Here is a 71,920-nt window from a genome sequence, read left to right as displayed (position 1 = left end):
ACTTAAATTATTTTTGCTAAACTAACTTTGTATATGAGTGACCTATATTTTTTTTTTAACCTGTATTTAATATTTATAGGCTGCGTTAAGACAGTGATCTGACATTGCCCCATATGATGGAGTTTTACTGACATTTGAACAAGCGTGAATATGAACGCTGATCGGGAGTCATTGACTGCTACAGGAATGGCAGCCTTTTAGCACAGTGTTCTTGGTGACACAAAAAATAAACCATAAACCACATTAGAAAAAGTCTTAATCTAATGCAGCATAACTGAAAGGTTGATCACAGCAGTACTATATTAAGGGTTTGAAGTTAGTCAGTAATAATCACCTGTTTGGCTTTGATTGCAAATGCAGAAATGTTTTGTCCAAATAATCAAATTATACAGAATTATACTGTGATGTATGCATACAAAAAGTACATATAACACAGTATACACAAGTAAACTTCAGAAACTAGTACTGATTATGTCAAAGTGACTAATTTGATTTAACATGTTGTTTGTGTTCAGTGTATTGTGAAATTAGATTTCTGAATTGGGCTTACTTGGTCCACAAAATAGTTAGAAATTGATCAAAATTTCTAAACCACACACAAACACACACCCACACACACACCCTCTCAAGTCATTGAGCATAAGCAAATCTGTGGACCTGAATCAAAAGCTAACTTTTGCCTTAACTTCTTTTTTGGTGGTGGTGGGGGGGGGTTGTTTATTTTGGTTTTGCAAGATCCCCATGAGAGTGACAGTGATAAGGACACAAATTCTGAGGAGCTTCCTGGAGAAGAGATGTGTGAAACACACCAGGAAAAAGAACCACAGCCAAAGGTTTCCATCACAGAAGCAACCATGCAGACTACAGCCAGGATCCACAAAGATGTGGACCTCGGACAAAACCATGTCAGCAGCCTAACAACTGACCAAGCAAATCGCTGCCAGAAACAAGATGCAAAGACGGAACAACTGTCTGATGTCTCCACCGGTTTTGCATACAGCTGTGCTTATTCTCCAGAATTAAACAGATATCTGTGGGATCCCAGTGTCTCAAATGGCTTTTTCCACTCATCTCGGCTGAACACCTGGCACAGCTGTGCCAACATGGACAGAGTAGTACCATGTGGATTGAGTCCAGCGCTGACTCCTCTTCCTATTAATCAACAACATGCAATGGCACAGGTACACAGCAACACAAGACATAATTTGGAAGATATATCAAATGACTTCTGCATAACCTCAGAAAACCATTAGGGCACCCATAGCCTTTAAGTGCCTGTCAAAGTGAGGCATTAAGGCTTACATGATGAGACTTAGAACATAGCAAGTATTATTAGTAATAAAACTTAAAGAATGGTGTGTTTTAATACTTATTATTGTTGTAAAAAGTCCAGATTTAGCCAATTTTAACTGTTAACTTATACTTTATTCACTTATCTTTTTTTACTTTCATTCAACTACATGAAGCACAAATAATGTTTTTTATAGAGAAATTTAGTGCATTTTCCATTGGTCATGTTTTTAAGGTTCTTACTACCCAGAATGCACAACAAGTCTTATATCTGTTAAAAAAATGCAACAGCATTTCCAAAGAATGTATTTCCAAAGACTGGAGAGAGGCGCTGTGACCCTCATGTGACTGCAATTTTTTGAAGCCAGTCTTTCTGACCGGTCATATATGTACAGACTGGCACATTCCACATTAAATACTAAAAGAAACACAAAGGACACAGCACTGGTTATGTTTTAACAACATCTATAGCTGGTTTGTCTGCACAGGAACCTTAAAGGTTGGAAAGGATAACTCACTGTCAACTAGTGTGTTACCTCACTGTGGTCTCATTATTTATCCTAATTTAAGTAAATATAGCCCATTATTTAATGTAGTGAAGAGCAGAAAAGTAGAATGTCAGATTTTATTTTCAAAGTTGTAAAATTTTTATAAAAATGTTGCTCATAGTTGTGCATATTAGACACCCCACCCCCTCCTTTGCCCTGCAACCCTGAAAAGGATAGGTAGAAGAGAATGGATGGATGGACGTTGTTCATAATTTTAAAGAAAAAAATAGTATTTTTCCTCAAATCAGGAGGATTATTTTAAAGAAATTACAGTATAATTACTTGCAAGTTCAATGAAGAATGTGTCTGCTTTCACATTCTTTAAGTACCCTCATGTTTTATTTTTAACTCATGCTATAGATAACTGAGAAAATTGTCTTCATCTGTATTTTTTTTACTTTAAGTTCATATTGTTTGAACTGCCTTCTTACCTGAAGTTTCCAGAGGCTGTGGATATGCCTTAGTTTAGTATTTTCAAACGGTCTCTGAAGGGATTTGCAGAGTTTTCTATTTAAAATAAATGTGGCTATATAGATACTCTATATAGCTGTAACATGTACTCCAGGCTAAATCAGTAGACAAGTACAAGTAGGAATTCTTTGATTTTTTTTTTTTTTAATTAACACTAAAATGAAAGCCATTCCTATTATTACTTGATCAATCATACTTTTAGGTTTTTGAAAATAACACACAATACAATAAATAATCAAGTAATGTATTTACACTGCTAGAGCATTACGTATGTTGTAGGTTTTTTTCAGTCTTTCAGGACTGAAAACCACACTTGACCTGGGCTTTTGCCGTCCACAATCCTCGGATAATCTTTTCTATCTATCTTATTCTTGTTATCAGGACCTGATGAGCCTTTCACACTTTGGAGGATTTCTGTTTTATCCTAACTCCAGCTTCTTAGCAACATCGGCCCACTACCTCAACCCACAAGGCCAGTCCGGATTGGATTTCAGAGGCTGTCCAAGCATCCGCAGTCGGGATTACTTCTCCTCTCCGGCAATATTTTCATTTGTTCCTGCAGCAAGTGGCAGTTTCAAATATCTCACCCCAGATTGGCTTACACAGCCTAAGATGGAGGAAAAGACTTTAACAGAGCAGGAAGTGACTGGAGCCAGGATAAGTAAAGAACAGTGGGAGTCTACTGACCTGTGAGGGGGTTCTACTGTTTGTTAGTGTCCCTGCATGTGGACTGTTGAGATTGTTTCCAAAACCTTCTATATTCCTTATTTGGTGCTGTTTTAAACTCATAAGGAAAGGTTGTGTATCTCACAAGTCATCAGCCGCTTTGATGAACAGGTAACAAAGACTTTTCATTACAACAAAATACACCCTACAATATACTAGGGTGTGTTTTTATTGAAACTCTGCTGTCTGATGCATTATGTGCTTAACTAATGCCTCCTTAATGCAGGTTCGTGTTGCTTTGTGAATGAGTTTTTGCCAAATAACGAAAGTAAAATACATCAACATAATGTTTGAAACAATGTGAGTTGTCTACATTTGTTAGTTTTCCCCTCCAAAGAACATAAATCTAAATACATTTGTTTTGCATTTGTAATCAGAATCTGATAACCACTCAGTGGAGATCTGTATTCTCTGTCTCACCTCTTGCTGACCCCAAATGTAAGTGTACACCACTGTCTAAAAGACTTGAGCCTTTTACTGCATCTACAGTGTGTCATGCTGAAAAACAAAGTGGTTAGCTAATTAGACCCTCTCCAGTTGGTTGTGCATGGCGGATGATAATCTGAACCCTCTTTTCTGTGTTCCATCAATTTTAACATGGTCCAATGCACCACAGGCTGAAACTGAGACCCAAACCATGACAGAGCCCCCACTGTATTTTACAGATAGCTGTAAACACTCGCTATTGTACCTCTGTCATTATGTTTTCTACATACTGACAAATGATGAACCAAAAATTCCAAATTTGGATTCCTCACTCCGTGAGACCTTTGGCTGTTGATTTTTAGTCTAGTTCTTGTTTAATTTGGCACACCTCAGCCCTTTCTCCTTGTTTCTTTTCCTTAAGAATACATTTTTTGACAGCCACCTTTCCACTCAGATCATATCTGATGAAGCTTCAGAGAACAGTAGATGAATCTTAATGACATTACTTCTTTTAGACCTGCCACTACTTCTTTTGTCCTCCACTTGTCTAGAGTCCTCAAATCACAACAGAAACTTCCATGTACATATGAGAAACAGTTGGTTGTAGTGGATGATGGTGATCCTTGGTGGTGCTTGCTTCATGCCTGAAATCAAAATGGTAGTTGGTGTTGAGGTTTAAGGGGTTTTTTTATGTTTCTTATACATATATTTTAGAACAATTAAAAAACAAATAAATAAAAAATGGAATCCTAACTCTCAACCTCATCTATTGAAAACATTAAAATTTTCATAAAATTAACTTTTTTTTTTGACAACAACTCCACAGGACCCAATTCATTCTGATGAGTGCCTCTCAGTGCCTCTTCTTCAGTATTTAGAAGTTCTTTGGTTCTTTGTTGAAGATGTTTTGATTTTGCCCATTTTATATGGGCAGTATACTACATGGTGGTAAAATCTAAGTACTTTGCTAACCAACTTTGTTGGCTTTGAAACAGCACATTTACATGTTCTTAAATACTGATTAAAATATTGATGAAGCTTGACTGTCCTTGACATCTAGTATTCTTGTTGTGGAAATGTAAAATGTAAATTAGTTAATAAATAACATCTTAGATCATGATTGAAATGATATGCTGTCTGATGTATTACATGAATAATGATTTAATGACTCTATAAAGACATGCAGGACTTCTTGCTGCTCACAACTTGTAATCGACCAGTCATTAGCCCAGGAGCACGCCCTGGATAATCCTTGTTTCTTACTCTAATAATGACCATAATTTATAATGTGAAATGCATTTTTTATTCAATAGAATATGAAACTAGCCTCTAATGTTCTGAAAGAAGTGTTTACTGAGGTCACAGAGAAAGGAAGCCAAAGGTCATTTACCCACAGTGTTCACCCAGGTCTTTCTGCACAAAATAATCCTCCATGTTAAAACACTATATCACCAAGATTTACAAAAAAGACTTCATTTTTATTCAACATGATTCAAATGAGGGAATGAACTGATAAACCCAGCATGAAAGTGTTTACAGAGGTTGGGACAGAGCCACTTCCCACTAGACTTCAACAGAACCAGAAGTTTGTTTTTTTTCACAACCACATCTATTGCCATCTGGTGGCCTTCAGATAGAATACAGGTTTAAGGGACTTTGCATTGGATTCCCCAATCCCCAGTTGACGTAATTCCAGGTAGTAAAGTTGTAAAAGTACTTTAACTATATACAATACAATACTCGTATACAATATTACACACATAAAACAATTTAAGTTCACAAACCAAAACAAACCCAAAACAAAACAATGTAGAGCCATTCAAGCATCACTAGCAAAACAAACCAATACATTTTTTTTGTACTTAAAAACAAACCTGCAGCTTGTTTTCAGATCCGAGTTGAGGAGGCACACCAGATGAAAATTCTGACTTGGATCTGTCATGATGATCCTGCTCTATCCTTATATGCTTTTACTGCATCTGCAGTGTGTTTGGGATCCCTGTCATGCTGAAAGACAAAGTGGTTGCCAATAAGACCCTCTCCAATTGGTAGTACATGGATAATCTGAACCCTATTTTTGTGTTCCATCAATTTTGACACGGTCCCCTACACCACAGGCTGAAATAGAGACCCAAACACGACAGAGCCTCCACTGTGTTTTACAGATAGCTGTAAACACGCACTGTTGTATCTCTGTCATTATGTTTTCTACATACTGACCATTGACTGTAGAAAACATGGACGACGCGACCCCGCCTCCTCCCATTGTGCAAAAATGAAGCCAAAATATCCCGTTTGTGGGATTTTGCCATCTTGCAAATTTGGAGCCAGAGTCTGCGCAGTAGTGACTTGAGGTGGAGCGACTGTGTAACGCTCCCGCCCACACACCCGCTGGACGTGACCGCAAACACGCCCCCCTACACTTTTTACGTAGCCCGGCTGCTCCAGTTCTTTTGCTGGTTTACCGCTACTGACGACTCGTTTAATTAAGGTAAATACAACCACGTCACTGTTATAAAAAAAGACACACAGCTTATCATCTTATAGTTCTAAAATCACTCTGTTGTTCATTCGTTTGCTAGATTAGCCGCTAGCATACGCGCTGTGTTGGAGGCTTGTTGCTAGCTAGTTAGCGATGCTACACACCTGCTACTCCAGGGGTGCCCAATCCTAGTCCTCGAGAGCTACTGTCCTGCAGCTTTTAGATTCATCCTTGTTCCAACAAACCTGAATCAAATGAATGTCTTGTTATCAGGCCTTTGCCAAACTTGATGACATGCTGAAGAGGTCATCAAACCATTTGATTCAGCTGTGTTGGAGTAGGGATGCATCTAAAAGCTGCAGGACAGTAGCTCTCGAGGACTAGGATTGGGCACCCCTGTGCTACTCTAATAGTCTGTGTTATTGAAGGATTCAGCATTTCTTATGTTTTTTTTTATCCATTTTTAGACAGCGATGAGATCATCTGCACACTCTACAGAGGCCCAGAGTTACTGTTAATATCAAAAATGTAATGCTGTCCTTTGAGATTTTAACATAAGACTGTGAGTGTAATGGATCTAAAACTGTTTAAATCTTCAGAGCCCTCTACATCCTGGTAACATGGAGACTTTAAAAACGGCAGCAGAACGTTTCAGTAGTGCAGTCTAATTTGTTCTTTTCATTTAATAATAGAGTCCATATTATATCCACAGCTACATTCACCCTGGAGAGAAACTAGTGAGGGAAACCATCAGGACTAAGCTGGGTTTCCTGGGTCCAGAGGTTTGGAGAAACTTCTTCCCTTTCTTTCATCACAGCTGTCCTGTGCCAGAAGTTCTGTTGACCCACTCAAAAAGGCTTCATTTAAGAAACACCAGGAACACTGAAGCTCATCGCATTGATGAAACAGGACTCATGATCTTCACCAGCAGCTCCCTCACAGGGAAATCTTCAGCACTCCTCCGTAGGCCCACCCCAGGAGATGGATACACCCAGCATTTCATGAACACTGTGATGGAGACCTTTGGTTTGTGTAATGTTATAAATACTCGGATACTCCCCAGAGGCTCCGGACTTTTACATAAAGATATTATATTCAGTCCTGTAAGTTATATATTTAAAAATATATGATCCTCTCTGGTTACTCTGGTATGAATAACTCTGCATCACTTTATGGTAAATAACACACTATCTGCAAAAAACTGTGAAAGAATTCCAGATGACAAGTTTGCAGTTCAACATACAAGTGACGACCTTTGACCTTCATCAGGTCTTATTTAATTGTGTTAGAGAAAATCTCATATGCTCTTCATGCAGGTGAGTACATCAAGTGTTTAAAACGGAAGCTGTGCAGGTCTGAGATACAAACTGAGGTCCTGTTAATGCTGATATATAGTGACACAGTTACATGAGTGATTAAACCTTTTTGTTTTTTTGTCTTTAACTTTATCAATAAAACAGCTGCAGCTTTCACTGACAGCACATGTGGTACTTTAACCTTTGTACTGTTTTCATCAGTTCATTTTGCAGTTAACATATGAACATGTTGGATGATCTGTCTGCTGTCACTGGGTGGTGCTGAGGTCTGAATATGAGGGCAGCTCCTGTAATCACAAAGAACAGAACCATCAAACTCAGATATAAATTTTATCCCTCAAAATTGAAATAAAGCTGATTCTTCTGTCCTCACACACTCAGGATCTGAAGTTCTTCTCTTACATTTTTTTCAGTATTACAGTACACTACAGTACTTTAATCCATAGTTCCTGATTAATGAGGAGTTACTGAAGTACAAGCTTTTAAAAAAGATGTTACTGTCTTTACAGATGTGGCAAGAGACTGAAAACATGCTGTTGTTTGCACATATTTAATAATCAGCTCTGCACAGGAGCCGCAGCAGGGTGCAGCCTGTTGCTTTTACAGTATAATACTTGTAATAAAAGTGCAGTAACAGTAATTAGTGACTGAGTAGCCCGGGGCGTTTCTTTAGTAAATTCATTCACCTGCACAGATTAGCTAAACGAACCCCGACAGCCGAGTGCTCATTTTAGCTAGCTAGGTCTCAGGAGCTAGCTAAGGACGGTAGTTACGGATTAGCTTACAAACACGTTTAACTTACCGAAAACGTGCAGCGGGGCCTCGGGTCCTTCTGTCGGGTAGTCCAGTTTACTGAAGAACACCTCAGGCTGTCAGGTTAAAACACTCGGTCGTGTTTTCGTAGCGTAAACGCTGGCCCTCCTCTCAGAGCCTACGCTCTATCTGCTATTCCCGAACACAGATACGCAAGTTTCTCCGTGACTGCAGCTGTCAGTCAAAGCTGCTATGATGACGTTTCACCCCAATTTAACATCACCGCGGTAGGAATTAGAATCAAACTTATGGGAAAGGAGACCCCTTGGACATCAATCAGCACGATGAGAACTATTGATAACAAAAGAAAGAATCTTTGGAAAAAAATTATCTAAGGAGAATAAATTTATTTTAGTCTGACCCCAGTCCCATCCGCTAACATGGAGGAGGCGGGGTTTATGACCTATACTGCAGCCAGACACCAGGGGGCGATAGAGACGTTTTGGCTTCATCAGCCACTGTGGAGCTCCACAGTAACCGGAAACACGTGACCTCCACAGTAGCCGGAAACACGTGACCTCCACAGTAACCGGAAACACGTGACCTCCACAGTAACCGGAAACACGTGACCTCCACAGTAGGCAGAAATACGTTCCTGCGTGGATCATCGACTGCGGAAATCTTGCAAGTGGATCGTAAAGGTTGGGACAGAGTCTTTCATGTATAAATTTGCAGTTAATAATTATATAATTTTAGGAATCAGCTAGTTTGCTTACACTAATTACGTTGGCACTTCGTTAGCGTTACAACAACGGTCATACCTCCGAACTATCTAAACTTTAGTAAGGAGTGTGTGTACTTTTGACACCTCTGGTTAGCATTTAGTGGTCAGTTTCAAACGTATTTATTTTTTGCTTGTTATTGAACTACTTTTCACTATCTGTAACATCAATGCACATTGTTCAATTTACTGCATATTGCACTTTATTCATGTCTCTCATTCCACCTGCAAAAACATTGTAAAGTTTGTCACAAAGAGGTTTATATATGTATAAATACTAATATTCTCTATTCCATTCTGTTCTGCTTTTTTATTGCCCAGATATTAGTTAGCCTTTGTTAAATTGTCTGTTATATGTCAATAGATACGTATGCCACAAATAAAAGTGTTTTGTAAATTATGTTTTTGTAAAGAATTTTCTCCCAAATCTCTTACATGCTAACTGTAACGTGTTATTTCTGCTAAAACCTGAACTTAAATGTGTATATGGTGTTTATCTGTTTTTCTCTCTGTTTTAGATGCTCATATCAATTTGGAGTTCTGCCTCCAAGCCAGAATTGCAGTAATGCACCACGTGTTGGCTGTTTCACTGCCCTCTGTGCCCCACTTTCAGCCCTATTGTCAGGAGCATATAAATGGACACATTAAAAATGCTTTGCCTTTCAAAGGTATGTTGGTATTAAATATACCTCATAGTTAAAGTTATAAATATGCTCTTCTTTTCAGCACTTCTGCAGTCTCTTTGTTGACTTAAAAGTTGCTTTTCACATTGTACAGTTCAGTGAATTCATCAGCAAGAGAAAAAAAGTGTGTTTTCATTAAATATTTTTTTTTTCCTGTTCACCACATTTCCTGACAGCTCTTGTGATCCATACCATTTTGCTTTCATTATTGAGGATGGCTTGGATATTTTTGTTAATATGTACAATCCGATTGTTAGATAAACTGATTGCATTCTATACAACTGCATTTAAATTACATGTTGTTTTTTGTTTTTTTGTTTTTTTTTCTCTCTTACAGACAAAATGATATGCCGGTGCACTTTCACTGCCCTGTCTGTAACATGACAGTCATACAGCGTGGGGATATGGCAAGGCAATTATTGTCATGTCAGCATTCAGGACTGCTCTTCGCTGCACTCTCCGAGGAGCCCCGCCTCTCTCCCGCTGCATTCTCCGTGGAGCCACATCTCCCTCTCGATGTCTTGTCTCCAGTATCTAAACCATTTTCTGAATCTTCGGTAGAACATTCATGTGCTCTACCCTCTGTGCTAAATGAAACTGTGGCTTGTGGAAAGTCCTTGAAAATGAAACGCCCTCACTGTGGTCTTAGTCTTCTTGAAAAAAAACTTCAAGGCTCACATGATGAGGAGGCATTCAAACAGATCAATAAATGTTTGCCTGGCTTGTCATCTGCAGTGTTTTTGTGTAGAGGGACTTCTTCCTCTTTGTTTTTCAGTTTGCAGAGGACATGGAGCTCTTTTTAAAAGCTTGTGCTGATGAGCAGGGACTATGGGTCAATGCGATATTTGACATTTAATGGACAGATGAAGGCACTGGCCGTATTTGTGTTTTTTATGTGTTTGTTTTTCAGTGTACAGAATTCCAGTTAAACGTGTTATTAAATATCCACTTGTTTCCATGTCCATACTTATAGTAAAAAAATTAAGTGTAAATGCAACAGCATTGTTTATACTTGTAACTTCAGAGTAAAAAGCTTATTGTTGATATTAACATTAATATATTACCCTGTAATCAATAATATTTTTATACATTTTACGCATTAACCCTCTGATCTCTATCCTGGCCATTTGTGGCCACTTCACTTCTTCTTTTTTTGACTACCACACTGCAGTGGATCAAAAGAATGACACAGGTTTGATCTTAAGGATCTAATAGTTGTGTGTGTTTGTGCATGACATTGCAACGCAAATATGTATTTGCAAGATAAAATGAAATAAATTATGACGCATCAAATATTACACAGGCTGCAGTGAATTTCTGTTGATACTGGCTATTGAGATTTGAGTTTCCCAGTCACTAGCTTTGAAGCACATGCTAAAAACACTTTTACTCTTGTACATTTCATAACAAGACACCATAGCCAAAATATTAACAAAATATATATTAATAAAAAAATTCAAAGCTGCAGCTGCAGCACATACAGCAACAAACACTGTAGGTAAATGTGTCCGGGAGTTTATGCAGGTGCAGAAAGTGCTGCTGCTGTAAGTAAGCCTAACAGCTTCCAGATCACTTATTTTTCTGGAAAGATGGTAGGAAGGGCATCACTGCTCATTTCTACAATCTCCCAGATCTTGGAATACAATGCTTTTGTACCATGAAACCACTTCACAGTACTAGGAGTCCACTAAAACCTACAAAGAGAGTGATCCTGGAAGAAATGGGGCACACACTAGTGACCTCAACAATTGCAAGACAGCCTTTTCCCCGATGCTCAGATGGGGGGGGGAGGAAGTTTCATGAAAACGTTAGGACTTTATCACCGTTTTATCTGAAAAGTTAATGGTAATATATAACCTAACTGGCTATAAAGAGTAAAAAATTTAAATACAATTTTGATTTTGATGAAAAGGATTTTATCAACCTATTGTGGGGATAGGTTGATTGGATAATCCAAATTGTCACTAGGTGTGAATGTGAGTGTGAATGGTTGTCTGTCCTTGTGTGTTGGCCCTGCGACAGACTGGCGACCTGTCCAGGGTGTACCCCGCCTCTCGCCCATGACAGCTGGGATAGGCTCCAGCGCCCCCCGCAACCCTGAAAAGGATAAGCGGAAGTGAATGGATGGATGGATGGATGGATTTTTAAAGAGTCACGTCGGTAAAAGTAGATAAATGTTTTAAGAAATATACATTTTATAGCATTTTGTGAACATACACAAAAAGTGGCCATTTTTGGCAACGAACAAACTGAGAGAAAGTTTTATATTTTTTGCTCTCCTTGAACAAAAATAACAGTGCATAATAATCAGTGTTGATGTTAATCAATTAAATGTCCCAGACTCTACTATTAATAATACAGCGGTCCCTCGTTTATCGCTGGTGTTACGTTCTAAAAATAACCCGCGGTAGGTGAAATCCCTGAAGTAGCCAACTTTATTTTTTACAATTATAGATGTTAAGACTGTAAAACCCCTCACCACATGCTTTATACACTTTTCTCAGACAGGCATGAATATTTTCACAATGTTCTCTTTTGTTTAAACACTCTTAGAGTTCAAACCTTCGTAGAAACATAAGTCCAGTATTATGGAATGAAACCAAAAGGTGCCTTTGGCGGTGCAAAACGTATCGTCGGCATTGTTGTGTTTGTTTGGGAGAAAACCTACAAACATACAGTACAGCACTTCAGAGTTACACTGCTAGCGATTGAAGATTTATGTAAATTCGACGAGCTAAACGCATTCTGTACTGTACAGCAGCAGTCCCCAACCTTTTTTGCACCACGGACCACTTTAATGTCAGACAATATTTTCAGGGAACGACCTTTAAGGTGTCGCGGATAAATACAACAAAAGAATAAAAAAGAAACTGTGGTATTTTGTAAATATAATAATAAACGTGACTTGAGCTGTGCGCCAACAACAATGACAGTGACATCCTCCTCTCTGCTTCTTAATGCTCTCTGGTCGCTATGGTAACGCGTAAATAGTTCTTTCAAAATAAGACACACAACTACAACCATACATTTCACACCGGAGCCTCTACTCTAGCAGGAACGGTACCAAAGGACTCACGGACCGGTACCGGTCCGTGGGCCTATTAGGGGCCGCTACTGTACAGGAGACACTGGACTAGATTGATTGACAATGGCATCAGAACGCACAACACGATGTACTGTAAAAAAAAAAAAAAAATCAGCGAGTGTCGCGGAAGGTGCGCTGCGTTATAGCACTTTTGGCCACGAACAATTTAGGGGATGGTGAATTTTTTTTGAACAAACCCAGAGTGTTAAAAAAACCCCACTTGAAACCATTTTTATTTCTCAGCAGCATCAATAGTAACAAAAACGCAATTTAGTTTTCGCTGTCAAAGTCGATTTAACTGAAGTTACGTGTTTCCGGTTACTGTGGAGGTCACGTGTTTCCGGCTACTGTGGAGGTCACGTGTTTCCGGTTAGTGTGGAGGTCACGTGTATCCGGTTACTGTGGAGCTCCACAGTGGCTGCAGCCAGATGCTCTTGGTGGGGGGGGGGGTCATTTTTGGGGAGCTGTTGCGTCGTCCATGTTTTCTACAGTCAATGATACTGACTATATAATATAGCATTTAAAAATATATTCTTGTGACATAGAAACATTTGTGCATAAACTACCTAAAGGTATATCGTACAATCAAGACATTCTTAATATTATTATATTATGATATACATAAGGATATACACGAAGCCAAGGTGATAAAAAAAAAAAGTAGCTCAACGGCTACAAACGACTTCGATTTTTCATCTCGCGACGCTCATTGATGACGCCATTCACACGAGACGTCCGTCGAGATCCAAACAAACATCTTTAGCTGAATGTGGCTAGCCAAATGTTACCATGAACAGCTTTGAGGAATAGCTTAGTAGTATTTGGAGGCGACAATGATTTCGGTCAGCTATATTCTGATGTGCGGTCAGTTCCTGCTGCTGTTGACGGCCATTCTGTTACAATGTTTGGAAGGAATCCACTCGCAAAATTCGACGACAACGGAGACTCCTGCTTCTTCTCCCGGTCCGGTTTCTACCTTGCTCCCCTCCAGCGAACCGCCCGACAGTACAAACTATACGGAGCTCGAGTACAAACCTCCGTCACCTGTTGTCCTCTGCAGCTATCTGTAAGTAACTCAGAGATACTGTTAACTGGAAGTAACTGTTAGCATGTTAGCATTGGGCAATGCTAACTCTAAACTGACACAGGACTACGTTTATAAATCTGCCAATTCATGCCTACTTACGCACCAGTAACACTGAACTGGAAGCACCGCATTTCCCCCAAAACTTATTTTTTAGATAGATCACAATATATCTTCAAACCTCGGGCTGTCTTTACACATTTCAGTTTGGCTTGACTACACACTGTAGTTTCTTTGAACTATACCCCTCTCTCTGTTTTTTGCTTTCTTTCTAAATTCAATGTGTGGTGAAGACCGGAGGAGTTCATCTACTGTCAAGACCCTGTGGATCACGCAGGCAACTACACTGCCTATCAGGAGATGGAACGTGTTGGTTGCATCGGGGTAGGTATTGTTGGTGTTTAGGACATTATACAGTTAGTGTTGAGTAATCGAGAACATGGCTGACCTTCCGCCTTTTATCTCTACCTAGTGGGGTGGCCAGACCCAAAAAGAGGTGAACCACACACGGGTTTTCTGCACTGCACTCGATGACATAGAATGTGCCGGACCCAGAGAGTTCCTCAGAGAGAATGTACCTTGCATCAAGTAAGAGATGCTACACTGGATAAACAGCTGTTACCTCATGTAAAACCATCTTAAGTTCTCTGGGTTCATTTTAGAGTGGATCTGCATCATATTTAAATGTTAAAACATTGCCTCTGATTCCATATGCATCTAAAACATGTAAAACAAAAAGATTATTGTTCAGTGAATGTAAACATGAATCAGCTGCTTTGCTCATTATTTCTATTACACCATTTCCATTTACAGTATATATCACTGTATGTTGAAAAGTGTTGGAATCAGTATGTCTGTTCAGGTTTTCAGTTATCCAGCTCATGTTAGTCCTGAGAACTTGAAAAAAGAAGGCCGCTGGACTTCACGTTTATGAAGATTTTTCACCTCTCATCCAAGAGGTTTCTTCAGGTCTAAAACAACAAGCTGAGAGGGCCAGCTACTTAACTCCTAGTATGGTTGCACCCCTTTGGAGGTGGTCTCTGAAGGGTTGTTGACTACTATTGACCCACTGTTGATCATGTGAGTTGTCAAATGAGCCAAAGTATTAAAAAGGGTGTTAGTCATTTTTGTCTCCAGGTCCAATGGGTCAAACCTCTGTGAGACATTGCCACACCCCACCATCATGTGAGTTATTAAGGTCACCTGAAGCAAGTTGTGAGTGGGGTCAAAATCCCAGGAAAGGGATCTTAAGACTGCACTGTAGCTGGCTCATAGCGTCTTTATGAGGCTATGAGGCACCTTTACTTCTCTCAAACCATCTGTCTTCTCTGTCATTCTGGAAAGAGTGACCTTTATCCTTTAGATGCAGATGTACAGCTGAGCCTTGTCCTGTTGAGATGATTCTATGTTGTGTCATGTATTTGTAGCTTGTGTTTGGGTGTTTTGTCTGACGGTGTTGTTAGGTCAGAAGTACATTGCACTGGAACCGTGTTGGGCAGCAGCACGTGAGGGAGTCATTTTTAACCCAGGCCGATCCAGTATATGAATGTCATTCTTGTTGATCTGCATGTTTGGCCTAGATTTGTACGCTGGATGTTTTTCCTGACTTGCCCCTCCTGACAAGTCAGTGTCTTTGATGTAAACTATGGGTTTTAGTGGAAATCTAGTAGCGACCAAAGCAATCACAAGGTTTTCGTTGCATCATCTTGTTTGTGACCAGTTTCAGCACGTGATTGCCAGGGTGTTTGGAAGTAGTCTGTAGTCCATACATGGTTAGCATGTATTTACATATATAAATGGCTGCTCCTGAGTTTCTGTCTGTGGATTTTTTTTTCTAGTTTTACTCTACTGTAGAGTAATCACACATGGTCATAGTTTTTGATATTTACACCTATTACTAATATTGACACACTACTTTATACTAAATATGATGTGTCATCTTCATTACAGGGCTTAAATGTGTTTTGTAACTGCATTTGTTTTGGTCGAAAAATGTCTCCTTTGATAGTAAAAGTTCCAGACGCCTGATTTAAATACTTAGTTAGCACTTAGTTCCTCCTATGCCGAGCAGCGCATCAGGCAGCTAATGATCTCCATTGATGTCGGTCAGCGGCAACTGATTCGGCTTCGTCCGAGGTAATGTTGATGGATTTAAATACACAAGTGTTATAAAGAGGGCTGCTTTGCATCCCATTAAGACAGAATCTGTGTCAAAAGCGTGGATGTTCCTGCTGAGTAATTTCCTTGGCACCTACGTGGGAGAAAAAAAATACAACACTCTTCACATAACCAAGAAAACACTGTGTGCTCAATTTTCACTGTTTACCTAACAGATGAGGTTAAAATGATCTTTGCAGTGATTTACTTGTGAGCCATTTGAAACTGAAACCATTAATTTCATTTTTCAATAACCTGGTTTTATTTGAAATACCACTGAAATGTGTGCCACCTCTTACTGTGAAAGCGTTCCACATTGGTTTGCTGAGTGTAGCTGTTGCTGGCAGCTCTACAGCAGCAGTCTTCTTTCCTTACTGGCTAACATCCACACTCCTGTACAGTACATGGTTAGCCTATCCTCTGTGGGTAGTTGTGCCAGTTTACGCTGACACAAACTACATACTAGTCAGAGTATGCAGAACCAAACTGGCCAGCAACGCTGTTGTCCTTTCTAACCTTTGTTTGGAACTTTCTATAACGGAGAGCAACAAGGACTGTGCTATCTGTTGAGCTGCAGTCCGAGCTGGTAGCAAATGGTTGGGTAACATCTTAGACCTATAGGTGAACTAGTGTTTTAGATGTGTATCAGACTAGCAAGTACAGCAAAGCTGATTAGTCAAATGGTTGCGGTGCGGTACAGTACAGTACACACCTACAGTAAAAACAGTGAGTAACACAGAATTTGTCTGAGAATAGCTGCTTCTATGGGCTCAAAATGTGGTCATAAATATTTTGTACTTGTAAATCAGTTTTGTACTTGTAAATAAGGATTTGTATGTGTAAAAAGACTTTGTGTGTATGTGTAAAAAAGATTTGTGTGTGTGTAAAAAATATTTGTGTGTGGACTTAGCCCAAAAAACCCCCTGCAAGTTACAAGTACAAATTTTGACCCTATTTTTCTTCCTTTCATCTGATTGGTCAATGTCATGTCAATCACAAATGTAACAATCCAATCAGAGAACAGATGGGTTTGGCTGTCGGAGGGGCACTTTTTTGAACTGCAGGTCCTTGAAGGGTAATACAGTTTGAAGCTGGAGGATCTCTATATAAATATCCGATAGCAGCTAGGTCACCTAACTTTCAGCAGCTGTTGAAAGGATAAAGTTGTGGTATGTCAGTGGTTAGAAATACAATTATTACTTTAGGATTAGTTTAACACAAAGTCAGGGCTGACCTGGGAGCATTGCTGTGAGTCACAGTGCGCAGCATAAAAGTCCTTTCACATCGGACGCAGGATGTGCTGCTAATGCTAACTAAAAGCAAAGGATCCAGAATTTGTTGCGCTGGCTGCTGGGTTTTGTGGGTTTTTGCAGCAGCTCTATGACACAAAAATCACCAAACTTGGACGACCACAGACTGTTTTCCTTCGTGGTGATGAAGGAAAACGCTGGGTTGGCATGTAAAAGGGCATTTATTCCCTTTAAAGACCTGCAGTTCAAAAAAGTGCCAGGAGGAGTCCGAAGCGTGTATTCTCGGAAAAGTGGTTGCAGGAGGTGAGCTGGCTTCAAACAAATGGCAAATGGCATATTCTGCACCACATCTCTGTGCGTTCATCATTTGTTTGAAGCCAGCTCACCTCCTGCAACCACTTTTCCGAGAATACGCGCTTCTGTTGCGGTTTGGACTCCTTCTGACATTTCTTTGGAGGTGGAGGAACACCAAAGTAATTGCTTAAAGGAGCTTGCTTCTGCAACATCTTTAAGAGTTCTAAACAAATGTCTGTTCTCCTCCAGAAAATCTTATGTACGCAAACACGCGTTGCAACTTCTTATCTGGTGCGCGTCTTTTATTTTGACAGCGAATGCGCACCTGCGGACCACTTATGTGCACCCCTGATAATAAGGAACAAGAAGCACCCTAAGAGCGCAAACCTCCACCAAGGCCAGTCACTCTCTGGGCAGTATGTACTTTTAATTTTGCATTGCAGCAAAAATAACACATTTTGGAATCAACGAAAGAAAGGCAGAGGTGAAATGTAAAAGTGAGGTCAGAGGTCAAATGTGATATGATATTTTAAGACTGTACTTGCTGTATGTTGACAGTACACACCACACTTGTAGGAATTCTAGTGTCTAAGTTATAGGCTTCTTGTCAGTTTTCAGCCAGTAAATCATTGAGTCGACCTTGGTGGATGTAAGCCACATTTTAATTGACCGTTAACATAACCCCACTCTGCACCCCTAAAAAGCTTTATCAGAACTCATTCAAAACTCCAAGCTCCAAGCAGGTAATAATAACTGGCATTCTGTGTCTTAGATAGTGACATTTACTGGTAAGAAAAAAAGTAAGGCCTCCCCTCCCCATAACCGATCTGGCTATCTTCACAATCAAGTCTGTACTTGTGTTACAAAGGTTTGTGAGTTATCTGCACTCCGAGCAGGCAGGGGAAAAACAAAAAAACCTGAACAAATATCAAAATCGTGTTTGTTCCTGTGCGCTTCTCCTGCAATAAGTGCTCTAAAACTTTTGATGAGTTGAGATAAGGACAATTATTACTTACTTTACTAAACTTTTTACTCTTATTCATTACTTTTATTTTATTGCCTTAACAGACAACAGCGCTGTGGTAAAGTGCAAACTGCATCCAGCTTTGGTTCTTGTACCAGCTGATCTCCCACAGACAGTGATGAGCAGTCAGGCTTATATCATTGTAGCCTCCACTTCTACACGTATGTCTTTGTACAGTGGCGATCACAGTGAGGCTTCTCAGGTGGTTCTAGTCCCAATGCATTGGAGGTCATGTTTCAGAGTATCATGAAAGTAATGTAACGAGTAGTGTAATAAATTGCTTTCTTTAGTGAGTAATTAAGTAATGTACTGTATTACTTTTTAGAAAAGTAACATATTTTTGCAGTACTTTTTAATACATACATACATTTTTTGTAAGTAATGACCCCAAAATTGTTCATGACAGGTATTTAATAGCCCTTTTCCACTAGTACCTACTGGGTTCCGCTCGGCACGGATTGTAGAGTACCATTAGGTGGTAGTACCTGGTACCAGGTACTTTTTTAGTACCAGCTCTGCTGGGGCTCCAAGGGATCCAAAAATGTCAACATACTGTATACCACCGATTGGCTAGTTAGTGGCATCACTCGAGTCATGAAAGTGTCTCCTTCACAAAAATCAAAACCAAGTGCAGCCAAAGGAATTGGCTGCACAAAAAACAACACCGTGGTACCAGAATCTGACGAAAACCCATACACAACATAATGGGATGTTCAGCCGTGTTGCTATAACGACCCCGCACACATTACTCTATTGAAATGGAAAACAAGTCCAGCCAATCCGAGTAGGTACTAATGGAAAGGGGCTATGAGAGAAGCCAGAGCCAGGGATGATGGTGGTGCTAGACTGATGTTTTTGTATGACTAAGAGGCTCCATATGAAAATGTAAGACTTCAAGGTGTTTGCCGCACCTGAAAGGTTGTAGCGTTGCAAAAAATCAATTGACTTCATTTCTGTTATCTGGATGATAAGGTCTGGCCTTTAGTTTCTGACAGACAGAAGGAAATTGACACACAATGCATGACCTCAGTACCTAGCTGGGATTAACATTATCAGAAGATTAGGATTTCTTAGCAGCTGTGCGGTGGTTTTGAAGCCAGGACTGGAGCCTCCAATTGTTATTTAAATTAGACTTCAAGCCACTGATCAGGCATGATCTCTTCCTGTCAGACTCTAAGGAATGATCAACATGCTAGTCACACACCTTCATATGTTCAAATCAGAGATAAAACATCTAATTAATCAGCTGACTGAGAGGAAATGAATCGGCACCTAATTTGAAGTCAGATTTTTTTTCAGAAACTGCCACAGCTATTTTATTCACCTCCCAGAAGAGAATGTTTTTCTTTTTCACATTATGAACTCTTTGGGTTATTTATGATCATGATTAAACTTGCGGCATCTAAAAATAAATGACAGATTCAGTTGATAAATAACAGTTAGTTACAGCTCTAACCAAAATCGTATTTTGAAGGTGTAATGTAATATTTATTATCTACAGCCCTAACTTATCGCTCAGTGAACAACCTGACCCTTAGCCCCAATATCTTGATAGTGTGGCATGAAAAGCATTTTATATCGTTCTTTGCCACTTTAGAGACCTTCTAGCTGTGAAGCTTTGAAATCTGACATTTGTTTTAGATAAAATTCTGACCAATTTAAAATTGTTTCTAGAACAACAACAATTTCTAGAACAAATTGTTGTTGTTCTAGAAATTGAATTACGCAGTCTTACACTACAGGCTACATTCACAAAGATATTCCTACAGAACATCACACACACCACCACGGATACATTGGGGCAATTTGGAGTTCAGTATCCTGTCCAAGAATGTACTGACATTCAGACTGGAGAGGCCGTGAATCAAATCCCTGACCTTTCGATTAGAGGATGACTCACTCTGTGCCTTGAATAACAGTTGCTTACACAGAATTAAACAGTGTCTTGAGGCCTTTGTTGTGTTTCTCAGGCTATTAATGAACTTTTTAAAAATGTATGTATGCATATATGTATTTATTTATTGGTGTGTGTTTGTCATCATCCTGCTGCTGCTGAAACCAAGCAGTAACCTATGGACCTGAAAAATGAAGCCAGTACACAAGGACCAAAAAGGGCATTTCCTCTAATGGCCACTTGAGGCTGACTCCAAAATTGAGTCGATAGCCATAGACTTTAGAGCAGTGGTTCTTAACCTGGGTTCGATCGAACCCTAGGGGTTCGGCAGAGCCTTCGCCGTGACATGCACGGCTCATTTTGTGCACCAGTAAAAAAAACATATCTATGTCTTGAATTTGAAAAAAATCACATTTTATTTTTCATTAAAGCGGGGTTCAGTGAATGCGCATATGTAACTGGTGGGGTTCGGTACCTCCAACAAGGTTAAAAACCACTGCTTTAGAGCCTGACCAATACTACACATATGTACAGATACATATGTGTAGTTATTTATTTCCTGATGTGCACTCTGCCTGACTTTGTACAGACCAGCTGGTTGTTGTGGTAGTGTTGTCTGACAAATAACATGGTCTGCTCTTTGGTAGAAGTTTGTGCTGTGGTTTTGGTGAGTGAAATTGGTGTATTAATCTATTAGCAGCTGTACATCTCTGTATGTTATGCAGTTTGTGGATCCTGCACATATTCATTACCCTATTAGTCAGAACTCCACAATCTCACCCAGATATGTTCACTTCTTGATGTATACATTGTTTTCAAAATGAATATGATCAACTTTGCCTCTGTAGTATTTGTCTCCACAGGAAGGATTTTATAAAGTCAAAATCAAGTTGCTCTCATGGATCTTTTATAAAGGAAGCATAGCAAGCATAGGCTCACCACTAGATGGCAATGTTTAGCCATAGGATCACAACTTCTTTTTCCCCTTATGACTTTACACCACACACAGCATTCATGAGCACATCAGGATAATCGCTATAGTAACTGCATAGACATCAGACATTTGCAGTGAACGGGCACAATCAAAGCAGCACCTGTACAAAGACTGTGCTGCCGCCCAGGCTTCGGATAAACCAGGCTCAAATGCTCAGTTTCCCTCATGCCTCTGTCCACCAATTATACAATACAGAGCAGGTGTTTCTTTTATTCTGTCCGCTCCTTATAGATCACAACTGCAGGTGGTCTACACCTTTTCTTTTTAATCTTGTGGCTTGTTTCATCATTATCATTTAAAAAAAATTTATATATCTGTTTATGTGTTTGTTTATTACTTTCTTGAGCCATATGGGGCATCCACACAGGATGAGATTGTCGTAACCAGACTCTGTGAAATGTCAGTAACTTGCTGCAACCTGAAATAAAGTGAACGGACGCTGATTTAAACTCTTTCCAACTTTCGAACCTGGCTGAGGTCCAGGTGTGTAAATGAAATACATTTTGCAACTCTTCTAAATTCTTGCCATGTGTTTTACAGATACACTGGACACTACTTCATCACCACACTGCTGTATTCCTTCTTCTTGGGCTGTTTCGGGGTTGATCGTTTCTGCCTGGGCCACACAGGGACTGCGGTTGGGAAGCTGCTCACCCTGGGAGGCCTGGGAATCTGGTGGTTTGTGGACCTGATTCTGCTTATCACCGGTGGACTGATGCCCAGCGATTACAGTAACTGGTGCACATACTACTGAGAGCGACAGCAAACCACAACTAAGGACTCCGGCCACTTTGCGGTCTGATATTTATCAGACTAATAAGGAGGACTCCCAGGACGTGGCCTCTGCCTGAGTTGGCTTATTAGAAGTGGAGTCGGGGACCTCCTGAGGGCTCCTATGGGGTTCCCAGGAGCTCCAGTGAAAAAGGAGGAATAATTTGCTATCATTAAAATAAATTCACTTCTTGGAGAATGCATAAAACTCGCAGCTTTTACCACAGCTACAGTGATGGTGGTTTTTCCAGTTTCCTAATTTCTCAAAAAAGGTCACTTTCATGCTTGTAGTTCAGTTCATTTTGTCCAATATGAGTGGAACAATATGATTCATTGTTTAGTTTAGTTCTGGTCTGCTGGAATGGGCTTCTGTTTTTTTTATTTAGTTGAATGTCATCCTGCATCCTGAATGTCAGTACCCACAATGGAGAGAAAGATGAGTATATTTCCAGTGTAGATGGTTTGTTACACCCACTTTCTAATCAAGCATACAGATTCACATGGATTAGGACACAAGCACAACATGTTATATCAAAGGGTTTAGACTTGCAGCTTTCTTTAGCATAGAAATCAGCTTGCTTTCACAGCACAGGCTGCAACCAGAGTTCATTTGGAAGCAAACAGAGGCCCCATGATCCAAAGGTTGCCTCAACACATCTGTCTGGGTCTGCGTAACAGTTTCTGCTGCCCGTTTGGCTCAAAAGTGTTGTTAAAGCTGGTGCAGACTGAGATTTCACGAGAAAAGGACAACTCTGGTGGAGGTGTGAAAGCAAAGCTACCAAATCCAGGATTTTATGAGAGTTTGTGGTTTTAGGCGTGTTAGAAGAATTCTTGTTATACTCTAATGTACTCAAACATGCTCACAGTTTTGTGGAAATCCAGAACTTACAGCAACAGTGTGTTTATTTTTCACGGTTCAGACAGCATGAACTCTAATTCTGAGGACAATTCAGTGTGTTTGTGATTCACAAGTATTTCATTTTTGATGTCTTTCACTGGATGTTTGGTCCGCTTTCCTTGTTTATGCAGGCATCTACAGTTTAAGTTTCTGGACTTGTTTATGTCATCCACTAAAGACAATGAACCAGGCTCATTTCTTTGTTGCTGTCAGGAGGACAAAGTAGAACTATCAGTTATGGTATTTTTGGTTCAAGCATAGCCCATATAAAAGATTGACATGGTCAATCATGCCACCGTTTTGAAGCCTCGAGATGAGGCTTTTTGGCCATCTTCATCTTGGTGTTTTGAAGCCAGGAGTGCGCTGTGGATCGGACAAATCACACACTTATTGGCTGCCAGCTTGTTGTTAATCAATGAGCATGTCTCAGATAATCCTGCTTTCTCAAACTTAGGACTTAATATGACCCAAAATGAGTGACTGATAACATGAACTCATCAGGAAAGTGTTTACACTGCTATAAGACCAGGAGTACATATGGAACCGCAGCCTTTGCCCCCTCATGTTTGCTCATCCATCTTTTATATGGCCTACAGATATAAGCCTACATCAATCCTTCAGCAGTGTTGGGTGTATCGTGTTGTAAAGTGCAAAGTCACATATTAGAGTTAGGTACTTTGAGCTGCCCCTTATCCATTCCCAAAGCAGTACATTTTACACCCGATTTATCCCAGCTGAGGACCAGCACTAGGAGTAGCTTGTGACCCCCAGGCTGTGTTTGTAGCTCCTCTTCCATGTAAAGTGAAGGTGTTAACCAGTACACCACAGAGCCATTAGAGTCACACATTAGAGAACTACTGTTCACATTTTGAAGAAGCACCTGCAATAACCCGTCACTCTGAGGGAAATGAGGTATGTTTCTGGTTATGTGGTAAAGGACAAGCTGCCACCATCAGCTACATTCAGAGTTACAGTAGATTACACTCCTAGATGTATAACTAGAGTACGCAGACTAAATGCAAATGGAAAGGTTAATTTTTTTTTGAATGCAGAAATACTCTAAAGGTAATTCGTTTTCAGTTGTTAATGCTGTAATTATGCAATATAACAAGTTACTTTTAGAAGTAACATTACCCAACACTGGACCTCAGACACAGAAAGCATAAATCGGTCTTTACAAACAAGTTAAAGCACATCAGCACCGGTGACCACGTGGTGTCGATGTGTCCTCATATCCTGGAAGGCTTGTACATGCTATAAATGTCTCAGGAATAGAAAATTGAAACTTCAGTGTTGATGTATCCTAAATCTGCAAATTCTGAGGCTTGGTTCATTTTGTTGCCTATGTGACTTACAAACGGAACAAGAATCTTCCATTCCATAAAACACCTAGCAGGTTTCTTCTCCTGAGGGCAACATCATACACGAGTTATCACTTTTTCCCTCTGTCAAATTACTCGACAGCCCAGAATTGACCCTTCACTTGCCTCTTCCACCGGAGCTGTCTGAATTCTGTATTTATATATTGCAGTTTAGAAAAAAAACCAAAAAAAGTTCTTTCTTTACTTGGACTGATTAACATCGAAGCTCCAAGCAAGCAGCACAGCAGGCATGGACATGGACAGCAGTCCTATTAGTCACATTTCAGATATTGATGTAGCTGTCTTCTGTATTAACTCAAGGTTCCTTACTTTTGGAAGGAAAAAAAAAGTCTGCTGTGTGGAAGCATTTTCCTCCAAAACCTCATCTCATCCAAATGTCTTAAACTAAAACAAATTTTGATCTCCATTGACTTTCAGGAGCGAGGCTCAGGTCTCACATTAAATATTCAAATCTTCATCTCCCACTTTGTTAAATTTCTAATCTTTACCAGGACCCAGGGTTTATGTGCTGTTCCATAGATAGAGCTCATTTCATTACCTAAGGATATGTGAAAACCCTCTTAGCTCTCATCATAAAAAGTTGAAGGCGAAACCATCGTCAACGTGACGACTCATTCAGCAGCAGGAGTGTTCTTTCAACAGGCAATATATTTTCAGCTGGCTAAACATCCTTTGTAGAGCGAAGCATTAAAACACTGCTTTACATAATTTAATTTTCCACTTACGGTAATTCATAGAGTGACGTGTATATGCCACTTGAAAAAAGATCTGCACGGATATCTCTCTTTTAGTCTGATGTCCTCCTTAAAGCTCTGTACACTTGCCCTACATTAATATAAAGACATGCTCTTCATGCCTGTTTAAAGACATACATTTTCTTGAGTTTTTCAGCTTGTACAGATACAGATATTGTATATGATATGGTTCCAGCTGATGGAAGCATCACCTGAACTGGGTGTTATGTTATTTAACTTTGATCCACGCATTGCTGATTTGTTTCAACTGTTGATTATAAAAAAAAAGATTAATTCATGGGAATATTGTTGTTAGTGTACATTGTTGAGACCAATGTTCTTGTTCTTATGACTTATTTTTCATTTATGCACTCTTAAGCCTTTAAACCAGGTGTGTTCATAGAAGGTCGAATGTTCCCTTTTATGACGGTGAAAAAAAATCCAAACTTTCTCGTGTTTTCATTGTTCACAGTCCTTATTACCCAATAAAAAGTATCTGGGACATTGTGTTCTTTACATTCTCTTTATTACATTTATTGGAGTCTAGTTAGTGCTGGGGTAGAATGTCAGTAAAAAAGTGTGTTGTCTCCTCTCAGTACTTTGCATTTTGACTGAGATTATAAGATTTGATCGAGTTTGGTATGATTAAAAAACATTTTTGATATTATCTACGGTTTCAGACAATTCAATTCAATTTTATTTATATAGCGCCAAAACACAACAACAGTCGCCTCAAGGCGCTAGGTTTCAGACGTTAGAAATACACATTAATACTATAAAATATTACACATATAACTACAGTACTATTTTTTTCTGTCAGTGGTTTAGCACAGTGTTTCGGCAAACAGACTACAGGTACCAACATTTAAATAATTTTATATGATCTTATTTAGTTTTGTTTTACTGTATTTGACAGGTGGTCATAAAACACTTCATCAGTTTTGCTGACTTTGGTTTTATTTATTTATTTATTTTACTTATGAAATAACTGGATAGCCATAGATTTAAAATGTCAGATAATAAAAACTCTCATCTACATCGACCAGTGATGCTTATGTATGTACAGATTTTTATATTAGACATATTACACATATTATTAGACATACGTTTTAAAAAAATCTCTACCCAAACATACCTGATCCATCCATCCATCCGCTTCCGCTTCTCCTTTTTTTCAGGGTCAGGAGGGGCGCTGGAGCCTATCCCAGCTGTCATAGGGCGAAAGGCAGGGTACACCCTGGACAAGTCGCCAGTCTGTCGCAGGGCTAACACACAGAGACAGACAACCATTCACACTCACATTCACTCCCGCATTCACACCTATGGGCAATTTAGATTGATCAATTAACCTATCCCCACTAACTGCATGTCTTTGGACTGTGGGAAGAAACTGGAGTACCCCGGGGAGAACCTACACAAACATGGTGAGAACATGCAAACTCCCAAGAAAGAAAGAAAGACAGACCCTGGTCTGATGGTGGAAATGAACTCAGGATTTTCTTGCTGTCCGGCAACAGTGCAAACCACTGTGCCATCCTTGGCGGCAAGAACTGTAATCAAGTATTTGCAATAATGGTAAGTATTTTGGGCCCACCCTTCTTTGTAGAACTGTATAAATTCAACAACACTGGAGAATTTTAAAGCACTAATGGCATGTTTAGAACAGGGGCGATTTTAGCCGATTTTTGAGGGTGCTTCAGCACCCCCAAAATGAATCAAAGCACCCCCAAAGATTTCTTACTTTTTTGACAATATTTGCTGTTTTTGTGACACACTACTAAAGATATAAAAAGCATACAGTACTTGGTTGAGACGTAACATTTCAACAACAAAAGTATAGATAACCCCCCCTCCCAAAATGGTTTGTTCGTGTAAGTGACTGGCTGAAAACAGGACATATTAGCTACATTTAACCTGCAGTTACTCTTTATATAGTTAGGTAGGAGTCAGACCATGTTTCTTTTTAGCTGAAAAACATTACACCAGGTAACCTGCAGTGTTGAAAACTTGTTTTCCGACGATGTTTGCTACCCTACAATCCGTCCTGCTCTGTAGTAAAATCAGCGACATTTGACCGTCCTGTTGCTCCCATTGAAATGTATACAGCCTATTTAAAATCTAAAACTTAAAATTGTCCGTAGCTTCTGTTGTTACCACTGTCCTGTTTTTGTAAATGGATACTAACTAGCTAACTGACTGAATGCCCATTAACCTTATAACTCCTGTTGTGTGGTGTGTGTGGATGGTTGTGTACAGAGAGACAGCCAGGTTCATAATGGATATAAGGAAGTTTTTTTCAAAAAAAAAAAAGGTGCAACATTTAGGTAAAAGTGTAAGATCAAATGATCCATCAATCAAGGATAATGTTGGATCAGTGTTTCAATATTTATATCTTTTATTAGATGTTCATGTGGTTTGGTTATTTGCCTTTTGGTTGAAAGTACACTGAGAGAGGACTTTTCATTAGTGATCTTAATAGTATTTTTTCATATTAATGTAATTTTTTCATCTAATTGAATACAATCTATTTGTGTATGATTGTCAGTCCAAAGAAGGAGAGAGGAAAGAGGGAACGTGAGGAGAAAGTACAAGGTCAGGAAGAAGCAGGTAAGAAAACAGACAGGGAACAGTGACAGGCAAAACAGAAACTGTTAAACTGACAAAGAGAAAAAACCTGATTTTACTCACACAATCAGGAAGTTGCGTTCTCCCTATATTAAAGCTGCTATACAGAATCTGCAAAACAAACTGGGTTGAAACATTTTTGACCCTCTTTAACAACATTCCAACATTATCATTGATTGGGGAGAGGTAGGCCAACTTTTGGACCGTCCAGTTGTCTGAATGACTGACGCAAACCGTGCACCACATTTGCGCACTGAATCAGAAAGTGCCAAACAGAGCCCTGGGGTCCGTTCTTCGTACCTCGCTAAGTAAGTTAGCCGGATTTGATTGTTGACGATTTCGCATGATCTTGGATCATTCGGTTCTCCGAAGCCCATCCGGGACTTGCTGTCATAGCAACAGATCCGTAAGCGTAAACCTGCTCGGGAGCAGGCTTACTTTATGTAAACAGGATTAGATCGCGGCCACTCAGGTATGTCCGCTTCATTTATACGAAAGCAACAGCGATATTTCTCCACTGTTTTGCCATAAATAAATATTATCAATGTAACTAAAGATAATGCAGTATTTGATTCTTTTATTGATTTCATACAGATACATACAGGTCATTTCCTAAAAAAAGGGAAATGTACTAGTAATCATTCTATTACATGTATTTGATTATTTCAGATGTAATTCATATTTTAGAGTAGTAATAGTAAATTACTTCGTGTAATCAAGATGAGAGACCACGGCTATAAAAGCGAAGGTGGATTTGGGAAGTCTGTCGCAGCCATGTCCTGTCTGTTCGTATACGCGAGCAACCCATTGCGGAAGGTGCAAGATTGATAAGGAGAGTTTCCAGAATTCAGCGGATATTGCGGGATAGACAGGATCCTTCCTGTCCTTCCTCCTCCACATATATATATATATATATATATATATATATATATATATATATATATATATATATATGTATATATGTATAATATATGTATGTATATATATATATATACACACACATACACACACACACACGAGGGGGTGCAGGACCACCACCTGTCTTTATTTGCTCAGCCCTTTTCTTGGTTGCTGTTATAAACAAACAAACAGATTATTTCAGGGTCTCTTTTCAAGAGACTAAAAGCAATATAAGTGATAACTATTACCATTCTGTAGAATATTCTTATATTTCACTTTTACTTGTTCCCATGTTCTAGTGGGTCCTGTTGTGGCTCTAATGTGAAAGAGGATATAATGTAATATAATATAATAAATTACTTACGAGTTCAATTTGTCAGCAACTTTCTGCCAGCCCTCTCTCCTTGCTTTTGCAGCCTTTGCGGTGTTCCCTTGCATTTTAATTAAACTCTGAAACTCCTGATATCCCTCAATCAAGAGTTCTTGCTCTGCTGCCATAAAATACTGAGCGCGCGCCTTCGACATCTTCGCCGACCAATCAAAGGGTTGCCGATCAATGTTTCTACTATCGATGCGTAGCCCCTTTTAAGCCACCCAGTGATCTCGCATTACTTCATCCAGCTATACTAATCGTCTACAACAGGTGTGTTCGGAGAACCACCGGATTAGCGAGCTGAAGGTTAGCGCGATGATTTGATCTTGGATGTAGTAAGCGAGGTACGAAGAACGGACCCCTGGTGGAGTGAGGAGCTGTAAAGAGAAGCAGAGTGCTCTGTTTATATTCTAAAAAATTTTTAAGCTAGCTTGTTTCAAAGATTCTGTACTGCAGCTTTAAATGTTTTCCAAAAGCACACATACACTTATCAGTGTTTCTCAAACTTTTTACAGTGTGTACCATTGGGAAAATGTCAAGCTCTCCCAAGTACCACTACGGAAGCATGAAACTCATAAATCTTACAACACAAAATTAGTATTATTAAATTAGTCAAATTAGTATCTGCAGTAAAGATTTTTACATACATTGTATACACTGTACCACAAACAAAGTTGCCTCCATTTTTATATTTTTTTATTAATATTTTGTAATAATGTATTCGTAATAACTTATTCTGTTTTGGGAGTATTTTTTTTATGTATCTGTATTATATTATACATACACATTAAAAGTGAATCTCTGTCCGAAAAATGCACTCAGCTTACTTTTTACTCACTATGAGCATCATTCATTATTCTCCCCCAGGATTTAAGGTTAGGATATGTATTTTTTTATATTCCAATCCATTCTTTGTTGGCAGCATTTAAATAAACTTTATCAGATTTATGATTTTGTTACAGACTTTTCAAAAAAGTGTTTTGCCTTTCTTTCACAGATGTGGGGATTAAATTGTGTTAAAATGTACAAAACAGTGATGTCATGTTTTGTGACGAGGACCCAGGCATGGAGAGACTTGATGAATTTAAGAATCTTATGATTTAATAAAGAAATTTACAGACTTGCACAGAGATGGTAAAATTATGATGACTGATAACGGAAACGAAGACAACAGACTACGAGGACAGGGAGAAACAGGGGTTTAAATGCACCAAGGAGACAGCCATAGAGAACTCGGGACAACTGGAGACATTTAAGGACGCAGGGACTGACAGAGACAGGGAAGAAGTGTCATCGTGACGTGTAAAGTTTATTTTGCCTGGCTGGGCAGCTCTCTGGGTGCTCAGGAAGGTCAGGAAGAAGCAGGTTACCTGCTTCTTCCTGACCTTGTACTTTCTCCTCACGTTCCCTCTTTCCTCTCTCCTTCTTTGGACTGACAATCATACACAAATAGATTGTATTCAATTAGATGAAAAAATTACATTAATATGAAAAAAATACTATTAAGATCACTAATGAAAAGTCCTCTCTCAGTGTACTTTCAACCAAAAGGCAAATAACCAAACCACATGAACATCTAATAAAAGATATAAATACTGAAACACTGATCCAACATTATCCTTGATTGATGGATCATTTGATCTTACACCCTTTTACCTAAATGTTGCACCTTTTTTTTTGAAAAAAACTTCCTTATATCCATTATGAACCTGGCTGTCTCTTTGTACACAACCATCCACACACACCACACAACAGGAGTTATAAGGTTAATGGGCATTCAGTCAGTTAGCTAGTTAGTATCCATTTACAAAAACAGGACAGTGGTAACAACAGAAGCTACGGACAATTTTAAGTTTTAGATTTTAAATAGGCTGTATACATTTCAATGGGAGCAACAGGACGGTCAAATGTCGCTGATTTTACTACAGAGCAGGACGGATTGTAGGGTAGCAAACATCGTCGGAAAACAAGTTTTCAACACTGCAGGTTACCTGGTGTAATGTTTTTCAGCTAAAAAGAAACATGGTCTGACTCCTACCTAACTATATAAAGAGTAACTGCAGGTTAAATGTAGCTAATATGTCCTGTTTTCAGCCAGTCACTTACACTTCCGCTCCGCTGCGTATCAGAGTAGCTGGAACAAACCATTTTGGGAAGGGGGGGGGGTGTTATCTATACTTTTGTTGTTGAAATGTTACGTCTCAACCAAGTACTGTATGCCAGGGGCGATTCTAGGATCAGAGCTTTGGGGGTGCTGAGCACCCAGAGAGCTGCCCAGCCAGGCAAGAAAAACTTTACTCATCACGATGAGACTTCTTCATTGTCTCTGTCAGTCCCTGCATCCTTAAATGTCTCCAGTTGTGGCGAGTTTCCTCTGACTGTCTCCTTGGTGCATTTAAACCCCTGTTCCTCCCTGTCCTCATCGTCTGTTGTCTTCATCTCCGCTATCAGTCATCATAATTTTACCATCTCTGTGCAAGTCTGCAAATTTCTTTATTAAATCATAAGATTCTTAAATTCATCAAGTCTCTCTCTGCCTGGGTCCTCGTCACAAAACATGACACCACTGTTTTGTACATTTTAACACAATTTAATCCCCACAATTGAGAAAGAAAGGCAAAACACTTTTTTTGAAAAGTCTGTAACAAAACCATCAAATCTGATAAAGGTTATTTAAATGATGCTCATAGTGAGTAAGAAGTAAACTGAGTGCATTTGGACAGAGATTCACTTTTAATGTGTATGTATAATATAATACAGATACATAAAAAACACTCCCAAAACAGAATAAATTATTACAAAATATTAATAAAAAACTATAAAAATGGAGGCAACTTTGCCTGTGGTAGAATGTATACAATGTATGAAAAAATCTTTAGTGCAGATACTAATTTAACTAATTTAATAATACTAATTTTGTGTTGTAAGATTTATGAGTTTTATGCTTTCATAGTGGTACTTGGGAGAGCTTGACATTTTTCTCAGGTGGTACACACTGTAAAAAGTTTGAGAAACACTGATAAGTGTTTCTCTGCCGCATAAGTCTGTATGCGGCAGTCATACAGACAACTGGACAGTCCAAAAGTTGGCCTACCTATTACTGGCTGAGGTTTTAGTAGAGTTGTGGCTGAACCACATAAAAATATATCATTAATTTTAATCTCCCCAATCAATGATAATGTTATGTTGGAATGTTGTTAAAGAGGGTCAAAAATGTTTCAACCCAGTTTGTTTTGCAGATTCTGTATAGCAGCTTTAATATAGGGAGAACACAACTTCCAGACTGTATGAGTAAAATCAGGTTTTTTCTCTAATTCAGTTAAATAGTTTCTGTTTTGCCTGTCACTGTTCCCTGTCTGTTTTCTTACCTGCTTCTTCCTGACCTTGTACTTTCTCCTCACGTTCCCTCTTTCCTCTCTCCCTCTTTGGACTGACAATCATACACAAATAGATTGTATTCAATTAGATGAAAAAATTACATTAATATGAAAAAAAAAAATTATTAAGATCACTAACGAAAAGTCCTCTCTCAGTGTACTTTCAACCAAAAGGCAAATAACCAAACCACATGAACATCTAATAAAAGATATAAAATATTGAAACACTGATCCAACATTATCCTTTATTGATGGATCATTTGTTCTTACACTTTTACCTGAATGTGGCTCCTGTTTTTGAAAAAACGTCCTTATATCCGTTATGAACCTGGCTGTCTCTCTGTACACAAACACACACACACACACACACACACACACAACAGGAGTTATAAGGTTAATGGGCATTCAGTCAGTTAGCTAGTTAGTATCCATTTCAAACAGGACAGTGGTAACAACAGCAGGCTACGGACAATTTTAAGTTTTAGATTTTAAATAGGCTGTATACATTTCAGTGGGAGCAACTGGATGGTCAAATGTCGCTGAATTTACTACAGAGTAGGACGGATTGTTATGGAACGCCAGGACTGCCATAATGAATTACTTAAATACACCATTAAATAATTAATTAAATGTGGCAATAATTAATTAAAATGGGAATTAATTAATTAAATACATAGTTATGACACATGTAATTAATTAATTATTGACACATTTAATTAATTATTTATGTATTTCACATTTTAATTAATTATTGACACATTTAATTAATTAATTATTGACACATTTAATTAATTATTTGTGTATTTCACATTTTAATTAATTATTGACACATTTAATTAATTATTTAATGATATATTTATTTATTTCATTTTGGCAGTCCTGGCGCCTGGCTCTCATCATGAATTAATTTTATCTGTCAGACTCACCCATCAAACTCACGGGGCGGGGTTAACGCTGCCCATGCAGCTTCTCTAACATTTGATTGGTTGCCGTGCAATGTAAGTCAAAACAGGTCGATCCTAGATAATCGATCGCTTCTGTAGACTTGAGGCAGCCAGGTATCCCAGAATGCGTTTCAAATCACAGGCAGCAATGGTGGTGGTGTAGTTTTAAAATACCCCGTTTTTCTGTCACCAACTACACTTTTAACAGTGTTTTAGCCGCGAATGTCGCGCCGTAATCTTCACGTCTGGTCAGGTTGTCAACATAGAACATGTTTGCAAAAGTGCTCAGATGTTTTCAGAGATTTCAGTAGCTCTGCTAACAGTCAGCATGCAGAGTGCACCGAGGGGGGTTACGTCAACCGGTTTGTTTACATATTCCACTCTCCGCGTTCCACATGTTGCATTCGCAGATTCTCATTTTCACCGAACGATCGTCTCTTTCCGCCTGGTCTTGTGTCTCTGTGCTTCTGTAACATAAAGAACGAGCTGACATGTTTCTCACGACACCAGCGATCAGCTCAGCAGGCCCTCAGTTTACCTGCATGCATCCTCCTCCTCACCTGTCAGCTGTTTAACACCTGCTGCTAATTCAAGAAACACGCCCACGTTACCTGGTGATAGTCACAGTTTAACTGGGCAGCCGGTGCTCGATATAACGCAATGTCAGCGCATTTTTCTGCACAACATAAGTAAATATAGTATTTTTCCCGAGCGCAGAGCTGCTGGAGCTTGTTTTCTTACAGAGCACTTTGTAGGCGAACCCACTTTATCGGCAGCTGATGTCCAATTACCTGCACACAGCTTTGAAACCTCACCTGAGTTTTAGCTCTCAGTGGTTAAACGCTGGACTTAATTCACTCAGGTTTTGTCTGTCGGGTCACGTTTACTTCGCTGTTTTATTTACAACTGAGCAAATCGGTTTGGCTGAGGTTAAAGTTACGTTTCATAACTGCATAGTTTTACAGACGTTTAATGGTTCACTGGCACATGTGTTAGACTGAACTATTCGCTTTTCTTTATCTGGTGTGTTTCGGATTTAACAGTGAATTTTGAGATTAAATTGACTTTTAAAATGTTTTTATACAAAGAGGAAAGAGAAGGCGCATTTCCACCGAGAGGAGCAGAGTTTGCAACAGCGTGTTCATCATGAAGACTGCAACCTGGACAGAAATATTATATCATCTGTTTTTAATAGTTATTTAACTGTATTCTAAGCACCAGCTATGTTAGAATTTTTAGAGTTTACTTAACTAAAAATAAATGAGCTTAACATATAATTTGTGTGATTTCTCTCTCTCTCTCTCTCTCTCTCTCTCTTTTCTTTTTCGGTCATGTTATGTTTAACTGTAAAAGGTTTGTTACAAACTATGAAACACATCGTGCAGACTTCTGGATGTTAGAAGAAAACTAATACTGCTCATGAATGAGACTAAAGGCAGGAAGGTGTCCTTTAAAACTAAACATGTTAATAGGACCTCCCTATTTATATTGTAGTTTATGATATAGCACGTATATTTCAGTAATAGCCTACTTATTTCAGCAGCTCACATGGGCGTTATCTGTGATACTCCTTAACTATAATTTATCCAAGTTAATGTCAGTTAACCATTCAGACAGTTCTTTTGCAATGAAAAACATAAACACCCATGCTGCGTAATGTTTACATTATAGCTGCTTATGCAGTAACCATGGTAACCACGGACTCTGAGCGGCTGGATCGACGGAGGTCAGACAACAATTTTACATGTATGATCTTAAAACAGGACACAGCCAATATCCGTGCTGGCCTCATATCAAATGTGACCGCAGACTGAGTCTATGTTTGACGTTTGCTTTATATCTAATCTTCCTGTCAAACATTTAAACAGCAGCGAGTCTGCAGCTGAGGGAATACAAACTCAAACTGTCGGAACAGGTTCGATCGTGGATTCATTTGGTAATTTATTAAATGTATAACTGTTAGTCTAATCTGCTGCTGAGTCTCTTACACTGATGAAAATGCAGATAACACAGATCACGAACTGTTCAACCAATCACTTTCATTCCACTTTGATCTGCGACAAACTGACGGTTCATCTCTGTTACAGTGTTGCGTTAGACTGCTATATTTTTGTGTTCTTTATGCTGTAGATTTTCACGTCTCTGGAATAGTTGGCAGTATTAAGGATGCTTTTCTGTAAAATCATATTGATATGACCCGTGACATATTCGTAGATGACAGTTAGATAGTCAGCTGGGAAACTCTGTGTTAACTCAGAGATCTGAAGATGTCATGGAGATGCTGATCTTGCTCCGTGGTATACAGGTCCGTTTACCCTCATGATTAATATTCACAATAAAAATATTAGCCCAACATCATGAAGTCTGTATGTGTTTCATAGTGTCGAACCACCTTTGTACAGTTAAAGCCAGCAGCTACTACATGACGGAAACACCAACGTTATCTCTCTTCTGCGTTTATACGCAGGTCACGCTGATTACTGAACAGAAACCCAAAGATCAGCTGTTAATCGAATTTATTTGCTCTCCCTCCTCCTTAAACATGTTTTTAATGTTAGTTATAATTCAGAATTGGCGACTGAAACACGTAGGACACATACGAACATCAGGAAATAACACCCCGATAAATATAACCTCAGTAAAATAAGTCAGTGTCAGCGGGGGTTATTACAGCTGTGTACCGGGGCCTGCGCTTTGTCGGCGGTAATAACAGCTCGATTACTTGCGAGGCGAGCGGGTCTATCCCACGCTTTGCCGTGAGACTGGCCAGACATCTCCGAAATCATCGAAGCACTTTTGCAAAGAGGCTGTATCTTGACAAACCGACCAGACATATGAAGATTAAACCACTACATTCTCGGCTAAAAAAATATTAAAACTGTTTTTGGTGACACACAAACAGGGTTTTTCAAAGTTCAGTTCTGCCGGTTGTTGTGGGCTAAAAACAATGGCCACCAGGCCAAAGCAATGGTTTTGAGTCGATCAGCGTTAACCCCGCCCCCTGAGTTTGATGGGTGAGGCTGACAGATAAAATTATTTCATGGTGAGAGCCAGGCGCCAGGACTGCCAAATGAAATAAATAAATATATCATTAAATAATTAATTAAATGTGTCAATAATTAATTAAAATGTGAAATACACAAATAATTAATTAAATGTGTCAATAATTAATTAATTAAATGTGTCAATAATTAATTAAAATGTGAAATACATAAATAATTAATTAAATGTGTCAATAATTAATTAATTACATGTGTCATAACTATGTATTTAATTAATTAATTCCCATTTTAATTAATTATTGCCACATTTAATTAATTATTTAATGGTGTATTTAAGTAATTCATTATGGCAGTCCTGGCGTTCCATAGATTGTAGGGTAGCAAACATCATTGGAAAACACGTTTTCAACACTGCAGGTTACCTGGTGTAAGGTTTTTCAGCTAAAAAGAAACATGACTCCTATCTAACTACATAAAGAGTTACTGAAGGTTAAATGCTGCTAATATGTCCTGTTTTAATCCAGGCACTCTATCTCCGCTCCGCTGCGTCTCAGCTACCATCGCTCTGGCAGCAACGACCCTAGAGCCAGAGTGGGGGCGAGCTGGAACAAACCATTTTGGGAGGGGGGAGGGGTTATCTATACTTTTGTTGTTAAAATGCTCCGTCTCAACCAAGTACTGTATGCTTTTTATATTTTTAGTAGTGTGTCACAAAAACAGCAAATATTGTTTTATTGATCATTCCAGTGTTTTCAGTGTGGGAGAAAGTACTCAGGGCCTTCAAGTTACACACTATGAAAGGCAGTAACAAGTTTAATATTCAGAAACCTAAAGTATGTATCAGCAGCAGAATGGACCTAAAAATAAATGTCCATGTTTGTTTCAGTTCTATGAAGCTTTGAGTTTTTTGGATTTGTAGTACTGCTGTTTGTTGCATCATATTGCTGTAATTGTTTATATGCTTTAGATATTTTGAGGAAAGTTGATCTATAGTGTTACATCATATTCTATAAGGATGTTATGTGTTTGTATACTTTCTGCCCAGTTTGACCGATCTAACAGAAGTCAGCCTGTTTAAGGCTCTGATATCTATTCTGTATGACTTAAAGCAGTTATGACATGGTCTGATTTTCTCACCCAATAAAGGAATATTAAATGTATATACATATATATGTATACGTATATGTATATACATACACACACACACACACACACACACACACACACACACACAGAAACCTGCAACACCAAACATACATCTGTCCATCAACTATTCGAGAACCCTGGGTCCCCAGACCCAGGTCCTTGACATTTATACATAATGAAAGAAACAACAACAAAAAAACAAAACAACAACAACAACAAAACTAAACTAATTAGACATAATGAGCACAAATGTGCTGTTTGCATCTTTTATAAATTTTTTGAATGGCTACTAAGTATCATCAAAATATGTTAACTTGTCTTTGAGAAAATAAGTTATCCTTTTCCTTGCCTTACATTGTGCCAAAGAATTTATCCAAGCACCAATAGCAGGAGGATCTGATTTTTTCCAGTTTAATGCAATTATACGTTTTGCCTGTAATGTACAATAATCCATAAACTTAATTATATGGGCTCTTAGTTTAAGATTTTTAGGATAAATATGTAGTAGCAACATTTCTGCATCTAAAGCGATCTTTGTAGTTAAAATTTGGTTTATTTTGTTCATCACCTCCTGCCAAAATGCGCAGACAATTCTGCATTCCCATATACAGTGGAAAAATGTCCCATGGGCTTCTCCACATTTAAAACATGTATCTGGAATTCTGTTGTTATATTTGTTCAATTTCACCGGTGTTACATATGTTTGCATGATCCAGTTGTATTGTAATACCTTTAAGTTACTATTAATCAATTGTTTTTGTGATTTTAAACAGATTGACTTCCATGTATCCTCAGAAATATTGATATTTAAGTCATTTGAAGTCAAATTAAGCCTTTGTTACATTTTTTCAACATTAACTCTAGAGGAGTTAACTGGGATTAGGGTTAGAAATGAAGAATCTAATCTGCCTATATTAAACAAATCCATTTCGATCATCTTCTATCAGTAGCGGTTTTTGATACGGGCGACACGGGCGGTTGCCCGGGGCGGCATCACGGGCATCGGCAAAAAAAAAAAAAAATTGCTCGTACTCATGCTGCCCGACATCAGCCTGCGCATATTGGGAATGTCATAGGCACCGATCGGTTTTCTATCGCCCATTTGCTGGGAGTAAGGGCGCCCTCCGTTTGCGAGGTGCGCCTGCTGCTTGCGGCACAGGGAGGAGAGGCGGGGCGGCGGGAGATTCTCTGGCTGGCTGGAGCAGCATCTAATAATCAACTCGCAAAATAAAACAAAATAAAAACAAACCAACAAACACGAAAACACCAGACATTATGATACAGACTTATAATTTGCACCGGTGTTTTTTTCCAAATTCATTACGCGAAAAGTGAGCGCGAGAGCCCTCGGTGCGCCTGCTCGCTGCTGAAGTCAAAGTAAACTTTATTGTCATCTCCGCTACATACAGTCCAGTATATAGAGAGACGAGACGACGGGGCTCCAGTTACAGCGGTGCAAGTAAACAAACAATAAATATAAGAAGAGTAAGAAAATAAATATACGCTTTAGGACTCGGGGTAAAGGGATCAATGACAATTTAAAATTTACAGTTTGATGATTTAAAGTCTCACACACAATGCGTGGAAAGGGGAGGGGCCGGCTGCTTCCAAATAGAGCACATTTCATTCATAATGATCTAAATCCAAGCCCATTATGTATTCATGATCTGAATCCTGGGTTGTGTGAAATCCCAGAAATACACCTTAGACAAAGTGAATCTGTGAACTAAGGCGTAGGTCTATTAGGTTATGTTGTGGTGATCCTCGAGTTGGGGGATTTGTGTTCATACTGGAGTGCAAAATTAAAACTAATGGAAGATGGACAAGAAAAGTTCAAAGCCATCAGGTGCTTAGTTTAGAAAAAAGAGAAAAGAAGAGGAGAAGAAACGAACAAAAGATACAGGTAAGCAGATGTGTCATTGGATAATGGCAGGTCATCCTGAAACAATCAGAATCAGAATCATACTTTATTAATCCCTAAGGAAATAATGTGGATTACAGTTGCTCCAAGAAGAAATGGTAAAAATAGTAACAATAACAGACTAAACTCCAAACAATACATTATGTTACAGATTTTAATATTAATTAGTCATTGTCAGTTGTTGATTTGTCCTGTTTGATGAATTATGATGGCAGTTTGGTAGCTGTTTGCATACTATGCATACTCACTCTCTCTTCATATGTGTGTGTGTGTTTCTTTGGCGAAATTCAGTATGGTTCCGACAACAGTTTTATGTTAATGTAATATTAATCCTTAATATGTTTTATGTGTGTATGTGTGTGTGTGTGGGGGGGACTCCCTCAATGAGGCAGTAAGATTACCAGTATTAAAGCAATCTGTATATACATATCTAAGAGGGGCCGTCAAGGTCAATTGGGCGTCCTTTTGGCCAGCTGTTTTACCAGCATTTAGATAGTTTATAGCATCAAGAATTTGAATTTATTTATTTAAAAAGGACAGTGCAGTTTAACATAGTCCAAGAACAAAACATGAAACTGATGTGACGCACATAAGTTTATAGCCATTGCTAATTTTCAACAATTGTCCCTTGCTGGGCTTACAACAAAAATAGATACGTTATACAATAAAATATACATTTTCATAAAACCAAAATACATCATAAATACAACTACAATTAATAGACAATAAATTAAAAAATAAAAATCATTAATTAAAATGAATATTAATTTGCCTGTCAACATTTTCTTTGATTTCCTTAGAAATTTTTGGTATATCAATTTTATCTAGAAATAAAGATTGCATTGTAGTTGCGTTGTTGTATTCAGAATTATATAATGTTTCATAAAACATTTTAAATGCATTATCTCTGATGGGTCTACTGTAATATTTCCATTTGAAATGTCAAGGTTTGTAATTGCCTTTTCAGATTCCTGCTGTTTTATACGTCAAGCCAGGAGCTTGCTGGGTTTTTCACCTTGATCACAGAATTGTTGCTTTAATCTCAATAAATTTACAGCTGCTTTTTCGCTTGTCATTTTGTTATATTGCGTTCTCAATAGTAATAATTCTTTTACATTGTCCTCTTTATTTTGGCCTGATTGAAAGCTGGTCTCTTCTAACAGTTTTATTTTTTCTTCCAGATATTTTATCTTTTGATTTCTTTCTCTTGTTTTCTTACTAGTATAGCTTATGATTTGCCCTCTTAAGTATGCCTTGAAGGCTTCCCATCTCACACTTGCCGATGTTTGAATTGTGCTCAAAGTATTCATTAATTTGCTTGCCCCTGTGTCCTGTCTGGACCCAACTCCATTTAAAATGGTACATTTTCTCATGTTATACATTTGATCTGTTTTCTGTGTACTACTGTGTGCAGAATATGAGTATATGATTTTTAAAACTGAATTTGTATGTGGAATAAGAATATAGCTCAATGACTAACAAGTAACAGAGGTCATGTAAATTAATACTGTGTTTTTAATGTTACAATAATCTGAACTTTTAAAAAATATCACTTCACAACAAGGTGAATAGATATTACTAATACAACCATTTAATTTCACTTTTTGTTCTTTATTAAAAACACTTGCATTGGAAATGAAGTTAACTTTTCAGCACATTGTCCACTTTCATATAACCTGCATGGCAAGGACAGTGTTATTTCATGTAGAGGTGAAGAATCTAAAAGTGCTTCTTGTAGTCTGTCTTCTGGGATGTTTAGCTTCAACATGTGAGACTCCTGTCAGAAACATCCAGTGTCACATTATTAAGCAGTCTGAGCACAGCAATTATGAATTTTCCTTCCTATCTTTCCTTGACCTCAAGATGTCTTCTATTGAGGTCAAGACAAAGTAATTAGCAAACGCGTGTGCCTTTGAGATACATATGCAAGAAATCACATTGTTATTTGTTTTTTAGCAAACTTTTTATTAATTCATTGTACACAAAAGATATCAATCAGTACCAAAGCTGAACATGTAGAATTAATATATAAACAAAGTAAATTGATTTGTGTAATAACACAGTGTATACACAAGGGGACAGGACTTTACTTCCTGTAAGATTTTACTGTTTTAGCTAGACTGTGGTATTTTTGTTATTCTGTTTTCTTAGTATTAAAATCGTTCAACTCAGAGGGTAGTTTAAAAATTTTAAAAACACCACATAAATACTATATTATATCTTCAATAGAAATTGTAATAGCATGTATAAATGAACAGCTCTGGATGGTAGTTTATCCAACCAGACTTTTGGTCCAGCTACTTGTTGATACCAGTGCATCCACCTCAGCACGATAAACAACTGAGAAATTCTCTATTTATCAAAATAATGTCATTGTGTTTCAACTCAAATACTACTTTTCAAAGTGGCTCATTATGCTCCCTACAAATCTATTCATGTAGTACACATTCTTGACTTGTGCCATTTACCATGTTTTCTTTCAAATGTGGTCCTAGCTGCTGTATTTTGTGGACATTTACAATCTTTCCTGGCTCTGATAATACATAATAATATTTAAAAAAACGTATACAAGCATGAGACAAATGCCCAACAGAACAGGTTTTTCTGTGATGCCTAACAGTTCTCCCGGTGTTAGCTAGTTAACAGGACTGGCCTCATCATCTGTGCTAGCACAGTATTCTCCTTCTGTCTGAAATAAAAGTTTGACACTTACAGTGAAAGCTAGAAGTGCTAAAACTTTTTGACTGTTACAAATACAGCATCCAGATACTCATGGAGCACTCCACATACCTGTGCTTGATAGTTTGAATGCACTTATTCACCCACAATGATCACCATGGAAAGGGTGGGTCCATACAACAGCTGACATGAGGACAATATATTTATTGTCAGGAGCAATGGTAATGCAACTTCTAGCAATCTAGTTGTCAGCTACACTGACATAATAGGCAATGAGTCCTGTATATTCAGGACTCATATTCAGTGTATTCAAAAGCTCTACAAAATTTATATGGCATAATTCAGACAGTACATGGAAGTGTGCAAATGCAAATGTTGGCTCATTGTAATGTGTGGTGCACAGTATACCCACCAAGTTTACTTGCTGAATATTCATGGCATTCAAGAATTTCTTCTACATTTTTTATTTCAGTAAATTCATGAATCTGAATGATTTTAATATAAGTAAATAAAACAACTAAAATAGCACAATTTTGATAAGATGGTGCCCCTGACAACTGTGTCAACACCTACACATTCTCACAATGATTCAGGTCCTCTGCCAACATTGACACAGCTATTTATTATATTTCATTTTGCTGTAACATTTCTGGGGAAATTTGCCTACAAAGTAGAGCAGGAAATTATGTTAATGATACTCATGACACCTTATGGCCTGTAAACGGCCTGTATTTGTATAGCGCTTTACTCAGTCCCTAAGGACCCCAAAGCGCTTTACACTACATTCAGTCATTCACCCATTCACACACACATTCACACACTGGTGATGGCAAGATACATTGTAGCCACAGCTGCCCTGGGGCGCACTGACAGAGGCCTTACAGAGAGTTTAGTGTGAAACTGACTTGGAACACACAAAATTGAATGGGGTATGGGCTGATAATGCAAAAAAGACCAGCATGCTTATTACTCTGAAGAAATCCAAGAACACGCTGTCAAGAGTATTTCTAACTCTTCACAGTGGTGTCTGTGGATTATCCAGTGTAAAAGTTAGCTGTCTGCTTGTGAAAAACAAAATTTTTTAAGTTTGAGGAGCAGAAATGCAATGCACTACAGAAACATGTTTCTAAATTTCTGGGAAAGAAATCCAGACCTCCCTGTATGGACTATCCCAGTCCATACAGGGAGGTCTGGATTTCTTTGAACACACCTGTTTTGGCAAATTTAACTTTAGCTGTCCATTTCCTTCCTACAGTTTTCTATTAAACAGCTGATCTAACCAGACATATGTGCTGTCAGTTATGAGTAGTGTGCTCATAACTTCATAACTTGAGACTGGAAATATTTATTTGTACGTCTGATGATTAAACTGAATTTTTGTTGTTTCTGTATGACTAATGGACAGCTGAGGAAAATGACAGCTGTAGGAAAAAAAAGGCATAGATCTTTATAAATGCCACTATGGTATTTTGAACATGTTACATAATTGAAAGATCTTATGGTCTCACTGGTGCCCTGTTCCAACTGATATCCAACTGTTTGCTCTTCTGGACTTGTGAATTGTTTCAGAATTCTAACAATTTTGAAAGCAAAGTAAAACAAGCAAAGAGTCATTACACTTTAACTGAGAATCAAACTGCCTCAGACTATAACAAAACCATCTTCTTTTCTATGATGAGGAAACTGTAACCATCCTAAAGGTAAACCATAAAACTAAGGTAATAGCATGTTGCAGCATTTTGGCACTGCTAATTCTTATACTTCTGCTTTTTGGAAATGCACAGTACAATTGGATGGAAACCCAGCTACTTGCAGACAGACAGTGGTATCAGTCAGTTTCTTCAGGGATGATCATTAGCGTAACATCCCCATCCTTTCTCCTCACCAAAACAAAGAGTGAGGTGCTGTGCCTGATGGCATCGCTCACTTCCTGAGTGGTGTGGACAGGCTGTCCATTGATGCCAATGATGACGTCATGATCACTCATACCTCCCCTGCAGAGATATCAACACCATACCATCAATCACAAGCTGAAAAGGTGTGAGGAACTCTAAGGAAAACACCAGTAACTTTCACACAAGACAAGCCTGCTCCTGTGTCAGCCCGCCCCCCCCAACCCCTTCACTGATTGTAAATCTCTACACTGGCAGATATTTGCATGTTAGGTATGTACATTTGCTGATCGTCTTGCTGTTGGCAGGATGACAGTAGGTTAGTAAGTTACTAGACTGGCAATCCAAGTTGTCACTGTGAATTGACAGGTTGTGCTATAATGCTTGGATGTTAATCAACTGCTGTGTTCTGTGCAAAGCTTAAGGATTCAATGTCATGGGAGGACTATTAAGAATATAGAGTCTAAAGAAAGAGAGAAGGATTCTGTCTTCCATAAAAAAGATGTCAGGATTGCCTTTGGGAAGTGCAAGAATAATGAGTTTAATCTAAAGCCTTGAGAACGGCAAGAAATTTCTTAATCCACCCAGAAAGGCCTCCAAATGCCAGTTCACAGCAGATATTGTTACACTCTGTAAACCAGTACCAAAACAAGTCCCGTCTGTGCAGCTTTGCAATAAAAATAAGAAAATACATAAATAAATGAAGAGTGGCCCACAGCTGTGGTATCCAACTTTGAAAAGATTTAATCTGTAAAACAGTGTAGCATTTAGAATAACAATAGGAAAGTGTCTACAATAATCTCTACAATGTAGACTTAAAAAAACAAACAAAACCCATAACATTAAAGCTGCACTGGATATTATATTGAAGAAGCAATGCCTTTCCTGTGTAGTTTATAATGGGAAAGTTATGCTCAGATGAGTCCCCAGGAAATTTATCACCCAACTCTAAAGACTATGTTAGTATCTTTTAGTAAACATAGCACAATGGTGAGTGAGAAAACTATCACCTGTGATGAATCATAACAAAATATAATAATCAAACTTCTGATAATCAAAGATAATCAGGAGTCATCAAGGTGGATGTGATAAAAAAAGACTTGTTGGCTGAAAAATAGCCATCAACAAGATTCTGGAATTTGACTATTCTTCTCTTCAGAATTGGTAGAGTTCATTTTAATGTGTTGGTTTTCTGGCACAGACCCACAGTCCACAGATTTTTGTCAGGTTGGAGCTGGGTCTAATGTTAGCCTGCTTTATCCATGGATGTGTGTTTGAGAGCACTGAATTGTGTCCAAGTTTTAACTGTTTAACTATTGATTTAAGGTGAATCTGAAGAACTTGGATTTATTCAATATTCCACCTACTCTATGTAATGTTCCAGTGTATGCCGCGAATACAGTGTTCTCAAGTTTGAAAGCCCTTCAATTTTGGAGCTGTTCTTTCTTGGTTGACACCCCCTCAGTCGGTGTGATGTAACACTCGCTTCACTGTTGACGGTGACACTAGTGTTCCAGCCATTTCTAGTTCATGGCAGGCTCAAGCCTTAGTAATTCCTGGGTCTTAAATAATTTCCTCTTATCTGAGGAAGACAATTTGTGTCTTCTTCCAGACCTTGGCAAACTGGTGACACATACAAATAACTTGCACTTATTTACAGTTGTTTGACTGATGATTCTAAGCTTGAATCTAAGTTTGTGGGATGGCCATTTCAACCCTTTTGAAAATTTCTGGACTAGCCAAGTCAATCAATTTAAATTAACTCTACAAGTCTGCCAAGAAAGTGGTCAAATATCCTACCAGAAGCTTATTGATGGCTACTAATAATATCTGGTTAAATTGCAACTTACTAAGGGATATTTAACCAACTATTAGTGGAGGTGAATATATACTTTTCTAACTTATTATAATCATTTTTTTCTAAGGTGGAATGATTGTACAACATACATCTTGAAAGACTTGAAAACAAGAACTGGGTGCATAACCTCCATACCCAGGTTTTAGCATTAAAGTACATACTTGATTTTGCTTTGACATAATGATCTGAGATTTTTAATAAGGAATCATAAGAGTTTCAGAGTGAGACAGAGAGCATCATTAAGTTACCATGGTTACTCACTCCCCTGCACACACTTTGGGAGGAGAAAGAAGAGAGAGGGTGCTGCTGTTTGAGCCTGACATCACTCCGAACAGAATTCCTGATGTGATGTTTACAATATGATAATTGCCCTCAATATCAGGGGATAGCAGGAAATACCCACAGATCAGAGATGTGCATGAATCTCTGGCTCAGTGCGTCAGAGATGGCAGCCCTAACTTATAACAATAAACATTTTAGAAGCACTGAAAGCTCTAATGGCTCTAAAACAAGTTTGTGTCCGAGGCAGTGCCATCTTTTGCCCCATATTTGTCACATAAGCAACAGGAGGGAACTCCTTCTCCACTCTTCTTACATCACCTTTTTGTGCTGGAAGTTCTTTAGATGTTTGGCTACCACCAGATTAGCCTGCTTTGCAACCCAGCAGCTGGAGTCTCTGTTTTTTTAAATGTAGATTGTCAGACCTACACCAAGCAACAATGGAATCTAACAGGTGCAGGTGTTAAGTTGAATATGCTGCATGGATGCTTGACTATGATCTTACAATTAGGGCAGGTTGGTCAGGCAGAGATCTGATGCTATTCAGAAAATATCCAGAGCTTGATCTCGGGATGCCGAGTTCTAATAATAAATTTCGGCCCCCTACCTATTAATTTTCAAGCTACATGAAATATCCGTTTTTCACAAAAGAATAAATGTATTGCAGCACAATTCTTACCTGGATGCAGCTGTTCCAGGTATTACCTCATAGATGTAAACACCTGAGCTCACATCTGGAAATTCTGGCTCACGTTCCTTGAGATCTCGGATTAAACTGGACAATCATACAGCAACAGAGAAACAGGTTATCCCATTGGTTGAAATTTGTTTGATATCTCATCAAACAGCTACATTTTATTTCGAAATGACAAAAGTAATTATAGTTTTATGCAGTATTAAATACATGCCTATATATTTCAAAAGGGCAATAATTAGTACAAAAGGCGTAGTTCAGCTAAACCTCTGAGGGGTAGAAGTTATGCTTTTCTATTTTTTTTTACCAAACCTACTGAAATTCACTGTGCAAGACAACATTACAGGAATACCAGATAAGATTTTTTTTTTTTTTTTTTTAAATAAAATTGGTCAACTTTACTTTTATCTGGTTATTTTACCGTTTCTTCATATCTTTGATATCCATATTGCGATATTTACTGATCGATAGGTAATGGTAACTGCACATGCTACTTTTTAAAACTATAATTCCTATGAAGATGCTCCTTGCTAATTGGCCACTTATTTGATAATATAGACATTTGATATAATAAAGATATTTGTGATTTTCAAAGTAAAAAAAAGGAACTTTTTCCTACTTGGAGTTTTTTGTGTGATTTTAGATCCATAAGACAAAATGAAAACAAACTGTAAATTCAGACATGTGAAGTGCTGAAAAGAATGATGTCAAACAAGGCAACGTAAATAGTCTTCAAAGGTGAAATATAAAGATAAAATCAAAAGTAGTCAAAAACAGCCAATTATACCCTCCAGAGACTTAAAGATATGCTATCCACAAATAGAAGCAGGTTGTTACTTCAGCATTTTACATGAATCTGCACTTTTGCAGTCAGAGTCTGCTGGCCATTTAAAAAAAAAAAATAAGGTTTAAGGCACTGGTACTAGCTTAATTTAAAATGCAGGACAGTTTAGGAAAAATGAATTTTCCTTTACTTACGATGGTGTGAGCTGTACCATCCGGACACCTATGAATTTCTTTTTTGGTAGTGAATTTCCTGAGGGGACATAAACAAATATATGACAAATATATGACTTTGTCACTGAATAAATGTTATCATGAACTGAATTCTTGGAGGCTGTGACAAAAACATAAGATTCTGCTCACCGCTGGCTTGTCTGTTGTAGGAGTCGGCAAGAAACTGACGTATTCTGTCCACAGGGATGGCAAAAGAAATTCCAGCTGCCACTTTCAGAGTATTTATGCCTATTACATCTCCATCCTGTTAAAAACACAAAATAGAGGGGCAGCATTTCACAGTTTTGCCTCATGCAGAGAAAGAAACAGCAGTACTGTGTCCTTTTCTTCCACTGCACATAACACAACTCAGTGTCTATTAAGTGTTCTTTTTACCCACAATGCAAATCCTCAGTCTTGGTTATTGTCATAACTTATCTGTGTTTTCACAGCAAAGGACGATTTAAAAAAAATGCAGCATCTCGATGGCAACTATCCTCCTTTAGAAAAAAGTTGCATTTTTAGGGAAGGCGGGCTGAAGGCAGCAACCTTGATAAATGAATATACAATCTGTATGATTTTATTCCATAGTAACAATGCAAAGACCTCCATATTTGGGTCTTGTCCTAAAATATTTTGTGGGAGGCTTAATTTTGAACCTGAGGGAGCAGAGCAAAGATACTGGGTATTAAATAAAACAACATCATGACCTTAGTCCACACAGTCATAAATAAAACAAGAAAATCGCCTACATAGCAGCAAGCATAACAAACATGCAAATGGCCTGGTCTTATCTCTTTACACGTGACAGCACTATAAATCCTCTTACCAAGTTGACAAGCGGTCCACCAGAGTTTCCATACTATGAATAAGACAAAAAAACAAAAACATTTTCTTACCCGTTGTTCATTAAGAATGAAAACAAATAAAGGCAGTTAAAATGAAAGGCATCAATAGGTTTATAATGGTTATTCACTCACATTTATAATGGCGTCAGTTTGGATGTAGTCCATGTCAGAGTCCTTAAAGCCCAGTTCTAGGCTGTTGCGATTGGCAGTGCTGACAATGCCAGTGGTGACAGTGTTCTGCAGAGAGAAAGGGCTTCCTACTGCCACCACAAATTCACCTGGACGCAGGTCTGAGGACTGGCTGAGACGCAGCACGGGCAAGGGACCCTGCGAGTGAGCCACAAAGAGAAATGACAGCACCGGCCTAAGGACCACCTTGAATTTAGAAGGCTGGAGAGCCAGATCCAGGGACTGTCATAGCAGAGGGGTTTGATCCAAACAGAGGGTGAAAGGGCAGCCCAGGAGGTAATAGCTTAAAAGAGGGGTGGGGGAACTCCAGGCCTCAAGGGCCGGTGTCCTGCAGGTTTTAGATGTGTCCTTGATCCAACACAGCTGATTTAAATGGCTAAATTACCTCCTCAACATGTCTTAAAGTTCTCCAGAGGCCTGGTAATGAGCTAATCATTTGATTCAGGTGTGTTGACCTAGGGTGAGATCTAAAACATGGTTCGAATCTTATCTCTGGCTTTTCTGTTTGGAGTTTACATCTTCTCCCTGTGCGGGTGATCCAGCTTCCTCTCAAAGTCAAGAGAGAGGTTAATTGGCCATGGATGAAAGGTTAATAAATTGCTGTATGAATGGGCTGGGCTGGGCTGTAATTGGGAGAAACAACCTGCATAATGTGAACTCGAGTGGTGTTTTGTGATTGGACTTCAGTGCTAACCACATATTTTGGGCATAAGTGTCATTAGTGCATATTGCACCAGGACAGCCTGGGTCACAGGTCAATCATTTTTGTAATTCTATATCAGATCTTTAGTTGTGTGTTCTGGATACTCAGGTGAAGAGAGAAGCTGAGCTTTAAACTGATCACCACCTGGTGATGAGTTTGGGGGGGAACCCAAATAAAGTGAGGATTCACTCGGCGCGTCTGGCAAGATCACAAGTACCCACTTCCTGCTGAACTTTGACAGGATGCTGCAGTGGAAGTAATATTTTGATTATCTCCCCAATCCCACTGACATGCCTTTCATAGGGAAAGCAGAGTATGGAAGTGAGCGGGGTGACTCACCCACTACAGGGGGTGAGGTCACTTTGGCAATTAAACAGGTCCTTGGTGCCAGTGCCCCTGGCATGTATGAGATTTGCCCTGAATTCCCAAAGGTCCTGGGTGTTGTAGGGCTGTCTTGGTGCCACGCCTATGCAACATTGTGTGGATATCTGTGCCAATGCCTCTGCATTGGTAGACTAGGGTGATGATTCCCATCTTCGTGTAGAGGGGTGTCCTCTAAATATTGAGAGCTCACACCACTTAGGGTCTCTGGACAGGTCTACACTAGGGTACTACTGAGGAGAGTTTGTCCGTTAGTCAAACCTAGATTCAAGAGGAACAATGTGTTTTTTTGTCCTGGCTTTTATCCTCTTGAGATATTCGAGTGCGGAATTTGCCCAACCAGTGCCTCAGAAGATATGAGTTGCCCACTAAACCTGAGATAAACCAGTAATAAAACTGTTATACTTTTTTGTAAGGTTTCCACTGGTGAAATGATCCTTCCTCTGTGAAATTCAACTCATTCAGAGACCAACTGTTTATGGTCTCTCAAAACTAGTCCTGCAAGCAAAAATCACATTGTTGAATTTTAGAAAATCTTCCACTGTATAACTTGCTCCAGTCACTCACTTGTTCAAACATTATTAGTGGATCATTAGCAGTTTTCTTCTTTTTCTGTTGAGATTTTTGTTGATGTTGATGAAGGTTAACTATCACTGGTTGGAAAAGGTTGCCAAAGCCCTACGGTGGAAATGAGTGTTTAAAATGCATTTTTTTATACAAAAATATTTAGTTGTACGCCAAACTAAAATATGCTCCAGCTTGACTCTGCCTGGTTCCTCCTTTGCTAGGCTCACGCCATTTATCTCTAGTGTGGATTGTAATGCTTAATTTAATTTATAGCTGCACCTCCCGGGGTATGGGCCCTTATGTCACAACAAATATGCCTTTTAGGCAAGCTTTAGAACCCGTTCTACAAAGAATGTATCACAGAGTGTTAAAGCATTGTACAACTGTCACCACTCCCAGGTTTTTAAAAACAGAAAACTCCTTCACCTTTAGAGCAGTCAAATCCAGTGATGCTTCTCGTTAACTTCTGCTGATCTTGAGGTGCTCCTGTATTCAGATCAGCCCTAAAGATGTTAATCATGTGCTTCATGCTGAGTGCTGTCTGACTGAAGTGGTTGGGAATAGAGCACCTGCTACCATACAAAGCAGCCAGTTCTGTATGAAAAAGTCTAAGTTGTAACATGTTTTATTCAAAACCGCTCTTGTAAGTATACACACAAAAAATAGCTGGGGCTTTGAATTCATGATACATGAACAAATAACACCCCAAAGGAATTCAGTCTGCAAATTGGCCATGTTAAGGAACTGAGTCTAATTTTGGTAGGCAAAGGCCCTTGATGACTCTCTCACTGCTTTGCGTGGAGGATTAATACACTTTGATGTTAGCCTCTGATGACAAGCTACTCAGCAAGAGGAAACGCACCACTGATTTTGCCTTAAACCCTTGGGGAGCTCCACAAAAACAGCAGGACACTCACATCTGGATCGATTTTGATGAGAGCGATGTCCATCTTCTGATCCACATCCCTGACCGCAGCATCATAATGCACGCCGCTTTTCAACTCAACTTTTATCCGCTGTTTGTTGGCAAGCACGTGAGCATTTGTGACAATCCAGCCATCCTCTGACACTATAAACCCAGAGCCACTCGACACGGAGACATCCTCACTGGAAAATGGCACTCTGGCAGTAAAAAAAAAAAATGAATAGAAAAGGTCATTTTGCATCTAAAAGAGCATTCTGAAATGCTACTTCCTTTTTCTGCTTTGGTTTGTTTTACCTTTGAAAAAGCTCCAGGTGTACCACAGCTGGGACAATCTTATCCACCACATCTGCAATGAAGTTAAATTTGTAGCGTATACTTCCTGGATGCTGTGCCCCTTTTAGTATAAAAGAAAAGGCATAAAAGTTTTCAAAAAAAAAATTCTTTAATAGAAAAATGAAATTTTAAAACTTAAACAAACTTTATTTCCAAAACAGTCATGTATTGTTTAAAAGAAAGCAAGAAGCTGTAAAAATGGCTCCTTAGTCCATTAGTCCATTTTGGTAAACATCAAGCAACTTGAATAAATTTGTGCTGTACCTATCATCTCTGGGAAATGAATCCTGTTGACTTTGGTGTTCTCCATCTTCCAATCTCACTTTTGCCAAATTCAGACTGGTTAGGCAGATTTTTGATTCAAAATTAGCAGTGAGTTATAGAGTTATACAAAAGCTAACAATGATTATATGACTAAGGGTTGAAGCAAATATATATACAAAAATCCTCATAATGAATGGTAGCACACTGCTTAATGTTAACCATGTTATAACCTAGATAAGATATTTAGGTTTGTCACAAAATCAACCCAGACACCAACCCAGCCAGTATGACAAACACACAACAGTAAGGGACAGGACTAACTAGTTAACAGCGACTTAACTTTCAAAAGAACTCCAGAAATTGTCTGCTGGTAAACTGATCATGCATGGTTCTCTTAGACAGATGAAATAAATTAATAACTACTAAGCAACTCAGAATCTAGATGAATCTATTAGTCAGTCATCAGGTACTTCATCTCATAGTAAAAAGAGTCATACAAAGAGCTGGAAGCAACAAACATCTTCAGCTTCTGTTAATGTTTGGTCAAACTTAGTTATTACTAGGTAAGTTCATTACTGGTTTGTCTTATTAATGAACCCTTTTATAGATTTTTCATTTAAGCAGTAAAGCTTTTTTATGAGTATGTTTTTTAGGGTTTTGTCATTTTAGAGAGGTCTTAACTAGATCGAATGTAGTCATTTACTTGTTATTAAGTTGACTGCACTTTTGCTTACATTAGAGAAGCCGAGATGGGAGAAAAGGACATTATCTGCCCTGCAGTTGTTTTGCTGTGTCCGTGTTTCCTGGCCCTCCGCCAGAACACCTACACCTGTATGCACTAGTTTACTCAGTCTCCTATTCAGAATTCCAACATTTATATCAACACTATTGCTTTGTGTGTCTCTGAATCTGTGTATCATGTGACATGAAGATAATAGTTTAATCTACTATTTCATTATCAGACTTACAGAATACTTATCAGGCAAGTAGTGGCACATTATTGCTCCACTCAGAGCTTGTATGGTTTTTAATATTGGTGGGATCACAGACTTACTTACAAAAGCACACACAATACCCACCCATATGTTTTTGCTAATATAGCTTAGAAGCTTCCTATTGATCTGACACTTGAGTGCTCATGAAAGGAAATGGAATTTACCCTGCTTTGGAAAACAGTATTTTCCTCACTTGGGGGCAATATCTCCCAAGTTCTCCTTAGCTCGGTAAACAAACTTGTTGGTCTGAAGCTGCCAGGTTCTTGAGCTGATGCCGTGTTCGTTTGCACAAACAAACTTGTCTGTGCAGAAATGGTCTTAAATGCAAATGACAGTCTGTGTTTTTGCCAAAAGCTACTTTGGCAAAATGCCAACTATTTCTGCCTTTCTGAAAGCTCTTCCAACAAATCAAGAGTGAGCTCTGCATTGACAGGATAAATTTGTAGCTTTCAGTATCCTCTCAATTACACAAATGACACACAGCATTGCCAGCTTGTGTGTACCTCCATCTTCCATCAGATGAATACAGCTTACGTTTGATGATAAGCTGCTATTAAGTTTTCATATTGTCATCACACATTAAATTCAACATTTCTATCACAAATTTATACTGTAAATTATGTTTGTTAAACAATTTTGGGGGGCTTTTTATGGCTTTATTTTTGATAGGGACGGTGAAGACTAACAGGAAAGCGGAGGAAAGACATGGGGGGTCGGACTCGAACCAGCTGCTCTCAGCTGTGCGGCATATGGTCGCCTGCTCATCCCAGTGAGCTAAACCAGCGCCCAATAAATTATGTTTTTTTTTTTTAGCAGAAATTGTTCTTAGGCACTTCAAAAAAGTTGTAAAGTGAAAATTACATGCATTACCTGATGAATAGGGCTGTGTGATATGACCAGAATCTCATATCCCGATAAAAGACATTTCTCATCCCGACAACGATGTATATGGCAAAATAGTGCTTTTTCTGTAAATTCTGTGACTCTCGGGCAACTCGACTTGTGTGAAGTGTTTTCAGCTGGGCATTGTGTACCTGAAGTCGAGTGTTTTGACCGATGCATGAAACTATGTATTGTTAGATATAAGTTGTAACGGCCGCAATTTTCTTTGTGAGTATTTATTACATGGTGTGCTGTGGGGAAAAGCCTGTTCTAACAGTAAGGTTTATTTTGAGCACCGCTCTTCTTTTGCTTCTCATCCATAAACTCTCTCCATACTCTTCCACGTGATTTTTGCGTAGGTGGTAGAAGAGGTTTGTCATGTTTTACTCCGTGGTGGGGACCAGTTTGCAGCATAATTTCCATAGTACAGTTTTCTGGTCCGTGTCAGATTTTTCATAACCAAACCATGCCCATGCAGAGGTAGCCCCTCGTCTAGGAATGTCCTCGATTTGTTTTGACTGGTCCTTCTGTTTGGAGCTACCTGTTTCTGCCTCATCTTTAATGGCTATGCTGATATTCTCTGTGCCTGCATCCATGTGGTGACCATCCAAACAATGAAAAAAATAAAATAAACAGTGTATTTTGCAAAACCACAAAACAAATGACAGTGTATAATATGAAACAGCAGATGTTTTAATTTCGTCATCCAATATATTTCATCATATCGCACAGCCCTACTGATGAAGTAGTTTAACCTTTTGTTAGACCTGAAATATACAAATGCAAATAAAAACAATGTAAATTTAAAATAGCTTCCATAGAAATTTGGATCCATACTGTAGGGGCCATTATGCTGGCATAGTTTTGCAAGATTACAGCAAATCACTACAAAGATCTCATCCGTCACTCACATGCTATGACCTAAGCAATTACAACTCTCAACCCAACTGAATGATGTTTTAGATGGCACTTTCCATCATCGTAGTCATTATCATCAAAACACCAAATCACAAAGTATCTTGAAGGGATATAATTCCATCCTCTAGTTTCAGTCATGTTTTATTCATGTAACTTAAAGTGCTTTACAAGCCACTGAAGATATGCTCCTCTGTAAATAACGCCCATATTACCTGGTATTCTACACACAGCCAGTAAGGAACACAAATAGTTCAAGAGTCAAGTGAGCACTATCTGTTTAGTTGATGCTCTTTCTCTCTCTCACTCTCACACACACACAATCTTCATCTTGTATCAACAGAAATAGTAGCTGTAAATATGCCAACATTTCTCGCCTGTCTGCTTCCTGATCACCTTGGTTACAGCAGAGGAAGGTGATGAAATGTAGCGAGAGGACTCCCGACATACACACTGTTATCTGCAAGTTATAGGGCAGCAACTGTCCTCATTTTATCTTATGTAGACTGCTAGCAGTGAGGTCATCAGCAATTTCTGATATAAATTCACTTCACATTTTTCTTTACCCAAGTGCTAGTTACTATCAGAATATTCAATTTAATATATTAGTTAAGTCCTAGTATTAGTCAGTAATGAGTGCTTATGATCAAGTGGCATATTTGGCATTTTATATTAATGATTAGAGCAAAAGAGAAGGCATAGACTGTATAGAAAAGATGGATGTAACTTCGAGGTCTGAAGTCTGAAACCAAAGTACAATTGACTTAAACCTGCTTACTTTATAATGACCAGTAGGGGGCCACATTTGTTGTTGCAAAAAAAACCTTCCAGAAAATTCTTCAACTAGTAGTTTCAATTCTTATTAAATACAAAATTAATTACATTCATTTGATAGTGTTGTCATTAACGTCATGTGCCACCTATAGGTCGTATTAATGGGACTTATAGGCAGCACTGAGGTGCAGTAGTTAGCAAATGTCACTTCACAGAAGGAGAAGCTCCACCAATCAGTGGAATTACTGACTCAAAGAGATATTGTTAGGCTGAGCATTCCTTCTTGGAATGGTTATACCCAGGACCTAGTAGCTGTATGACCTTTCTGTATGGAGTTTGGATGTTCTCCCTGAGCCACTGGTTAGCCATTTATGTTATATTTGGTTAAAATCTGGTTCAAAGTTCACAGAACTCTTGGACTGAAAACTTAGACTGTCTTCAAAAATTTCCCTGAGACTACATGAACTCGTACATCTGATGATGAACAATAAGACTGTGGATATATGGCAACGTAAGGAGATTCAGTATGTGGAAGACTGTTATGAAAGTGGACATGTTGTGTCCTTTGAACAACTGAAGAGCAAATCCCCAACATGATCTTTTTTAGAGCAAGCACAGGCCCTGAAATTGCTATGACTGATGCAGAGACTTGTTCATCACATTACAGGGCAAAAATGTATTTCTAAAGCATGATCTGTGTTACAGAATCAGAGTCCAAAACCAGCTTTGCAAAAATCAAGAGTGACTATATAAACTTATGAACGCTTCGGGTCAGATTTATGCTATAATAGTTTGTCAGCTACAGTTAATTCCAAATGCAGACTTGCCTTTATCAGCTCACAGCTCACAGCTCCACAGAAATTACATAAATCCAAACCTAAATTTTCAGATATGTATTTTAAGTGTGGTTGACAAGCTGCATTAGTCTGTTTTGTATTGGAGCATTCAGGTATGCATGGCAGTCTAAATAAAGATTTTAATAAGATAAATGGTAGCTTAAGGCTAGATCAGTCCTGATGCTGGAAATATAACAACAGAAGTCATCCAGTGTGCTATCATATACATGTTTAGATTACGTAAGAATCATTTTATTTTGAAATATTATTGTGACAGCTATACAGAGATTTGCAGGAATTTATCATTGCAAAGTTCATTCATTGGTCTAGCTGGCTTTTGAAAAGACAGACCTTTCACTGGGCAGCAGTTGGTAGTAGTGACACATGAAGAAATCTAGTGATAGTAGGCCAACATAGACAGTGAAGCCTTTGCTAAAGAAAAAGTTCTACTTAAGACTACATGTAAATTTCTGGGGCAGTTTAAGCGTGGCTGTACTAGACCATGGTAACAAAGAATAAAACAGTGATGGCCTGTCCACAACCGCTTTCATCATTACATCAAAGGCACATTACTTGCTGCACTGACAGTGAACATTAAATACTGAATGTAGACTGAAAGCCTGGGACTATCTTAAAGGAATTTCTTGGGATACTAAGTTGTCTATTTAGAGAGGTCTTCCGTGTTATACCCACAAGATAAAAGATTTCAATTTGAGATATACAGACAGGTGAAAAAGCAAAAGACTCAACTAGGGTAGTTAAGTCTTTGCAGTTTTGTTCCATGCTACGCACAAGACTTTTTGATGCAGGCAACTGCAAGTAACAAATAAAGGCATTCATTCATCCCTGCTTAGCATTTTGTTAGATTTCATGACGCATGCTGGGGAAAACTGAGTGTCCCCATCTCCACTTCTTCCATTAAATAAATGGCAGATACCAGATACAAGAGTTTCCTCAGTTTAGGGTAAATCTAATTGGATGTGAATGGATTACTTTGTGCTGTGCAGCCTTCCTTTGTGATATATTCTGATTTATACCGTTCTACTCACATGCCACAAAGGAGGTCACATATCTATGATGCCAGTATCTGAGCAAAGTGAAGGCTATATTTAATCCTTCTGACAGGGATATTCCCATCTCCTTTTTGCTATATTTTATATTTTACGGCCTCATCTACATTGTCAGTGCTCAGAGATTTGCATAAACCAGCTTGCATAGGCGAGCAGTTGGAGGTCTAATGCATGAAGTATTCTCTCACCTCTTTAGAAGGCTGTGATAAAATGTGCAACTGAAAATGGATAGGACAGGAAAGGAAAATGAAGAGGATATATTTGGGTGGCAGTGTGGCGCTGGGTTTCTCTCAGGAGAACGAAAAGCCATCAGTGGAGAATTTGAGAATGCACTGTTTTATGTCACATGAATATGCAGAACATTATGAGGCTCTCTATATCAGCATATTCCAGGAAGACAACTTTTCCCAAGGTAGATGATTTCGAGTCCGACACATTCTGGGGAATGATTTATTAGCTTTATGAGTGAAATTAAAAAGCACAGGTGATGATGAGTGGCCATGAACCACAGAAATAGAAAAATCTGAGATTTACAGCAATCTTCAGCATCACAGGAGCAGCAACAGACCAGCTGAGGCTTAACATTTAAATAAATCCAAGAAATGTGAATCCTATACCCCCCCATAATGCAACATCAGTCACTGCTTTTCTTTAGATGACTTTGCCAGATGTCTATTTAACCCTTGCTAAGAAGATACCACCCTCTCCCCCTAAATTTGGCTAAAAAGTGAAGGAAAATCGTTGCCTCCTCAACACCTCTGCAAACTCCTTTGACAATTTATGGATTAGAACTCAGAATCTTCTTGCTATGCAGCAGCAGTATTAACCATTGTGTCATCACTAGTATGTGGGAACAGTATGTTTTGATTGTCCACAGGGCCATACAAATAATATCACCAGGCAACACACAATGAGAAAACCTACCATCCCAGGAGAGACAGAGTTTTGTAGTTATGTAAGCACTTAAGTGGAACTCCCACACACACACTTGCTTTCCCCAGAAATATTTATTAAATCACAGCATTTCTGTCTGTCTGACTAATTAAAAAAAACATCTCAGCAGTAAGTGGGCAGAATTTTGTCCTCCAAAGCATCTGATCTGCCACTCATTTTTGAAAGTTCCAACTCTGAACCCAGTTTAAGCTGATTTTAGCCCTGATGTTTGTACAGTAGACCATTTTGACATCTAGTCAGCAGAAAATGGCTCAGTGGGTTACTGAACCAATTTCTGAGGTTGAGTTGTTAATTCGGGCTCCAACCAGTCCAGTTTGGGAGTCTCATTCTTTATGATCCACATGCTTGATTTGGCCAAGAATTTACACCAAATGCCCTTCCTGACACAGCACTCCCCATTTACCCTGGCTTGGGACTGGCAACTAGGAGTTCACTGGCTTGTTGCCCTCCTGTTCTTGGGTTTATCAAAAGATGGATACACTGTGGTCCTAAATGGATGGTTGGTGGTAAGAGGCTTGTCCAGAAAATTTCATCAAAAACTCAACATAGTGCTAAACTGGGTGACATCACTGTATCCATCTTTTATACACAGTGTATAATAGCAACAGAACTTCTGCATTGTCAGAAACACTGGTGTTAAGGAAAGATATGCTGTTCAACATCATTACCTTGTTAAAGTCTAGAAACCTCAACTGTGTACTTTTAAGAAAAGTTCCCAAGTTTTCTGAAGTTCATATGTGAAAAGTGATTGCTATTACACAGCTATAACATTGCTTATACTACTCTATTAACTACACTGTATAATTTAGTTCATCTTTATCAAACTATTCATCCGACTTAATTAGCAGAAAAGTATAACGTAAAGAGAAACAGAAGTATGAGGATGCATTTTTAATTTGGTTCATTATCGATTTTATGTAAAAAAAAATTTAAAAAACAAACCCTTTGTGCAGCAGAAGTAGGTTAGCCCCTTTGTTTAGAGGCTACTGTGTCATCACGTGTCATGACATGCACTCTGGCTTCTCTGAAATCACTTATGTTACTTTCCCTGCTCCACAGAAAATGTTTTTATAAGATCATTCTTCAGTATTATTCACAGTTTTAACTTTAACTTTTACAATTTATTCTTCTTTTTGCTGTTTCATATCAGTTATACACAGATTTCTTATTAAAGAAAAAATGAAAGAAAGAGGAAAACGTCAAAGATGGGATATTAGACCAAAGCTAATATCCCACAGCTTACCAGAGTCGCACCGACCCCTCTGGATTAAAAACACTGGCGAGGTCTCTCCGAGCTCGGCTCTCCTGTTCTCGGCTCTCAGGCGGCAGATGCTGGGGTACGTCCTGCCGTCGCTGCCACACACCGGGCCGGAGGAGGCACACACGCACAGGCTGTGGAACCCTCCGGCTTTCCCCGGGCCTGAGTCGCACCGTAGCCCGTTACCGCAGGACAGGTGGCCGCTGCTGCGCTTCCCGCACGCTTCACCTTCCCCGGCCGCACACACCACGCAGCAGCCGCAGATGTCCTTCACCTGGCCGTAGTAACACGCGTGCGGTGGGGCAGGACACTGAGAGGCGGCACACACCTGTGGGCAGGTTTGTCTTTCTCTTAGCAGGCCTGCATGGACTGCAGAGAACACGAGCGTGAGGTAAGCGAGGCTCTTCATCGTGTGAAGAATCAGTTTGCAGCAGTCTCTGTGCTCTTAAAGAGGCTGCAGGTGTAATGCAGCTGCTCTTCTTACAGCCCCCAGCACTGACGGCAGTGAGGTTCGAGTTGCAGCATGCTGCTCCTGGCTTCTACTTCGTATTGCTGCGTGCTGTATCACATTACAGTTTTTTACAGACGCTAGGACACATTTTGCAATACTTAGGTCACTTTTGCAAAACTCCTCACACAGTGAGCACAACAGAAGTCTATGTGGGCTAAACTGAGGATCAGTTATCATTGTTTTGGCACAAAATGCATTCAATGACTACATCTCTCAAATTTCATGAATTATTTTCTCACTCAGACACAACAACTGCCAAAAATCTTTGTACGTACAGGACATTTTGCATGTACTTACATACTGTTTTCAAAACTGTTAAACTTATGGTCAAAACAATAACATAATGCAAAACTGAATAAGACAGCAAAATTCAACAGCAATATTTTATTGAAACATATTTTAAATCTAAAAATGCAGTTTAACCAGCCACAGCTGATTCTCATTGTAGATGAACATCTACACAGGTGTTACTCCTTCAATTTCATTACAAAAGGAGACAACTGCTGAATAGGTTTGTTTTGTGATGTAAACATGGACCCAGCCAGAAATGGAGAAGTGGCTGAAAGAGGAAGAAGAGTGGCTGGGAGGGGGCGAGGAATACGTATGCGTGGTGGAAGAAGAATAAGAGGAAGATCAAGAGCTGTAGTCGCAGATGAGATCAGAGCTACTGTAATTGATCATGTAGTAAATCATGGTCACTCGATGAGAGAGGCTGGTCAGAGAGTGCAGCCAAATCTGCAACGCTCTACAGTGGCATCCTTTGTTAGAGTTTTCCGGCAAACCAACAGGTAACTTGTATTCTGCAAGGGCATTTGCACATTTCAGAAGTAAATAAGCTTTTGTGTAATTGTTGTTGCATTTCTGCTTAGGACTCAATGGTTACCTCACACAGGAGGGAGAGGACTGATGTTCACTGATGTGCAGGAAACTGCCATTGTTGATATGGTCATCAGAAACAATGGGATAAAACTCACTGAAATTAGACACAGAGTCTTGGCAGACAACGTTACTTTCGCAAATATTCACAGTGTAAGCATAACAACAATTTCTAGAGTCCTGAAAAAACATCAGGTCAGGATGAAACAGTTGTACACTGTGCCTTTTGAGAGGAACTCTGAACATGTCAAGCAACTCAGGAACCAGTATGTCCAGGTAAGATCACAAAAAAATACAGATCTGTTTTTGAACAAAACCAAACACACACAAAGACAATTTTTACAAATTTACTACTGTAACAGCTTATGTTGCCTTGTGGATTTATGTTAGAGAGTCATGGAGATTGAAGGCAGGCAAACACACCACATTTTCATCTTTGTGGATGAGGCAGGTTTCAACTTGGCCAAAGCACGGCGACAAGGGAGGAATGTGATTGGGAAGAGAGCCACAGTGAATGTCCCGGGCCAGAGGGGTGCCAGCATCACAATGTGCGCAGCAATATCCACTGATGGACTGCTGTTACACAGACCACTAATTGGGCCATACAACACTGAACGGCTCCTTGCGTTCCTGCATGATCTCTATGGAAGGGTTGTGCTAGGTGAGGAAAGGGATGCGGAGAGAAGGAATCAGCCAACATTTATAATTGTATGGGACAATGTGGCATTTCATCACTCCCGTGCAGTCACCTAGTGGTTTGCAGCCCATCCCAGAATGGAGTCTCTTTTCCTCCCACCTTACTCTCCATTCCTCAACCCCATAGAGGAATTCTTTTCCTCATGGCGGTGGAAGGTTTACGACCATCATCCACATGATCAAATGTCCCTCCTGGATGCAATGAATGCTGGATGCCTGGAGATATCAGCAGAAGATTGCCAGGGATGGATCAGGCATGCCAGAAGATTCTTTCCTAGGTGTATTGCCCTAGATGACATAAGATGTGATGTGGATGAGAACCTGTGGCCAAATGGAGAAGACCGAGTAGATTAGCATTACTATTGTATGTGTATCAGTGGATGGTGTGTATACAAATTCTTGTATTTTGGGATTACTTAGTGCAAAAAAATAAGAATACATAAACAAATATTAACGAATTCTGCATGATGTCTGATTCATTCCAGTAACATATATTGAAATTATGAACAGAGATGTGTCCTTGTTTTACACAAGGAAACACTGTGTAATGCTACATGTTGTTAGTGTTTTTTAGGTCATTGTTTTGTGGGTGACAAAGTGTTTGTCGGCTGTCAACCTTTGCTAGTGTTCTGGAAGAATGAGTTTATTTGAGACCTGAATAAAGTGTTTTGGTAGTTGTAGTGCATTTTGAATGTGAAATGAACTGCTTTGCCAAGCTGAGGGTCAGTTAGGAGAATTGTGTGAAGAGTTTTGCAAAAGTGACCTAAGTATTAAGAAATGTGTCCTAGCGGCTGTAAAAATCTGTAAAGGACAATGGAATGCAGCTGCAGCACGGTTCATGGTATATGTATGTGGCTTTTGTGTGGGAAAGCAAGGGTGATGTAGGGCCTCCAATTAATGGAGATAATAATGCAAATGATGATAAATGGAACAAAACGTTTTTGTCTTCAGTCTGTGGTGTATAATTAGAGCGCAGGATTTTAATACTGCAGTGAGCCAGAAGGCCAAACAGATCAGTACTCACAATTACAAGTAAATGCATCATTTAAAAATTTGTTTTTATCACTTGTCACACTTTCCACATCGATATGTGTATCCTGGGAATTTCTAACAGTGAACATTAAACTGCAGAGTGTGGATGCTTTAAGGCTATCGTGCCAAAAATGTGTGTATTTTTTTTAAAATGGGTTTTTCTTTAGGTCCACATGAAAAACACACAAAAGTAATGACAGGCACAGTCAAAAGAACGCCAGAGCAACAGGTGGTGTAACTCTAGTCACTGTCTAAGTAAGTAATGTTTATTTATTGAGCGCTGTGCACAGACATAAAGTCAGAAAGCGGCATACAAAAACTAGGAATAATCGCAAACACAGTTAATAGCAATACAAACAATGTTCAAATGAAATAAAAATAATACAAAATAAAAATAATTACCAGATAATAAAAAACAGATCAAGTAATGATAACAAAAGAATCTCAACAGAAGGCCAGAGTCCACAGAGTCAGCTGAATGTAGTAGAAGTACACTGATCCAAAGTCCCGGTGCCACCGACCAAAAGGCTGTTTACGCCTAGTCTTTAAAATTTGTATGAGGAGCAACTAATACATTTTGAGCCTGTGAACAAAGGCTGCGAGCAGGAATGTATTTAACAAGCTTTTGAAATAAGCAGTGTGGATTGTGTCCATTTAGTGCAACGTGTGTAAGTATGAGAGTTTTAAAACAAATTTGGAGGGGAGTTGGAAGTCAGTGTAAAAGTATTTAATAAGATTAATGTGAGCTTGATCTCTAGAACATGTGAGAAGTCTGCATTTTCCACTTTCATTTTGAAAAATATCTCTGTCCACATAAAAACACAGAAAATTGCCACAACAAGTCAAGGGCAACAGGTATTGGTATAACTTTCATCCATCCATTCTCTTCTACTTAGCCTTATCAGGCTCGGGGGGGGGGCTGGAGCTTACCCCAGCTGCCACTGTGCTAGAGGTGGGGCACACCCTAAACAGATCACCAGTCTGATGCAGGGTCAGCACAGAGAGACAGAAACAAACAACCACTCACACTCACATCCACACCTATAGGCATATTAGAGTTACCAATAAACCTAACCCCACATGTCTGAAGACTGTGGGAGGAAGCCAGAACCCAAGTGTTTCCATTTTGAAGCCTGAAGATGAACATTTTTGCCATGCATCTTGGTGTTATGAAACCGAATGGGAGGTGGAGGAAGAGATTATGATTATGATTATGAGTTTGATTATCAGACTGCATGCTCATTGCTTACCGACTTATGATTGACAAGTCGGTAGGCCATCAGTATTTCCTGGATAATCCTTCTTTCTGACACTTTAGATGAACAAAATTTACAAAATGGACTTCAAGCTGTAAATAACATTCCCTACACTGAGCAACTGAGACCATAAGTGAGGAGCAAAGTGTTTATAGAGGTTAGAGAGCCATTTTCCCATGTGCGTGCAACCACAGATAATGCCCGCTGCTGGCCTTTAAAAAGAATGCAGGTTTAAGGCACATATTAGATTAGATTAGATTAGATAAAACTTTATTAATCCCTTGGGTGGGTTCCTCCAGGAAATTCAGTTTACAGTAGCACAGCACCAACAGAAGTTACATGTTACAGAGTTGGACTACCAAAAAAATAAAATAGGGATAAATAGGATAAATAGGAATACCAGTGAAATATACCCATTGATGAGATGTAGACAGCCCAAGTCTATTGCACATTTCAACTATTGTAAGTCTATTGCACAGTGATTGTTGCACAGTCAAATATAAAAAATATTGCACGGTGAAAAGCATTACAGCTTAGTTGTTCCCTCCCTCCTTTGTCCTCCTGTTTCCCCTCCCTTTCCCCTCCAGTGAGGAGTTAAACAGTTTGATGTTGTGTGCGACAGAGTTTTTAAGTCTGTTGGTCTTAGACTTTGGGAGAAGCAACCTGTCGCTGAGCAGACTCCTCTGGCTGTTTATGACCATATGCAGAGGATGCCCAGCATTGTCCATAATGTCCAGCAGTTTCGTTAATGTCCTCTTCTCTGCCACTGCCACCAGAGTGTCCAGCTTCATGCCAACCACAGAGCCAGCCTTCCTGTTAGTTTTTACATGTACATATATAGTGTCACAAAGCATAGTTTAGTTTCACGTATGAGACTTATTTAGTTACATTCTGACTCTTAAAGCATCTGTCCCAAGCCAAGCATCAGTCTTTGAATAAATATGAAACTGTTTTTCATGGCTTAAGGGGAGGCCAAGGATAAAGCGTTAACAGCCCCAAACAAGAGGCAAAGTACTTGAGGTAGGTTCTCGAGGCCCTCCATTAAAATACCTCCTTCAAAAAGAATGTTAGTAGACTCTGAATTGAGGTGGAGAGGATTTGAAGAAATGGGCACTGCTTCATCAGAGACAGTCAGCACTCCCAACAGACTTTCCTCACTCACACAATCCTGTTTTAAAGCAAACAAAATGATTAGTTATTAGTAAACTGTTCTCATTTTGAAAAAAAAACCCCTCCTCCCTGTCTTTCCATCAGGTGGAAATCCTGAAGTGCTTTATAAAAATTAAAAGAAAATGAAAGAGAAAGAGTATACAATCAGCAATAATCTCTTATTTTAAGTCTTGGTAAAGCCTCCATATCAAAGGGAAATTTTTCCCACTACTCTGTGGCTTCCCTTAAGATGCAGCTATAAAAAAGGTTATTATCACTCAGAACAGTGAGGCTTTACAGTACAAGGATGCACATTCTTGTCACATCTGATTTGCAGAACTGAATATTGGACAAACAGAGTACGGCATTATTAAACATTCAAAAGTCATGAAACAAACAAGTATTCATAAAGACAATAAAAATAACACCATATCTGACAGTACAGACAACACTTACTGACTGGAGAAGGAAAAATCCCTGTTTTTTTTTTTTTATTAACAACAGCAATGAGCCATACTGCGGCTTCTGATAAAATATCTTCAACAACAATTAAATTTTTACAAGAGTTATAGATTCCACTTGTACTGTATGAGCCAAGCAATAGTACAAAGCAAAGTAAAGCATTATCTGTCTGTCTGTCTGTCTGTCTGTCTCTCTCTCTCTCTCTCTCTCTATATATATATATATCAGGAGTTGGCCATAAACGACCGCATGCTCAGTGAATACCTCAGGCAGCAGAAACCCAAGAAAAAGGAGGAACCATCATGGAAGCACTGGCCCCTGCATGGTATGTACCACCGGCAGATAGAGGAAGTGGCTGACATCCAGAAATCCTTCCACTGGCTGGACAAAGCTGGACTGAAAGACAGCACAGAAGCACTAATCATGGCAGCACAGTAACAAGCTCTGAGCACAAGATCCATAGAGTCTGGGGTTTACCACACCACACCAGACAAGACTCCACGTGCAGGCTGTGTAAGAGAGGGAAATATTTTTTATATATGCACTTTGATGGTCTTGACTTACTGTATGCTACACTGATAAAGCCACATACACACTGAATTTGTGGTGACCTGGTGACCAGAAATAAGGCAAACCGAATGATGAAGTGACTACGGATGAAATAACTGATGGCAACAAATGGTATGATAAATCTTTTATATTTGATTTAATTTTTTATAATAGTTGTTAGATTTGGATTTGTTGGGATTATTGTAATTCATTGTCTACTTGTCTTAAAAAAGTTTCCTTTGAATGTCTGCAGCGGTTTCAGCACTGACTAAACATTTTAAGCACACAAATGTCACACAATTACTAATTCAGTTGCACTGGTTCCCAGTTAACTTTGGAGTCCACTTTAACATTCTAGTTTTGATTTTCAGAGCTCTGTATGGACAACCCCAGAACACACCAGTGCACTTACAACCCCATCAGGTTCCTGAGATCATGTGATCAGGACCTGGTGGCAGTACAGCATATATGGCTGGCAGCTAAAGTGAAACAGTAGTGGGCAGAAAAGTTCTTTTAAAAAGCAGCTAAAAAAGCTAAAAACAAAACCCACAAAAAGCAACTTGCTTTTGCATAACTCCTTATCTTTATGCTTTTACAGTTTTTCTCAGTTGTTTTGGTGCTTTTCTCACATCACTATTAACATTTGCACAGCACTTAGTGTATTTCTCAAAACACTTGGTGCAAACTGCACAACCGAGTGGATAACCTGCAAAAGCAGGTCACTTGCTCAAAATCGATAATCCATTCCTCAAAAGCAAGTATTCATGTCAATGAATCTGCCAGTGTCATCAAAAAGAGAAGCCGTGACACCGTCTTTATGAACAAGATAGTCAAATGGCTTTGTCATGTTTTCATTATGACAGTGTACAATATTCTATCAGTGTTTTCCAATGCAAAAAAAAGTCAGAACCCGGTGACACTACCTGAAAATGTTCAAGACAGCACTATACACTTTTTGTACAGCCATGTACAGTAAAATCTACAGTAAAGTTAGACATTCCTGTAGTTAGGGAAGTAAGTGAGTACAGGACACTGAATACGTATGTTTCACATTTTTACTGTGTAGGCTGTTTGTAATTCTACAACATTGTGCAAAAGAAAAATACTCTACAGTCACTTATTTAGAATAAACATAAGAAACACCCTTTTGGTAGAGTTGTGCACAAATGTGAACAATATAACAGTACATATTGTAACTGAACATATGTAAATCATTCTGGCACATCCATACGTTCCTGTCTGTCTCCACATATTTTCATCTACATCACAATAGATATCATCCCTTGCCATGCAGGGAGGAGAGTATCTCCTCGAGTGGCGAATCCACGCTCTGCCTGACTTTGCTGTAATGTCGTCCCATGCTGCATCCATGGCTGCTAGCTGGGCCATTTGCGCATGTGGCTGCCGGTCATAAACCTTCCACCTCCAGGCAGAGAAGAACTCCTCTATCGGATTACAGTTTTTCTCAGTCGCTTTGGTGCGTTTCTCAGAACACCATCAACATTTGCACAGCAGTTAGTGCATTTCCCAAAACAATTAGTGCAAACTGCAAAACCTAGTGGATAGCCTGCAAAAGCACGTCACATGCACAGAATTGATTATCCATACCGCAAAAGCAAGTATCCATGTCAATGAAACTGCCAGTGCCATCAAAATGAAAAGTCTTGACACCATCTGTATGAACAAGATAGTCAAATGGCATTGTCATGTTTCCACTATGACAGTTTATAATTTCAGTGTTTCCCATTGCAAAAACAATTGGTGACACCTGAAAATGCTGACGACAGCACTATGGCCTACCTGTACAGCCATCTGAAATGTGCAGTGAAGTCACTGTAGATGTTATGGGAGTCTTGGGAGTAACTGAGACACTGAATACGTACGTTTCACATTTCCATTGTGTAGAAGTGTTTGTAATCCTACAGAATTGTGCAAAAGAAAAATATGCTACAGTCACTTGTTCACTGTAGAATACATGTAAACATAAAATCACCCATTTGGTAGAGCTGTGCACTAATGTGAACAATAAACAGCACATGTAACAGTACAGTAAATCATTCTGGCACATCCAGACGTTCCTGTCTGTCTGGCCACATATTTTCATCTACATCACAACAGATGTTATCCCTCGCAATGCAGCGAGGAAAGTATCTCCTGGAGTGGCGAATCCACCCTCTGCAGGACTCTGCTGTGATGTCATCACAAGCTTTTGTAGATTCAGTATGCACCTCATGCCAATCCTGTCTGTTGGTTTACATTATATATATACTTGTAGAGTAGGGGATACTGTAACGCGATTCACCTATGACTGGGTAGAAGAGGCTTTTCATTGGTTGCAAGTAAGAGTAACACACACCAATTTTCATTAGTGTGAGATAAAGTTCACCTGAGAAAAGTAATTTATGGAGATTTTCATGGAAACTCCTTAAAAATAGGGTTTTCAAAATGGATGTACAAATTGTTTGACAAGATGTTCAACAATTTTGAGTGCACTGACACAAGCAATGACATGAAGACTATTAGTTGTATGGACAATGACTATTCAGCCGGTACAAGTATAAATAATTGTGACATTCATGATAGAAGCAAGGAGATAGTGATGAATAGCAAGTCAAAAGTGACCATTCTTTAGATATTTGTACTTACTCAGCTGCTTCATGTCCAAAGGCATTTGCCTTTGGACGAAATGAACATGAAACTGCCACAAGGTTGTGCCAAAACGACTATATGTTGTGGAGGTTGAACTAACTATTGTGCAAAGTTTAATTCTGTTGTGAGAAATGCACCAAAGCAACTGAGAAAAACTGTAAGGAATGGGGAGTAGGTCATTGGTTCACATACTTCATACTTCACACACCTCCTCGTCAGTGAAAGCTGAAGTTCCCCTGAGAGAAATTGTTCAATTTAGGAGACATTTCCAGGAAAAAATAATAACAAAAGGTATAAAATTTGCTTGACAGAATTTGATAACTAATTCAACAATTTTGTATGTAATGACTCAAGCAATGAAATGAAGACTATTAGTTTTATTGGGAACGACTATTCAGCATCCAAAAGTATAGTTCATTTTGACTGACATGACATAAGCAATGGTAATGTTATAAAACGGCAGAGAATTGTATGAAAGCAACTGATACATGTCCAAGAGCATTTGCAATTTGTTCAGAGGAAGGAGAAATTGCTACTATGATGTGCACAAATGACTAAATGTTGTGGAGGTTGCACTAATGGTTTTAAGAATTTTCATTTGGATCTGAGAAAAGCACCAAAGCAACTGAGAAAAACTGTAATATTTTGTTCTCAAACACTTTGTGTTATTTATATTTAAAGGTATGGTACAAAGAAAATTTTTGTTTATTTTTACTTACTTTATTTACTTAACCAAACTGACGTAGACCTGCCAACACTAGGCAATCAGAACATGTACTTTTGGTTTTAATGAAACTGTTCTCCTGAGTCTTGGAAATCAGGGAACAAAGAAAATAATCATACTCCATGACACAAAACAAAAAACTATTCACATTCTATCTCAAAAAGTATATTTTGGCCTTTTCCAAAATTTGGTTAGAGTAGAGTTAGGGTGACTTTATCTGTGACGACTTCTTAAACATTTTTCCACATTTTTGCAATTATTAACTGTTGGGTTTATCTAGGCACAAACCCCGCTGGAACACAAGACCATCAACTGCACGGCAACACAAGACACAAGACAGAGCTCTTTGTGTTGTGGGCTTGCGAGGGAAGTCAGCCAAGAAACGGTCCCTTCACTTGAACTCGGCCAACTTCAGTCAACAAGCAATCATACATGAATATGCAATTATAAATATATGTGACAGTCTTTAGCGGGCATATCTGAGCAACATCATCGCCTGTATTCTGTGTGGGTGTATGTGGGTGCATGTGTGTGTGTGTTTTCAGCCATACCATACATAGACATACTTCCTCATCAGGATGTGACCTCTTAATGAAATTAACGTGTGTTTGAGGTATGCCAAAAAAGCAGAAGCGAGCATCTCGCTAAACTATAGAAACAGGAACTTGCAATAGGTCATATCTCAAATGAACATTTAAAAGTGTGAAGCCTTGCACTTTAATAGAGCAGAACAGTCTGGTTTCTAAAGCTATAATGGAACTTATAACGTCGAGACTGCTTCCTCTCATCTCATGATGCTCAGAGTGCACACAGAATCCTTATCAGACCTAATAAGGATAAGACATTCCATCAGCATATAAATGATTATATATCTCTAAGCATAAATGATGACATGTTTCCAAGCACAAATGACAATCACAAAAACATCAACCCTCACATTAACATCTAACTTGTTGATAATAATAACAAAAATAATTTCAGAGTTAACATGTAATACCAAAACAGCACTGAGCATAGCTTTATAACTAATCAGTTATGATTTTATCTTACACAAACTTGACTTGAGCTCAAAGACAGGCTGTCCAAAGGGTCCAGATTTTCTGGACATTTTTTTCTTTTAAATAAATAACGCTGTTCAATCTTTTGTTTACACTTGCGCTTGGTATTCAAGTCAGCTTCTTTCAAACGATGCAGGTTTCATTCTAATTTGCTCTGCCCATGATGTTCTTTCTTTGGGTTTTTCGGCCTCATAATTAACTGTCTGCTCTTGTTGTGACTGAGAGAATAGCTCTGTATCGATCAGAGGCTCCATATTTCTCTCACTTAAATTACACCTGTTGGAGGGCCAGTGCCTCTGTTTGATCCAAAGGTAGAACTTATTTGACACTGTTCCTTAAAACTAGTTAAATGTTAACTCTATGTGACACACCCATGTCATGTGGGAAGGGCTTCTCAGAACGGTCCCAAGTGACCTATCACTCAAAGCGTGATAATGTAGAATGGACACCAAGCTCAAAACCTCTTTGTCCGGTTCATGTCATGGTTCTTGGTCCTTCTGACCCTGCATTTTATGTTCCTTGTTTTTTTTATGACCTTTTGTGTTATGGTTTATTATTCTTTGTGGGAATCCTGAGGTTATTCAATGTTAACCTTTGTACATTTAGGCTCCCCTCATGTCTTTGCCCTCTGTGTCCCCTTCTGTGTGTATGTGTTTAGGTGTGTTAGTCCTTGTGCCTTATCTCCCTTTTCTGTGCCCATGTTCCCTTCCTTGTGTGTATCATTCCATGTTTCTATGTTTATCTCCTTAGACCTTCTCGTTTTCCCAAGTATTGTGTTCTCCCAGTCTCCGTCAGTGTTGGGGAGTAACGGAATACATGTACCGGCGTTACGTATTTAAAATACAAAATATGAGTAACTGTATTCCGTTACAGTTACCGTTTAAAAAGGTGGTATTCAGAATACAGTTAATTTGTTGAAACAAATGGATTACACAGTGCTCTTTTCCTGTTTCATATGTTAGGCTATGCCCTCTCTATTTTTGGTAATTCCACACCAGAGGAAACCCAAACAAAACACGCATTAAGAGGCTCTAGTATCTGTGTCTCAGTCTCATGGCCCATGTGGGGTGGCTGTGGCTCAGGTGGTAGAGCAGATCGGCTACTGACTGGAAGGTTAGTGGTTCGATCCTTGACTTGCCCAGTCTGCATGCCAAGTATCCTTGGGCAAGATACTAACCCCAAGTTGCTCTCCGATGCATCCATCGCAGTGTGAATTCTTAGAATGCGCTTAAGTATAGAAGGAAGTGCTTGGGTGAATGAGGCATGTTGTATACAGCACTTTGAGTACTCCGGGAGAGTACAAAAGCGCTATATAAGAATCAGTCCATGTCACCT

The 71,920-nt window shown here is 38.9% G+C and overlaps 4 protein-coding genes and 3 long non-coding RNA genes across 9 annotated transcripts in view; 4 read left to right on the top strand and 3 right to left on the bottom strand.

The window, feature by feature from the left end:
* The window catches only part of LOC100694461 (T-box transcription factor TBX2-B), a 6,482-nt gene extending 3,448 nt beyond the window's left edge, over positions 1-3,034 (top strand). For both annotated transcript variants that reach the window (XM_025911915.1, XM_005464282.4), the window contains exons 6-7: positions 736-1,181; positions 2,691-3,034. In XM_025911915.1, coding sequence (XP_025767700.1) covers positions 736-1,181; positions 2,691-3,002 — 758 coding nt within the window. In that variant the 3' untranslated portion in view covers positions 3,003-3,034. The remainder of the gene's footprint in view (positions 1-735; positions 1,182-2,690) is intronic.
* A 935-nt stretch (positions 3,035-3,969) lies between these two features.
* Positions 3,970-6,166, bottom strand: LOC106097078 (uncharacterized). 2 transcript variants are annotated; one of them, XR_003222353.1, is made up of 3 exons: positions 6,108-6,166; positions 5,336-5,468; positions 3,970-4,105 (listed from the first exon to the last, which is right to left on the bottom strand). It is a non-coding gene; the product is annotated as an uncharacterized LOC106097078 (long non-coding RNA). The 2 variants fall into 2 exon arrangements; XR_001223413.3 differs by lacking the exon at positions 6,108-6,166 and adding an exon at positions 5,682-5,732.
* Positions 6,167-8,553: 2,387 nt separating this feature from the next.
* Positions 8,554-10,448, top strand: LOC112841815 (uncharacterized). Its single transcript, XR_003213202.1, has 2 exons — positions 8,554-9,461; positions 9,814-10,448. It is a non-coding gene; the product is annotated as an uncharacterized LOC112841815 (long non-coding RNA).
* A 2,782-nt stretch (positions 10,449-13,230) lies between these two features.
* tm2d2 (TM2 domain containing 2) lies at positions 13,231-25,545 on the top strand. The gene is made up of 4 exons (XM_003458992.5): positions 13,231-13,627; positions 13,939-14,029; positions 14,118-14,233; positions 21,799-25,545. Exons 1-4 carry the CDS (start codon positions 13,395-13,397, stop codon positions 22,010-22,012), a joined length of 654 nt encoding a protein of 217 aa, XP_003459040.1. The 5' UTR covers positions 13,231-13,394; the 3' UTR covers positions 22,013-25,545.
* Positions 25,546-40,935: 15,390 nt separating this feature from the next.
* htra4 (HtrA serine peptidase 4) lies at positions 40,936-60,160 on the bottom strand. The gene is made up of 10 exons (XM_003458999.5): positions 59,609-60,160; positions 51,637-51,736; positions 51,335-51,539; positions 48,710-48,904; positions 48,559-48,591; positions 47,880-47,994; positions 47,712-47,769; positions 46,719-46,814; positions 43,221-44,004; positions 40,936-43,163 (listed from the first exon to the last, which is right to left on the bottom strand). Exons 1-9 carry the CDS (start codon positions 60,030-60,032, stop codon positions 43,839-43,841), a joined length of 1,392 nt encoding a protein of 463 aa, XP_003459047.1. The 5' UTR covers positions 60,033-60,160; the 3' UTR covers positions 40,936-43,163; positions 43,221-43,838.
* An 86-nt stretch (positions 60,161-60,246) lies between these two features.
* LOC109204545 (uncharacterized) lies at positions 60,247-62,803 on the top strand. Its single transcript, XM_019365616.2, has 3 exons — positions 60,247-60,922; positions 61,004-61,286; positions 61,401-62,803. Exons 1-3 carry the CDS (start codon positions 60,666-60,668, stop codon positions 61,761-61,763), a joined length of 903 nt encoding a protein of 300 aa, XP_019221161.1. The 5' UTR covers positions 60,247-60,665; the 3' UTR covers positions 61,764-62,803.
* A 4,392-nt stretch (positions 62,804-67,195) lies between these two features.
* Positions 67,196-69,355, bottom strand: LOC112841880 (uncharacterized). The gene is made up of 2 exons (XR_003213307.1): positions 67,955-69,355; positions 67,196-67,828 (listed from the first exon to the last, which is right to left on the bottom strand). It is a non-coding gene; the product is annotated as an uncharacterized LOC112841880 (long non-coding RNA).
* Between the last annotated feature and the right edge of the window lie 2,565 nt (positions 69,356-71,920).

Source organism: Oreochromis niloticus, linkage group LG12 (genome assembly GCF_001858045.2).
Source record: "Oreochromis niloticus isolate F11D_XX linkage group LG12, O_niloticus_UMD_NMBU, whole genome shotgun sequence".
Classification (NCBI taxonomy): Eukaryota; Metazoa; Chordata; class Actinopteri; order Cichliformes; family Cichlidae; genus Oreochromis; species Oreochromis niloticus.
Note: the sequence above shows the minus strand (reverse complement) of the source record. Positions and strands in the feature narration are given on the sequence as shown.

Coding starts and splice junctions, on each gene's coding strand:
- LOC109204545 (XM_019365616.2), top strand. CDS start 60,666: ATGGACCCAGCCAGAAATGGAGAAGTGGCTGAAAGAGGAAGAAGAGTG. Junction 60,923..61,003: donor GTTTTCCGGCAAACCAACAG/GTAACTTGTATT, acceptor ATTTCTGCTTAG/GACTCAATGGTTACCTCACA. Junction 61,287..61,400: donor TCAGGAACCAGTATGTCCAG/GTAAGATCACAA, acceptor GATTTATGTTAG/AGAGTCATGGAGATTGAAGG.
- htra4 (XM_003458999.5), bottom strand. CDS start 60,032: ATGAAGAGCCTCGCTTACCTCACGCTCGTGTTCTCTGCAGTCCATGCA. Junction 51,540..51,636: donor CACCTGGAGCTTTTTCAAAG/GTAAAACAAACC, acceptor TTTTACTGCCAG/AGTGCCATTTTCCAGTGAGG. Junction 48,905..51,334: donor TCATCAAAATCGATCCAGAT/GTGAGTGTCCTG, acceptor GCTCACTCGCAG/GGTCCCTTGCCCGTGCTGCG.
- tm2d2 (XM_003458992.5), top strand. CDS start 13,395: ATGATTTCGGTCAGCTATATTCTGATGTGCGGTCAGTTCCTGCTGCTG. Junction 13,628..13,938: donor GTTGTCCTCTGCAGCTATCT/GTAAGTAACTCA, acceptor TGTGTGGTGAAG/ACCGGAGGAGTTCATCTACT. Junction 14,030..14,117: donor AACGTGTTGGTTGCATCGGG/GTAGGTATTGTT, acceptor ATCTCTACCTAG/TGGGGTGGCCAGACCCAAAA.